General features: G+C 39.8%; 3 protein-coding genes across 3 annotated transcripts; 2 read left to right on the top strand and 1 right to left on the bottom strand.

The window, feature by feature from the left end:
- Positions 1-5372: 5372 nt before the first annotated feature.
- On the bottom strand, positions 5373-6936 carry LOC110678909 (guanine nucleotide-binding protein subunit beta-5-like). The gene is made up of 3 exons (XM_021852525.1): positions 6704-6936; positions 6041-6296; positions 5373-5907 (listed from the first exon to the last, which is right to left on the bottom strand). The coding sequence occupies exons 1-3, from the start codon at positions 6816-6818 to the stop codon at positions 5388-5390; spliced, it is 891 nt and encodes a 296-aa protein (XP_021708217.1). The 5' UTR covers positions 6819-6936; the 3' UTR covers positions 5373-5387.
- A 13147-nt stretch (positions 6937-20083) lies between these two features.
- On the top strand, positions 20084-56532 carry LOC5572856 (serine/threonine-protein kinase ATR). The gene is made up of 8 exons (XM_021855441.1): positions 20084-20633; positions 31013-33053; positions 39257-39646; positions 39719-39811; positions 39872-40072; positions 40890-43214; positions 53979-55379; positions 55454-56532. The coding sequence occupies exons 1-8, from the start codon at positions 20329-20331 to the stop codon at positions 56471-56473; spliced, it is 7776 nt and encodes a 2591-aa protein (XP_021711133.1). The 5' UTR covers positions 20084-20328; the 3' UTR covers positions 56474-56532.
- A 9197-nt stretch (positions 56533-65729) lies between these two features.
- Positions 65730-66887, top strand: LOC5572855 (farnesol dehydrogenase-like). Its single transcript, XM_001660565.2, has 3 exons — positions 65730-66342; positions 66402-66536; positions 66609-66887. The coding sequence occupies exons 1-3, from the start codon at positions 65767-65769 to the stop codon at positions 66648-66650; spliced, it is 753 nt and encodes a 250-aa protein (XP_001660615.1). The 5' UTR covers positions 65730-65766; the 3' UTR covers positions 66651-66887.
- The last annotated feature ends 628 nt before the right edge of the window (positions 66888-67515 follow it).

The following is a 67515-nucleotide window of genomic DNA, read 5'->3' as shown; positions in this document are numbered from 1 at the left end:
ACTAGATATAGGGCGCATCTCTTCTTTTAAGGCTAAGTAGCCCGTCATTCGTTTTGGCTACAATGATGACTTTTCAGCATGTATTTCAAAGTGATAAAACTCAGTCTTGATAGTTTATAATGACTTGAAAAAGTATCACTGTACGCGCTAACATGCATAAAGTATGCTGATACTTTTTCAGCTATGTCAGTGCAAAACCAACTGATTTTCTTTGATTCGAAGTCGTGAGATGAATTAGCAACAATCATCAACGACGCGTACAAATTCAATAACGGCCTACTTCGCCTTAACATCACTATGACGACGCTTCGTAATCGAATGGCTGAATACTTTAGACATTGTTTAAGTGTGCATTTCGTGTAATGTTGTCGTTTGTTGCTCGTTTGTTTGACAAATTTTATGTCAGATGGATCAAATACAAATATAATATAATAAGGCTATCCATGAGGACTTTCCGCGATAGGACTGACAGCTAAAAGTGTGAATGCAACCGAAATGGAAGGGTAAACAAAACATGCGAGTGTTATCTGAGCTTAAAATTTTCCTCTGTAATCGAACGGTCACTCCGACCGCGAAACGTCAAAATCTCATGGTAAACAAAAAACCAGCAGATCGCAGCTGTCTCATGGATTGCCTTTTTGTCCTGGTATAATTTTTAATAATTGTATATCCTGAATGACACTATGTGTTCGTGAGAGTGTATGAGTGCGTGAGTACTGTACTAAAGATGAATATGTGTGAGTGGGAAATTGAGTGAGGCGAGTGAGAGTTCGAGAACACACAAAAGAGAAAAAACCGCATCAGTTCTCGAAAACTTATCCAAATACAGTCATTTAAATACAGTAGTAAACTCAGGTCAGAAAGTGAACAAACTTACTTTATCGATCCTACGTGTTTCGCAGACGAATTCCGCAAGTTCCGCTCTCACCCAACTAGATGTTTCACTTTTAGAACGTTTAATTCCGGAATTACAAAACGGCGTAAGTAAGAATTTCAATTTTAGCAAACCCAATCGCTACTTTCACCGCAACGTTGTATGGAGAGACAAAGTGACTTAACTACGAATCAAATCAAAACACCACTTGAGCCGATTTTACACTGGTAGAAAAATGTCGAAAGTAACTGAATAAAACGGTTTATCATCTTGTAATAATTACTTTTGTGGGAAATAATAGAAACTACCTAGTTTTTGAACGCGTGCTGATTGTATGCAAAGTTTAAGCGATGTACACGGCCGAACAATGTTAAAAAGGTGATTCATTTTAAAAACGGTTTTAGAAGACAGGTTGTGATTCTTCTTAATTAATTTTCTTAAAACCGTATGGAAGTCACTTACGTCGATTTGAAAAAGTAATCGAGCAGTTTTTAAAAAGCCACGAACAAATAAACATTGGAAAACTTTCAATATCCGCGTTTCAAAAGAAGTCCGAAAAAGTAAAATTTTGGCCGGTTACAACAACAGCCCTTTTGATCATATTGTATATATATGTTCCAGATACGGTTTTCCTAGAATAAAATTTGAGACTCGTTTAAAATAAACGAATGGATTTACACGCTATTTAAAAATGCTACGATTAAGATCCTCCCAGTGGTGATAAATTTCATTCTGGTCCATTCATTTGCCTAAAAACAAGGAGCTACACACTCGATCACCAATAGCTTTCAGGACGAGATCTCAAGTTATGCGAGAATTATTATTTGACTTTTTGAATGAAATTTCATATATTGTTTTTTTTTCTGCTTATCTTCAGATTAGTACCATAATTTCATGATGACCCTCCTTTATCCATATGATGATGTTACCATAGAAATTCAAGCGCCTGGCCCTGTTATGGTTTTTGTCCGTTGGTGTCTTTAGATAATTTATTCACATTACAACGTTTTGGAAAAAATGAAGAGGCCTCTTTGAGAGAGATTTCTATAAAAATCACTCCCTCTTCCATTTTTTTTCTCAATAAATAATAATGATAAAAATAAAATAATGACAGCCCTTGAACTACTAAACAATCAAAATAATTTTGACGAAAACGCCATCTTTCTAAGAAGTCAGGCTCCTGAGATATCCGAAAAACAAACAATCATGCTCACTAGCGCCGCCTGCTAGCAAAATTCCAAATGTTCTGGTGCGTCAATTCGGATCCACATGGCAGCGATCACCATCCTCTTCAAATCTCGTTAGCCGTTGAGGCTCCCGTCACAACCAGGCGGCCCCGCTGGCTGTACGATCAGGCAGATTGGACTGCTTATAATAACAGCGTCAGTGTATCACTTCGCTCTCGCCACCCGACTCGGGTGACCCGAGCAATATGGCAGAATTCACTGCCGCTCTCACGGAAGCGGCTGCCGTTTCGATTCCGAAAACAAGCAGCAAGCCTGGTCGAAAAGCTCTTCGTTGGTGGTCTCCAGAGATCAAAAAAGTGATCAAGGCACGTAGAAAGGCTCTTCGCGCAGTGAAGAGAATGGCACCTGACCGTCCAAACCGAGATGTAATCGTTGATCGGTATCACATCATACGTAACACTTGTCGGCAAGCCATCCGAGACGCCAAACGTTGGGAGCAGAGAATGGCAGAAAACTCGGAGTGATGCAAAATATGCATGCGAGTGATGCAAAATATACAGGCTGTTCATTGATTAAGTAAAGAGTTATGTGTAGGGTGAGTAATGTGGAGGGGGCAGGAAGTCGTTTGTTACGTTGCCAGACAAATTATTTTTAATTTCATACAACAAATCTTTCCTCGGGAGAAGGGGGTGTAAAAAATCCGGCAAAACTCTTGACACTTTCGTGGAAAAGCAATTCTCGACTTCGCCTTCCTTGTAAAAAATCTTACCGCGTTTGGTCTTCCCGCATTTGATATTTGCATTTCAAAGGCACACAGCAATAACATATGTCGAAATCGTTTTTGAACCTAGGTTGAAACTGGCGCAACCCGTTCTGAATCACAGTTTTAACCCCAACCCGATTCAGGTTCGGCCGAGCTACAATTTGCTTGAAGTTAGTTTGTTTGTGTGTTGATCACCGACCCAGTTCCTTAAAACAAAAACGACAAACACAACAATCACGCAAAAATTATGTCAGATATATTGAATCTAATCAAAGCAATCGTTTGTTCAGGAAATCAGGTGGTCATCGGAAACACCAAATCCGATTCATTCAGTGAAGAGACCAGCGTTCCGCAAGGATCCGTCATATCGGTGACTCTGTTTCTAATAATGATGAACAGCGTCTTCCAAAACCTTCCAACGGCGTCAAAATATTCGTCTTCGCGGACGAAATCGTAATTGTAGTATCTGGACCTACAATCGCGGCTACACGAAGCAAAGCCCAAGCTGCCGTTACCAGAGTAGCCAAGTGGGCATCCTCCGTCGGCATCACTTTGTCGGCTTCTAAAAGTGTCCGATGCCATGTGTGCTCATCCGGGCACAGGGTTAGTGGGCCTCCGATTAACATCAACAACCAAGCCATCCCCATCCGCAAAACGGCAAGAATCCTCGGTGTTACTATCGACCGAGGCCTGACCCACTATGAAGGAGTCAGAGCCAACTGCCGAAGTCGTCTAAATTTATTGAGATCCTTATCGAGACCTCATCACAGCAACAACCGGAATATCCTATTCCGTATAGCCGCTGCCATCATCGATAGTCGCCTGCTGTACGGATTGGAAATCACGTATCTGGCTATGAACAACCTCATGGACGCGCTATCCTCGCTCTACAACCGATATATTCGTATTGTCTCGGGGCTTCTTCCTTCCACTCCGGCTGACGCTGCATGTGTTGAAAACGGGCTTCTTCCATTCCGCTTCCTCGTCATTGTAACCCTCTGCACGAAAGCAACCGCTATTGCTGAGAGGACCGCGGGAAACCGCAGAACTCGCCTCATGGAAGAAGCAGACCACCAGCTAGAAAACGCCACCTGTTCGTATCTCCCGCCAATTGCCAAAACGCGCTGGTGCGGTGTGGCGAATGAGACTGGCGCAGCTCAAATTTTAAATTCGACTCCAGAATACATAAAGTTTTAAGGCAGGTGATTCATCCATTCGATTGCGAAAAACCGTCGCCGAGATTCTTCGAAAAGATTACTCAGCACACCAGCGACGATACACTGACGGATCCCTCTCCGTACGAGGTGTTGGGATAGCTATTATACTATAATAGTCATCATCACCGACTCAGCGAGCTGCTTCACAGCGCTCCAATCTGAAACCCCTCATCACCCGTGGATCCAGGGGATAATAAAAAAAAGGCCCCATGCGACGTTACCATAATGTGGATCCCAGAACACAGTGGTGTTCCTGGTAACGCAACCGCAGATTTCCAAGCAGGATCCGGCCCTTCTGGCCCTCGTTACAACACTAGGGTACCCCTTGCTGATATTCGAAGGTGGGTGAAATCGATCATACGCCAGACATGGCAGGCAGAATGGGCAAATTCACGAGGGGCCTACCTGCGAAAAAAAAGCACCGATGCTTGGACAGACCTGAAGTCGATAAAGGACCAAACCATAATCTCCCGATTTAGATCCGGCTACACAAGGATGTCCCACAATTACGGAGGAACCCCTTTCCATTGGTCCTGCGAGGTCTATCTGCAACTGCTCAGCCTTTGATAGCCCCAGACAGATGTAGGGAAAGTGTACCAGTTATGGCCATAGTGGTTCCCTATTTGGCCATATGTGACATTTTGATAACGTTCACATGTGTAATCATTTTGAATGCTTTAACATCAAGAAATATCTTAAATCTAACTACTACAACTCACACAAATTTTCAAAACTTGAAGACATTAAAGTTATCACGTATGGCGAAATAGGGAACCACTATGTCCATAACTGGTACACTTACCCTAACTACTACAACTCACACAAATTTTCAAAACTTGAAGACATTAAAGTTATCACGTATGGCGAAATAGGGAACCACTATGTCCATAACTGGTACACTTACCCTATGGGATTTCTGGTAGCATACGATAAGTCCTGCAGGACGACCTCTCTTCAATGGGAGCGCTTATCTCCTTCGCAGGATTATACTTTAAGATTTAGATATATTTTCCACGTACAATTCACGTGATCGTAACCAACTAGCTGGTGTTGTCCCATCATATGCATGTTCTGCAATAATTTTAAACTTGTCCGTCTATTTGTTCGCTCTGAATGTTAGGCACATAAGAAGTGACTCCTTATTGTACCCCCAGCTTTGTGTTGTGTTAATTTGTGGCTTTTTGTCAATTAGTTTTATCTAAATCTCACTCGATGTAATAACTATGTGTCCCAAGACTAGTTACAACATTTTTGTTGTTTTTCACAGGATTTTTTAAAAACTGACTGGGGATGAACCTGTCTACGGCAGAAAATCCCTTCAATAAAAAGTAATTCAATTCAAAAATTCAAATGTTATTACTTTTATAATGAAAGCCCTTGAGCTGCTGAATATAGGTAATGTTTAGAATGGTACCAATAAACATAAATATAATAGATATATTTATTATACTCACAGTACTATCGTCCGATCCAGTACTGATTGCGTCTCCGCTCGGGTGAAATTTCACACTATTAACATCGGACTGATGCCCTTCAAACGACTGGACAACGTGACCGGAGCGCATATCCCAAATGAAAGCCATCTTGTCGCAGCTTCCAGACACAAACGTGTTACCGGTTTCGTTAGGCGCCAGATCTATCGACATCACATCGCCCGTGTGGCCATGGAAGCTCTGGAGCAGTTGACCGGATTCCACGTCCCACAAAGCGCAGGTAGAATCACCACTTCCGGTCAATATTTGCTGGTCGGAGTTAGGAAAAATGCAACAAGACATGTAGCTTGTGTGCGTTCCAACGGTTTTCTTACGGGATGAAATGTCTTCCTCCATAGTTATTGGATACACAGTTACTTTATTATCCAGTCCACTGTACAAGACAAAAACATTGAGATTGTAGTTTTAGAATTGGTGTGCATCCTAGAAACTCTTGCCCTACTATAGAGTTGGTAAGTTTATCATTTAATAGAAAAAAAATCGCCAGGTCAAAAAGTAGTACTCACCCACAAGCCACCAGGTTCCCGGACGGAGCGTACGAGCATCCCATCACCCAAGTAGTGGGCATCGTCACGGCATGCTCCTTGTAGTTGGTGAACGCATCCCAGATAATCAGTTTTCCATCCTGGGATGAAGAAACGATGTGCCTCTTGTCGGGGGACCAATCGGAACAGAGGACTTTCGCCTGGTGGCCCTTCAGTACCCGACGCGGCTTGATGTTCAAATACGTGATCATTTCAAGCCGCTCGGCGACGGAGGAAACTTAATTTGATAAATTAATAGAAAGTTGGTTATACATACATCGATTCTATTTCATATTCTCATAGGGCACTGTTTCCACATCTAGCTGTTGAAAAATTATCAAATGATGCACTTATTTCAAATATTTTGTAAATAATGACACATGTGGCATGTCATCTATTATTGGAACATCAAGTTCAGAAAATTATGTTTGCCCAACTTCAAAACTTTCCTCAAATTATTTAAACAGTTTATGATAGTCGAATAATTGATGACTCAAACGACCTTCATTATTGACAAAGTATTTGTAATAAGATGATCACTAAGTGACTTGATATTTTTTACCAACTTGAAGTGATAACAGTGCCATGTACGAATATGAGTTCGAATCACTGTACATAATTGTAAAATCAAAAAGAAAAACTTACGAGTAACATCGTTCAGCTTCTGCCGTTCCTCTTCAAGTTTTGCCTTCAGTGATTCGGCTTCCTTCACAAGCGCAGCTACCTTATCGGTAGTGTTGTTGCTCAGGACCTCGGTCATATTTTTCACCGTTATTTTTGCTGATTTTTATTGTTTTCCGGGGCAGAAACGAAAATTTTTCACCACAAGTACAGACGATCGACTAGTTTTTCGCAGATTTTTGCACCATTTGACAGGAGAAATAAAATCAATAAACAAATCGCTGTCAAAAGAGCGAAAGATTATTTCACAAGGGTAGGAAGAACCTGAGACGAGACTCGCGAAGAGGAAAAAAAGCAACGTCATATGCAGCCCAGATTTCGCTGTCAGATGCAGCCAGTTGATTTTGTGGGCGAATATGTGGAGAGTATTGGAATCATTAATAAAAAAAATAATTCAGCGAAATATTCCATTTGATTTGCGCTGACGAAACTAAATCGAAACAAGCAAAACATTTGTTATTGCAATGTTTACTGCGTTTGCGGATGTGAAATTTAACTTGAAAAGGTTTTCTGAACTTGGAACGATGCAATCGCAATTCATCTTTGCCATTGAGTTCATGTAAAAGCTTGAACATCTTGCTCACAAATTTGTGTAAACACAGAATCGAAGAAGAAAATCTTAGCAACCGTAGAAAAAGAAGACCGACTTCGCGAGTCTCGTCTCAGGGAAGAACTCATCATCACTGACTTTCGCACGGTGTGACTACCAGAAAATTCATACTTTTAATATATATTATGTATCCGGTAGAAATCAAGACCAACATTTATTTATTATTATTGTTTTCTCGGGCCCCGTGCGTCGCAGCTAATCCAGCCTTTTACGAGCGCTAATGGCTGCCGCAAAAAGGCTCACTTTCTGGTAGGGATTAAACGATTTGACGTTTAGCTTGGGTCCGTTCAATAGAAAACGACCCAAGCCAAACGTCAAATCGACATGTCCCTACCAGAAAGCGAGTCTGTTTGCGGCAGCCATTAGCGCTTTTAAAAACCTGGATATGTGAATAGTGCGCTGTGTTCATAAACATCGTAAGAATGCAGCGCCACACATGCCATTATGACAGTTATGTCGGGAACGAGTCACACGTCGCGTGTCCCACACGCGCGTTCCGATTTGGTGGGCGCGCGACAATATAAATATGAATATTAGAGTGGTTAAAAAAATCGTTTTTGCTCCGCGCTGCTCATTCGATTCAATTTCAAATTCTGATTATCCTCTCAAAATTTGAGCTCATTCGGATGAAAACTGAGACTGCACAAGCCTTTTAAAGGTTATATAGGAATTACTATGAGAAAAGCAAGCAATTCATTCAATCGGCCATAGTGTTTGTCCATGTGCTCTTGGGGATTAGATACTGTGAGATACATTCATCAGCTACAACTTTGCCGAAGACCGTTTTCAAATCGGATGCCTCAGTAATCAGTTATGAATTTATATCCAACCACAAATTCTTCAGCAGTGCTAATTTAACTTCTAAACAGGCAACATTGCTGCACTTGGCGCGAAAGATAGCACGCACAAATCATGGCTACTATGTTTTTCTAGCAGAGCTTGAATGAAATAGGTGCTTCTGGTTCGAAGGTTGGAAGACTAATGAATATTTATTTCAAATAACAAGCTTAGGTTGCTAAGGCTAATGGCGTAGCTAAGGATCTGATTGCGAAGCTAACATAAGTCGCGGGTTACTACACATCACTCCTCCCTAATCTGCAACGCCTATAAAATGGCAAAACTTCTGCTGGTTTGGTGTAGCCAGCGGTTTGGTGAATCCATCTGCCGGTTGGCTCGAAGTGGGCGTGTAGCCAAATTTGACCACGCCGTTCTCCAAACTCTCGTGCACGAAATGATAGCGGATGCTAACATGCTTCGTTCTGCGATTATAGGATCCGTTGCCTGCGATGCTGATTGCTGACTGGTTGTCGCAGAACATCGGAACCGGTCCAACGTTGGTGAATTCCGAACGAAGATTGCTCCACCACATGGCTTCTTGAATGCTCCGGGAGAGCGCCATATACTCCGCCTCGCATGACGAAAGTGCTACAGTCGGCTGTTTCTTCACATTCCAGGCTATGGCAGCACCCTGCATCGTAAAGACGTAGCCGGTTGTCGATCTGCGGCTATCTGGATCTCCTCCCCAATCGGCATCGCTATATCCGATCAGTTGTCCATTCTCGTCCCTCTTGTACTGTAATTTCTTCGTAGCCGTGCCCTTCAGGTATCGGATGATACGCTTAACAGCTTCCCAATGCTGCCTGCCAGGGTTCGATGAAAATTGGCCTACCGCATTCACAGCAAACGCAATGTCGGGTCGAGTTGTCTGGGCCACGAACGACAAACATCCTACTGCTTCTTTGTACAGCACATCTCTCATCTCCATTTTCTCTCTTTCAGTCTTCGGGGCCATCGACTTTTCCAGTCTACCGCTCGGATCCGCCGGAGCTGCTACCGGATTCGCATTCGTCATTCCAAAACGACGAACGATCTCCTCAATATACGCCTGTTGGTCCAACGAAAGCTTCCCTTCACGTCGATCCTGCTGGATCCGAATGCTAAGGCAGTGTGTGGCCTCACCCAGGTCCTTCATTTTAAATCGCTGCATCAAAAAATCCTTTAGCCTCTTCTTCATCGTCGGTCGTTTGTGAATATCAACAGGTCGTCTACGCCCGCATAGAAAAGTACAGTTCGTCTAATAGTCATTACAGTATTTCACTTTCAACTGGTTCGGTCAAAGTATCAGAAACAGTCGTTTTTATGTTGGACTATAAAATACCTAAAGCTGTGAATAGGGTCCTAAAGCCCTGTCTCAATTTTAGTAACAAACGCTTAAGTTTAGGGCAGAAACACATGTTTACTCAATTTTTAATTGATTTTCATTGGTTTAAGTACAAAAAACATTTTTTTATGATTTTGTCACACCTTTTGGTTTAAACTCAAATGTTGGGTATATTTTGTTTTCCGTGTCCCTTCCGAAATGTCAGATAGGAACAACCCCAGTGTTCAAACTATATGCCCTGTGGCATTTTTGTCGAAAAAGTGAATGTCAAACAAGATCACAAGTGTCAAGGTTCATATTCGAAACCATTTTTAAAATTGAAGTTTAAAAATGTTATAGCCGTTATTTGAGCTGGAAAACTTGCTAAAGTAGTTGTAATAACATGCTCTTTCGTATTATTAAATAAAAACAAGAATTCATTAAACATTTTAGGACCCAATTGTACTGAACGGTTTAGGTGATATATACGAAATAGTTACTGTTCATGATACTGTGCAGATAATGTAAAATGATATTGGTATGAATACATGTATCAAACGGTTTAAACATAGCATCACATTTCGTCCAATTGTTTTTTTCATCTTTTTGTTACACACGCTCAAAAATTAACTCATAGGTGGTGTGTAAATTATGCACATAACGATCATCTTTTCATACATATAAATCAATAAAAATTAAAAAACGAGTTTTCCTGCGGAATCATTCAAATATTACACAACGCAAAATTGGGAGAAAGGGGGTCTTACATAGTGCTAAAGTCCATACAAAAATTTAAAATTTTCCGTATAAAAGCTGTTATGTGGAGAGGGAGGGGGTCTAAAATTGTCAAATTTTGCGTTACGTAATATTTGAATAATCCCTTACGTTGTATATTGTTTCCGTCGAAATGTTGCCGAAAATAGATTATTTTTCGGTTTGAGGAACTTGCAAAGCTATGTATATGTTTTTTGAGAGTGCATTTTTTTGTTGTTGTTTTGCAAAGATCAAACTAGAGTGAAAAAAAAAACTGAAAGTCGGTGCGGAAAAGTAAGCAGGAATGCATATCGGAGAAGGGTTCCACAGCTCCGCGAAGATTGTCCGTATTTCCGGTGGCTTGGAACCTTTTATCATCGAAGTAATGAGCATTGTTCCCCCGGCGACTGCTCAAACCAACTGTAAAGGCCCAAACGCAATGATAGCGGAACGGCAACGGAATGCGGAACCGGTTCGCCAGTATGAACTATAATCAGCTTATCGACTCAGTGTTGATCCAATTTCATTCGTTGTCAGCTCAGTCGAGATGTTGTGATTCATGCTGGCGAACCGGTTCCGCATTCCGTTGCCGTTCCGCTATCATTGCGTTTGGGCCTTAACCGATGCTGCTGTTATTCGTCGTCCATCTACGAACGTTGTCCACCCACTAGAATCTACACCTGTTATGCGACGATTGGATTGCTCCATGATTTATCGGTAAGTAATTGTAAATTTGATCAAACATGTGTTCCGGAATTGACAATTTAATGCAAATACTAACTCGGTAACTTGTGTTCTAGGATAGAAACTGGATGATCTTCTCTTCACGTCGCACAGTGGCGCATGGCCGGACAAAACCTCAAAAATTCATGTTTTCAAAATCACTCGTCAATATATTTTATAGACTGCTATACTATTGAGCGACAATTTCTCAAAATTTGAGATTGATCTGTTCTGTTTTCGATTTTTGGCAGCATCGTAAGTGTGGGAAAGTCAGCAAAATTGGACTGCTCGAAATTCATCAACTATGATTCACCTAGCGAACTTCAGCTATATCTCAACGAAATCATAACCGATTTAAGCTCAATAGGTTCTATTCGAAAGCGTAGTTATAAGCCTTAGTTTTGGCTATAATTATATAATTTTTAACATATCAAGTTGTTATTGGTAGCAAAAAAAGTTTCAAACAATCTTTCTCCAAAATTTTGTTAAATTTTCAAAACTTCGTACGTTTTATGTGAAGTGTTTCGGGAAAATGAGTCACTCACTATGAAGCAGCAAATCATTATTACATTCAAATGTGCAATAGTTTTTCTTGCCCCTTTTTGCCCCTAGAGGTGAAAATTCCATTTTCATTTTTCATTATAATTTATCGATTTCATCATTCCAATCTATATAATTTGTCATAATTCGTTTGAAACTTTAGTAGAATTTCTAAAAGGAAGTTAAATTTGTACCTCTAGTTCAGGTTTATGCACAAATTTCTGCATTACAACTACAAAAATTGTAGTAATAGCCTTTTTATACGATTGGATGAAAAAAACTTAATTTGGACCAATTTCACCAGAAAATTTAATTTTCAATTTGACTGTTATTTCCAACGGGATGATATCAGGTATCCAAGATAATTAAAAGATTACTATTATCAAGCAATTTGAGACGTATTTGAGGTTTTGTCCGACCTTTGTATGCAGGACCGCCACTGTGCGTCGCTTTCGTTATACTCGCGATACCAACTAATAGCAGGCATCCGATGAAAATCAAACAATGCTGGTGCTGATGGTGATAAATTCATGGATATTCTAGTCTAAAACATGAAACGGATCCTGATTATGCAGAGCATATGGGCAACGCGAACTTTTTGAAGATCATTAGTGATTCAAAATAGTAATTTGTTATTTGTAATTTTGTAATTTATTGTTTTATTGATTACGTTAGCCTGTTAGTAATACTTAAATAGTTAAGGAAGTTATTAAAATTGTTGAATAATAAGAATGATAATGCTTATTGATTCTTTATTTATTTTATAGAAAAAAAAACAACAACAATGAAACAAGTAGTGTGTTAGATCTAATTTTAATTCAAACAAAAACAGCTACAAAATAATTTAAAAAGCCATGATTATTTACTTGTTAATGTTGTACATGTTAAAATTGAAGTAAAAATAGACAACGTACTATTTGTTTCGTTTTTTTTTTCTCAAATCTGTTTATTATTTCCAAACTTAAAAATACAAAAGAGCAATACGATATACGGTTAAATTACCGTTTACAACTATAAACTAGTCATTATACACACATTATTCGTTTTTATCACGGCCTTATGGTTTGCCTGTTTCTGAACTGTTTGCCTTACAGTGGATTTGTTGAAAAATGGATGGAATATCTACCATTCGGCTAACTATCCATGAAAAATTTTGTTCGAGAAAATCTTCATTTTTAAATGGTTACATAACTTAACCGCCTATTACCCACATTGTTATTTGTCAATTTACAATTTCCCAAACTGTCAAAATCGTTTGCCGTAGGGTTGGTTTATTGTTATTTTGCATGTTATTATAAATTATTCATATACGATCGCAAATGGTTGTAAACACTACGGGAAACAGTTCTCGTACGGTTCTTATTTATGCGGGCGTATATCGTCACGAAAAGCATTTTCTCTCCATCCAGCATCCAGTACAGGCAGGTGTCTACCCGCGATCTTTGCAGGCCGAATTCATGCCTCGCGTGTACAGTGCACCTTCATCGTTGCTGTTCGTTGGTCCCCTCTCGAACTTCACATCTTGAAGGATTTTCGCTTTCACCGCATCCGAGGTCAGATTTGCTCCGGAGCAGGGTTGTTATTAGTCGCCGGATTCGACAGACTATCAGTGACGGTGAAGAAAAATTTAAAGTTTTCGTCACTACCTCAGCTCAGCGCAAACTTAGACGCCCAACTACCAGCAACCAAGCACCTCGTCGTGACGAAAAATCTTTGCCGTTTCTCTCTGTATGTGTTTTCGTTGAACATGTTCACCTTGAATGGAAAGGCATACAACTAATCGGTGCCAATCAAAAGGCCGACCAAAAAAAGGAACTCGCAAAAAAAAATCTGCGCGCTTCCGGAGTTGAACAAAAAACCTTTAGAATATCAGTAGCACGCGCTTACCGACATGGCTAACACAACTTCTTGGTAATGTGCTTGCCCAATAGGGTCCTAAAGGCCTGTCCCCATTTCAATGCCAAACGCTTAAGTTTAGGCTAAAAACACATGTTTACTCAATTTTTAAATGTTTTTCTTTTGTTTAGGTCCAAAAAACATTTTTTTAGATTTTGTCACATTCCTTGGCTTAAACTTAAATTTTGGGTGTATTTTGCTTTCCGTGTCCCTTCCAAAATGTCAGATAGGAACAACCCCGGTGTTAAAACTAAAAGCCTGTGGTGTTTTTGTCGATTAAGCAAACGTCAAACATGATCAGAAGTGTCAAGGTTCATTTATGGACCAAATTTTAAAATTAAAGTTTAAATATGATGTAGCCGTTATTTGAGCGGGAAAAATTGCTAAAATAGTTGCAGTAACATGCTCTTTCGTGTCATTAAATAAAAGCAACATTTCATTAAACATTTTAGGACCCAATTGCTAACACAAGACACCTTGTTGACTAGTAGTTTGTAGCTCAGACTCTCTTTGTCTGCAATTGTGCGCTCGGTGACGATTAGTACACTGAGAATAATCCCACTCTAGTTTTTATGTGCTGCACACATAGATTTTTGCAATCAAGCTTTGCACATAAATTATATTGATATCGCAGATAGAACCAGGAAATCTGTTACCCTTAATTTTTATGTGCAATGCAACTACAAGAGAAGGGTAGATTCAGTTTAATTTATATGATCTTGCATTTATATTTTATGTGCGTTCACAAATGGTAAACAAATGACGCACTTTTGAAATGTTTTGTTTTGTTTAGCCTTCTCTAATAATCAAAAAGAGAAAAAGAAACAAAAATATTAAGTTTTCTTCGAAACGTTTTATACATTGTTGACCAAAGTGTATTTAAATATTAGTTTGACTTCAAATCTGAAAAAGATTTCTACTGCTGAACCAACGATCAATGGAATCCGTTTTTCTGGCGTCATTTTCAGCAATCAGGTTTGTAGTTTTCGTTGTCGACCTGCTGTTCGAAATATCGCTTGCATCCGGGTGTGGGCCAGTTGTGGTTGTACTTAGCATTCGTTTCCCGAAACCTCCCGCTGGCCGCTAACCAGAAGAAAGATTTTTTTAGAGATTTGTTTTCAATGGTAAATGTGAACTTACAGCTTCATGAATATCCATGCGTCTATAATCGTTGCCATTTTAGACGATGTACTGCATCCACTTCCTGTTTATATGATTAAAGTTCATTAAATAACATTTTAAGTACAAGTTCTTTGGAAACTGAAAACCGATCAGTGGATTACCAAACATTTTTATTGCGGCGCTTATATTAAATCCCAGGGGGCCCAGATAGCCGTAGCGGTAAACGCGCAGCTATTCAGCATGACCAAGCTGAGGGTCGTGGGTTCGAATCCCACCGGTCGAGGATCTTTTCGGGTTGGAAATTTTCTCGACTTCCCAGGGCATAGAGTATCTTCGTACCTGCCACACGATATACACATGCAAAAATGGTCATTGGCATAGTAAGCTCTCAGTGAATAACTGTGGAAGTGCTGATAAGAACACTAAGCTGAGAAGCAGGCTCTGTCCCAGTGGGGACGTAACGCCAGAAAGAAGAAGAAGAATATTAAATCCACATCCAGCGGCGGCGGTAACGCGCAGAAGATATGCGCGCAATTCAAACGCAACGTCAAAATTCAAGTAGGCTTGGATTTTTTCGTCCTTCAAGGACACAAATGTTTCAAATTTGCTAAATCTGAAACATTTGGTGATTTTCATTATCACTGCGACGGTATATCGAAATTTTCAGATAATCGCATTACGTGGATTTATCTTGCAGATCACAATATTTTCTGTTAGTTGCAACGCGGTGATCCACGTTCGTCCCACGTGTTGAAATATAACTGTACGCATTCAAATCTTAAATGTGTGACATTGGCATTACACTGCAGAGCATGTGGATAATATAAGAAGAGGCAGTAAATTTTATTGGAAGTTAATAGTATTCAAATGTTGCACATAGATCAAAGTTAGAGCCACTAGAAGTCGTTCTATCTGATCATCGCACATAAAATATAATGGAGATTTAATCTCAGTGTAGCTTATGTTGGTTCAGTGCGGAGGGGTGACGGGAAGAGTGACGAAAAATATTACTCGTGGACTTTTTGCGGCTTTCTTTCGTCGTGGTCTCCTTGCCAGTCATTGAAGACAAAGAAAATGACGATCTTTTACGCACTGAATATTTTTCTCAATTTTTCGTCAACGGTCAGTGACGAAACCGATGGTTACCAACCCTGCTCCGGAGGCCTCCAGTCCCATAATCATGGGCTCGTAATGTTCTGGTAGCCCCATCAGCAGCCACGCCACCAGCCACGAGTCGTCCACCTTGAACCCAATCGAAGCAAGCTTGTGGGTGGTGCTCATCAGCTCGTTGACGTATTCCTCCACGCTTGAGCTACTCACCAACCGGATGAACGTGAACTTCCGGAGTAGGCCGATTTTCCGTGTCAACCCGGTGTCTTGAAATGCTGTACCGAGTTTCCTCCATGCTTCCGCTGCATCCGCCGCGTCCTGGACGAGGCTATAATTATAGCTTTCCAGACTGAGACAGATTGTCGCCAGCGCATGCATCTTGACATCAGCAGCTACAACTTCACCTTCCGCCGGTTCGATGGCACACCAGTTTCCCTCTCGAATCAATATCATCCGCATCGCGAATGCCCAGGTGGAGTAATTTTCGCGTCCCTTCAATTTCTCTATGGCCGGCATCGCTACGGACCCCGTCGTAACTCGAACGCTTCCTGCTTCGGATCGACTGCCGTTTCCGCCGCCAGCTTGAGATCCGGAACTTGCTCCTGTTGGTGGTGCCATCTTGAATTTTTGAAATCTTCTTCCGGTTACCGGCTGGGCTCATAACCTCTAGCAGAGCTTGAATGAAATAGGTGCTTCTGGTTCGAAGGTTGGAAGACTAATGAATATTTATTTCAAATATCAAGCTTAGGTTGCTAAGGTTAATGGCATAGCTAAGGATCTGATTGCGTAGTTTTCAGTTTTACTGCATATATCCAGTGATGCCTGCAGTATAGCCCAATAATAATAGGCAAAGTTTTACAACTCATTCCAAAATCAATAACTAATTACTGGGGCGTCCGATTTAAAAACTGAGTTCGGCAAAGTTGTAGCTGACTATTGTGCATTCAGATTAACTTTAGACCAAAGTTCATAAGAGAAATGAAATATTACCGAAAGTTCACCGAAGTTCGGTGTCGGCATTCTACCGAAGTGCTACGCCGACAAAGGCAATCCTTATGCGTCGGCGAAGCACCAAATTAGAATGCAGACGCCGAACTTCGCCGAAGTTATGACTGCCGAACTTCTAATTGTCACTCGAATTGTCAATATTGTATCTCACAATCAACGTAGTTCCAATCCCCAAGAGCACATGGGCAAACACTATGACCGATTGAATGAATGGCTTGATTTTCCCATAGTAATTCCTATATAGCATAGCATAGCATAGCATAGCATTCCTATATAAACTTTAAAGGGCTTGTGCAGTCTCAGTTTTCATCCAAATGAGTTCAAATTTTGGGAGCACATTCAGAATTTGCTCTAGAATCGAATGAGCGGTGTGGAGCTGTAGCGGTCCGAGCACCCGCGGCACTGGTTTTCAGATCAAACAATACTTGAACACTCAATTTCTTCTCCTGCACAATTCGATTTATTTTGCCACTTTCTAGTCTAGTCAATGTTATTAATTCTACAATCTCTACACACTAAAGCACTACGCTTAGGCTAAGCTCCACCGTTGGGGGGGTGGGTGGTTTCGTTAATGAGGAAAGTTTTATAGATGTTCGGTTTTTTGGAATCGGTTACAATTATCCACTGTGGCAGGTGTTGAGTTAGAGAGCTGTATCACTTAGAAGTTCCAAGTCCGTTTGAATGTTCTTTTTCACACTAAAAGTCGTCACAATTCACTAACTTTCCGCTCTTAGAATCGTTCTTAAGGAATCGATGGAGACACTTTCACCACAGAGAAACAGACGTAACACTTCGAATAAATCGCGATCAAAATCATAGTCGCGAAAACATGTACGCCCAATACTAAAAAAACTGTAGTTGGCCGATGGACCAACAGATGGCGGTAGTGTGTAAACGTCAAACACGAATAAAAGCGACGCGAGCGCTGCGGGTGGTCGATTGACCAGCTACCATATGTTCGAATCGATCGTTAAAAAGTTGGTCGTCTGTTTGTCTGTGCTTTCACTTTTCCCGCGATTCTGATCGCGTATGTGGGTGGTTCCACCAATTTCCCGAAATATACTTTATCCACCTTATATCACTATCAAACACTCTCGACCCGAAATGACCTGCTCGTCAATTAGCCAGAAAATGTCCACTGAACTTTGAACGAAAAATAGGGTCCTAAAGCCCAGTCCCAATATTAGTGCCAAACGCTTAAGTTTAGGCCAAAATCACATGTTTACTCAATTTTCTAATGTTTTCCGTTGGTTCAAGCCCAAAAAAACATTTTTTTAGATTTTGTCACATTCTTTGGCCTAAACTCAAATTTTGGGTGTATTTTGTTTTCCGTGTCCCTTACGAAATGTCAGATAGGAACAACCCCAGTGGTCGAACTAAAACCCCTGTGGTGTTTTTGTCTAATGTCGTCCCTCTTCGCAAATATCAGAGAAGTGGGTTTAAGCAAAAAAAAAACTTTGGAGAGGAGCATAGAAAGAAAAGAACGGTTCAGAAAATAAACAACATTTTTTTTCTTTTTTCCTTAGTCCGCATGCTATAAAATTTTGACATATTTTATTTTCAGTGACTCGGAACGAGTAGGCAGTTTATTAGCCAAATAATTCGCCAAAAGTGGCTTTATAGCAGCCCTTAATTACGATATAGTTCCAATTAGCCCTGTTAGCCATGCTTTTAAATCGACTATAGAACCGACTTGAGACCGATTTATACGGCCTACTGGTTACCTGGGTACCATCGCATTGAAATCTCCATATATAGAACAAATGTGTATGTATATGTGCGTTTCGTGACGATTTGCGTTCTGGATGCGTTAGTCTGGAGCATTTTTACCAGCTGTTAGTCGTTCCAACTAACGGGTCGGATTCGTTAGATGGAAGGCAGTCGTGTTCCAACCAACGAATCTCCGCTGTAATTTAATGTCAAAACAACATTATTCTTATTTGAATATACAATTCAAAAACAGTTTAATATATTGTAACAGAACACTGTATTGTTTTTTATAGATTTTATACCTTACAATTTAGACCAAATTCCTATTTTCGTGTAACACAACTGTTGCTTTTTTTTTCTATGCAGCTTGACTGAAAGAAGTAAACAAAACAAGTTCAGAAAGCAAGAAATGTTGGGTGAAAATGTGTAAAAAGTAAAAATAAATAGTTTTGTAGAAGACACTTGACATTAGCTATGATTTTTCAAAGCACGAATACCACCATGATAAATATCTTTACTTCTATAGTAGTTAACATTGTTTTGCTACTGTTGCCACGAATATCCGGTAAGTTGGGGGACAATACATGCAAAATACATGCAAATTCTATACATTTCACAACCAATTAAAATGCAGTTCATTGAAGCATTCAAAACAATACATCGTATTGTATTTTCAATATTTATATATGAGAAAATGTCAATATTTGTATTGTTACGATACTTAACAACCCATACATTATATTGGAAAAACCTCATATACCAAACAGTGAACTGTTGAAAACAATATATTGTACAATAATTTAATTGTAATTTTACAATATACTGTATTGGATTTACAATCTTCTGAATAGTATTTTTACAATACGTCATATTGTTTTTGTATTGTATTTTTTATCCGGGTAGCCGCGGATATAAAGCAAAGTCATGCTAAAGGTGTCTGGGTTCGATTTCCGGTCGGTCCAGGACCTTTTCGTGATGGAAATGGTTGAAAAAAAAAACTACACAAAAACAACCAGACTACCTTTCAAACCGCAGGCTACTGACTGATATCGCAGCTAGCCAGCTCCTCTTTTTTATTTCATGTCTGGGTAAATAAACATACACGGGAAAAAATTCTGTGGTAAAAAATACTATTTTAGCTGACTACGCCCATTCTTGAAACTACCATGGAATTTCTGACCAATTTACTATGTTTACGGTACATCCCACCACATTACTGGTACATTTGACAGAAATAATTTACTACAATCTGATTTCGACAACAGACATGGTAAAATCAAGCGCATTTCTGGTCTGCTGAAAATTGCCGGTGCGAGCGCTTAAGTTAACCCCCTAAAATGGTAGTTGTTACCGCACAATTTTTTTTGCGTGTATGGTCGCAGTGATTATACATCCAACACAGGAAAAAAAATAAACATATTTACAATATTATTCGCTAAGCGTTACCACTACAATTCTTACCCATAGACATCACACACCCTGATGTACCTGCTCTCCAATAGAAATTCCCTTGATTTTCCTGTGCATAGAGTATCATCGTACTTGCCACAGAATATACATATACTAAATGGCAACCTTGGCAAAGAAAGCTCTCGAACTGTGGCATTTCATGCACAAAATGCAAGAAAAAATTCTCATTGTTGTTGATTCGTAATTTCCGCCCTGATCGCGAATCCCTCTCGAATGAACATAAAGCATCTGGCAGCCCTGTACGCTTCATCATACTACCGTCAACACGGCCCCGACGAAACGTCGAACGAGGAAACGAACGATTTGCTCGATTTATTTCGCGCGCTGTGTTTTTGTTTATTTGAAGTAAACAGTGTGATTAGATTCAGATGCCGGTTTTGTCGAATTTCTTGATTTTTGTGGAAATATTATAGTTAATTTAGAAATTCGGTAGTGTTTGAAGTGTTCGTTACATCTCTGGTTACGATAGAAGGCTATCGTCGTGAAAATACCGGAAACCACACCGCCATGGACGAAGAAGAATCAACCGTGGACTGCGGGAAAGCCACAGTGGCCCCATCGAAACAGGAACGGAACAAATCCGACGCCGTGTGGGAAACCCTGATAACGACACTTATCGACAAGGTGAGCAAACGCAGCTCGTACCTGGAGAAGATCCTGGACATGATCCGGCGGGATCTGACCTACGAAAATCCGGGACTGTTTCCGTCCTGTCTTTTGGCCACACCCGGCGAACGGGATCCGATTCAGGCGTGCAACTTTTGGCTGATCAATCATTTGCTTCACATCGCTTCCGTTGAGGATTTCTTCAAGTAAGTACTGAACACCTTTAGAATTAATCAGGGCGTAATGATTAACGGATAGCGATGATTATTTAAAAGTTTTACTATGATTAAGGATTTGATGATTACTGTGTAAGCTAAGGTATTAATTATGATTAAACCTCATTTTTAAGTGAATAATGATTAACCAGGACTGGTAGCGTGTGACTTGGTCACTATTTCAGGGCTGGTAGTAGGCCTCCTTTTAGTAATTTGGTATCTTTTAATGCAAGTATATTTGTAACGAAAAGTCTTTAGGTTCTTTTCTTACCTTAATGGACTCTAAAGTCACTGTTTCCCGTATTCTCCTTACAGTGAATCCTGCTGCAAAATTTGAGAGATTCCAGAGACTCTTTAGACTATTACGCTACAATTTCACTATTTCTTCATCAAATTTCTTCTCAGATTCCTCGAGGAAAAACTTTGGGAATTCTGCTAGTGATTGCTTTAGAGATTCCTTCTCGCATATTTTCAGAAACTCGTTTTGAGATCTCTCCAGAAATTCTTAAAGTGATTCCCTCCATCAATTCTCTCATTGAGTACTCAAAGACTTCTACCTACTTCCAGTAATTTCCAAATGAGTCAATAAATACCTCAGGATTTCCTTCAGCTATTTTGTTGACCAATTCTTCCATCGATTTCCTAAGTTGTTATAAATGAGATCTTCCAAAGATTTATTTCAGAGCTTTTGAAGAAATTCGTTTAGTGATTTTTCCATGACTACAAGAATTCCTACCTTATTTTTTCCATTTATCCTTCCAGGCGTTTTCGTATGAATTTCCTTTCATATGAATTTTGAAATTTTTGATCCCCCATATTTAAACGGTGTCACTTATGATGAGAATCATTCTTCTGAAATTTAAAAGTGAAGTAAAAGTAAAAATTTCCGCGTTATAAATGCTTAAGAAGTATATCCGGGGGACCCCACTATCTGCAATCTGCAACCAGTTCCACGTTGCCGCTGGTCAAATCAATCAAATCCAATGGTATGTACAAAGCTGCGTATCCCGAAGTGTTCAAGCAAGGCCTCCCGGGTAGAGGTAAATAGCAAAATAATGGTAAAACAAGAACAAATTTCGCAATCATATCTAGTTTAACCATTACGTTATTCATATGTGATATAAATATCTCATCAATAGCAAAACATACAATCCTCGTATAACTTATGATCTCGCCCTAAAAGCCATTGGTAACCATGTGTGTAGCTCATTGTTTGTGAGCATTTGAATGCATTTACACGTTGGTTAACAACTCTATGGTGAAGAAAGAATCATTATCTACCTACCAGTGATGTTGGTTTGGATGTTTATTCCTTCACTTGCTCAGAAACAACGAGCTACACACATGGTTACCAATGGCTTTTAGGGCGTTATCTCAGAGTATGCGAGAATCATAGCACAATTTGTCATTGGTATGTTATACTTGAAAGTCATGTAATAACTAATCAACAACGAAATATACTATCACGGTAAAATTTGTTATTTGTGCAAAAATACTAAAAAAAAAACATTAAATATCTAAAGAATAACAAATATCGCCATCACAGTAAAATATGTCATTATTTTGATATTTAAAAACTTCATTTAAATAATTCATGAGAACAAACCAACATCAAATTTTGCCATAATAGTTCATTTTACAATTCGTAAGATATTTTTTTTTTGCAGGAAAGCAAAAAGTTTATTTTTTAATCAATTTAGATATTAATGTCAAAGAACTAAAATTAGCATTATTTTGATTTACTCGTGAATAGCTTATTAAAGTTATTATGTTGTTATCAATATCTAAATAATAACATATAGGGGGAGATCCCCCAGTGCCGGACAGCACCCAATACCGGACAAAGTCGAAACATTGAAACATATTGGTCCAACCAATATGGTGTATTAGTAGAAAAGAAAGCTGTTATGTAGACTAATGTTTGCGTAGAATAACACATCCTTGAAATATGCATGCCTTTTTAAAGAAGTAGAAAAGTTTGAAAATCGTTAAAAAGTTGACGTATCCCATTAATTTTGAGCCTATTTAGTAATTATTTTGAATATAAAAAAATACTTTGGATCATAATTGAACTAAATATGGACAAATTACAATTTTGGTTAAGCACCTCCTGTCCCTCAGTTTCGGACAGCTTGATTTGTTATATGATATCTTTGTAATTATTGCATCAGTGTCTCAGAATACTTTCATTTTTCATGGGTTCCGTCGATCATGGTATCAAACATGCAATAAAATTAAGAATAATGAACATTCAGAACAACATCGTAAAATGTGCTATTTTTCATCATATATGAAAGAGGTTTTTTATAAGCATCTTGCAAACTACGAAAAACTCAAATTTTTCTTGTAAATGTTGCAAATGCATTGAATTGGTAATTATAAACTATTTCTATAGTGTACACATTCAATGATGTTCAAATTTACAGAATTCGAAGCATTTCCAGATCGTGTCCGGTATTGGGTGCCACCTTTCAAGATCGATCAATTTGGTACTAAAATACATCATCAAAATGCAATGTCAAAATTCATATTTATATTTTCAAGTTTATTTTTGTACACTATAAAAATGATAATATTTATCATAAATGAATAACACGAGCCCATAAAATCAATGATTTTCGAATTATGAATTTAGTGGCTTAAGTGTCCGGTACTGGGGGATCTCCCCCTATTGTTTTTATGGTTGCCTATATTTTTGCTATTATATTGTTATTACAATGGCAAAATATGATATTATTTAGTTTTTATGCCATATAAACTCAGTTATTATTTTTGTTATTTTATCTCTTATTTCAAAGAAGAGGTGAACCCGCCTAAGGCTGAAAGCCTCTATAATAAAGAAAATCAAATCAAATCTTATTTCAAACAAACCACGAACAAATTTTGCTATTCAAATATTCTATTTTCATGGTAAGTTTTGTTATTCTTTTGCAATTCTTCTCTACCCGGGCTCGGACACTGCAAGACGATGAAGGTCCGACTCTATCTTAAACCCGATGCCAAACATTCAAGTTTTCAAGTCGAAGCGCCTAGCTCCTTTCACGTCCATGGAGAAGATTGATGCGGAGCTGGACATACTTCATTCGCTGGGAATAATCACGCCAGCGGATTTCTCTTAGTGGGCGGCCCCGATCGTCGTAGTGAAGAAGCCAGGAGATAAAGTTCGAATCTGTGCTGATTATTCAACCGGACTGAATGTTGCCCCGAAACCCAACCAGGTGTAAAATCTGCTCCCTGGGTCTTCCAGCAGTTGATGAACAGCATGGTTGCTGATCTCGAAGGAGTGTGCACATTTCTGGACGACATCTTCGTCTACAGCAAAACCGAAGAGGAGCACCACAAGATTCTCAACGCACTATTCCAACGTCTTCAAGGAGGTACTCCAGTCGGATTTGCTGTTGATGCACTACGATCCTACATTGGACATCATCATTGCTACCGACTCCTCGCAGTCCGGAATCAGTGCCTGCCTACTACATCCCGATGGCTCGGTCAAAGCTGTCGCACATGCTTCCCGCTGACTCATCCCCGCGGAGGCAAATTATGGACAGATCGAGAAAAAAGGTCTTGCGCTGGTGTTTGCCGTAACGAAATTCCATCACATGCTGCTAGGACGCAAGTTCACCCTCCAGACGAATCAGCATCAGGATAATCGGACAGAAGAAGGTAATACCGGTTCATACGGCCAAGCGACTCCAACATTGGGTCCTGACGCTTCTGTACTACAATTTCAACATCAAGTACGTGTCCACAAAGCGGTTTGGATACGCCGACGTTCTGTCCCTCCTAATCGACAGTTACGTTAAACCGGAGGAGAATTTCATCATCGGCTCAATCTAGCTGAAAGACGGCATCAAAATTCATTCCAAGAAGCCATCAGTACGCTACCAGTAACATTCAAGTCGGTGCGCGACGTTGCCCTCCTGTGCCCAATTCTTCAACAAGTCCTGAAGTTCGCCCGTTCTTCGGCCATTGCGTCATCAGACGCACTATCGGTAGTAATGGGCTGCATCATAATGTCCAACTGTTTGGTGATCCCGGATTTTTTTCTTCAGCGTATGTTCAAGCAACTGAATCAAGGACATCCGGTAATGGAGCGGATAAAAGCTGTTGAATGTTCGATGACAACATTGCTGATTTCGTCAAGAAATGTGAAAGCTGTGCAACACATTCGGAGATACCGTCCAAGGCTTTACTACAGTCGTGGCCGCTCGCTCAATCTCCCTGGGAGCGTATTCATATAGATATCAACGGTCTGCACTTCCTCATAGTGGTAGACGCCTTCCATCACTTCTAATGTTTGGACGCAACATGAAGACGGTTATCGATCTCCTCCACCACGACCAACCCAAGACAGTGCTCCTCAATCAACGCCAGGACGAACAGAACAATCGGAAGCATGGCGCAACTCCTCGTGACTTCCGAAAAGACGACATGGTCTACCATGGTCTACACAAAGGTCTACCGCAGCAACACCAAGTGGCAGTGGGCTTCGGGCGTTATTATCGAGCTCAACGGTAGGGTTAACCACAACATGCTACTGAACGATTGGCATGGACGGAAAAAGCTCATCGGATCCCACTCCAACTAGCTCAAGCATCGTTCCAGTGAAGCAACAATCAGAGCGGCGGATTCAACACCACTGGGTATCCTGGTGGATATGTTTGGACTCCAATCCTCAAGATGAACTGTACAGCATCCAACCACGAATCGAAGTGCAAGTGGTGCCAGCAGTTCCCAACCGAGAAGTCCAAGCTTAATTCAACTCAAGATGTTCCTGAACGCGGTCGCATCCAAACCAATCAACCAGAACCGAGGCATGAATAAGAAGGCCAGCCACCAGCAAATCCCGTTCCAGAACTACCATCAATCCGGCCACAGAGAGTGATCCGGATGCCGTCCAGATTTGAGCCGTATATGTTCTGGAAATAAGAAGGGAGGAATGTTAGCCACTAACAAAGCAGTCGATGATTACCACCAGCCGCAACCCTAGCTACCAGTTGTGTACCTTAGCAACCTGTTTATTTATAAATCATCAACAACTGTGAAAAATATTCAGTTTATTCCCAACCATCCTAGAATAAAGATTAATTAGAAGTAACCCATTTTATAATGGCTGGAGGGACACGTCCATTCAGAAGTAACTTTCACTAACAATAAGCCCCTTATGTATGCGTTACCGTTATCAAATGTATAATGATAATGCAAACACACTTCCAGTTCAAAAGATGTTGTGTTTAGAACCGGCGAGTATTAAGTTTATTTTGTAAGCATAATACTCAAAACAATCTTAACGAAAACCATCTAGGCTGTGGTAGTTCCCTAAAAGAGACTCGCGAAGAGGAAAAATATCAACGTCATATGCAGCCCAGATTCGGCTGTCACGAAACTTCAAATGCAGCCCTTCGTTTCTATGGCTGAAAAAGTGAAAAGTATTGTATACAAAATAAACTATTTTGTAAAACCTCAGTGAGAGGAGCAGTTTTTCCAAAGATGCTGATAAATCTAAACACAATACTAGTTATTTATAATGTCTGCTACGTTTGCTGGCATGAAATTTTACTCAAAATGCCGTTTGTGCTTCGGTGTGATGCAAACTCAATAGTTTTTGCTGAGATGATCATGTGAGAGCTTGAACGGCTTGCGCAAGATTGATATAAACACTGAGTGGAATAAGAAAAAAACTCAGCAATCGCAGAAAAAGAAGACCGTCTCCGCGAGTCTCGTCTCAGGTAATTCCCATTTCACGTCGCGCATCCGTTCATCCAGAGTCTATGAATGGAGAGTTGCGCGAAGAGACTTCTTTGAATGGTTGTTCTTCTTCGTCTTCGAAAATAGCCCCTATCTGTTTTGCTGGCCTGCTCGATAGGTAGACGGTTTGACAGTTCGATAGGTAGATTTGGTTTCACTCTTCGCGCAACTCTCCATTCATAAACTCTGCGTTCATCGTTACTCCACAGATAAACAGACGTAACACTTAGAACAAATTTCTTCAAAATCCATTGCCCAGTTTACACCCTCATCATCTGGTGAGCATGTTGCACGAAAAGGTGTTTCGTGCAACAAGACCGGCAGATGGCGGTAGAGTGGAACGTCAAACGCGAAGAAAAACGATGCACGCGCCTCTGGTTGTGAGATTTGTATTACGGTTCTTTTGAAAATTTTCCGTTCTGCGGTAGCCGCCAAGTTCTACCGCAGCTGTCAAAGTTCTACCGGCAGGCTTGACAATCATTGTATCATTGAACAAAAACATCTAATCAAAGTATGCTAGTTGAATCCAAAACTTTGAAAAACAACCTAAAACAACAGTTATCATCGTGGTTTCCAAGCTATCATCGCAGCCGATCGATGATGCTTTGTGAAAATCAGTAATGTGACTGCTGCGGTAGCTTTTTGTTCAACCGTAGAACGGAAAGTTATCTCTAAAATTGCAATACCGTGACCTGCTCTAATTCCGTGTGTTGCCTAATACCGTGTATTTTAGAATTATGTGGATTTCTAGCATATTATATTATTTATTTTTCTAAATGATTGTCACAAACGTTAGCACATTAAGTAGTATTTAGAAAGCCATGACAAACCTGAACTAAAGTTGCACACACAAACAAACAAAAATAATGTTAGAATGTAATCGCCTGGTGCCAATACACGGTATTAGGGCACGGTTGCTTATGTGTTCCAAATACCGTGTTTCAGTTATAATTCCAAAATGGCGAAGTGAAATATATATTTTATTTCCCGAATCAATCATGCAAACCTCAATACGTTGTTTGATATAAAAGTTTTATTTTTGATGCGCTTCGTTCGTTCGATTGAGAGATTTTTCAAAATGTGACCCGGCAGTCGGGGTCAGATGCACGGTATTTGGAACACTAGTATGTTTAACAACATCAACTGTAACTATGGTTAAAATTTTAAAAATGGTTCAAATCATATTTTTTATGCAAAGTATACAAAACGGTCTGCTATATAAAACATGAAAGACTTGAAAATAATCATACGTTATTTTTATCTGACCGATTGAAACTTGAGTTTTTTTAACCTCACGGTAATAGAGCATGTCACGGTAACATAGCGAATTTGGAATGATCGTTAAATGAGTGGTCGATGGAAATTTCGTCAGTGTTACGTCTGTTTGTCTGTGGCTACACCATGCCATCTTTTTTCACAGTTTCGTATTGCACGACATTTTTCATTTGATCCGTCCCACTCGGCTTTAGATTGGGTACTACGGTACTACTTCTAGTACTGCATTTGATCCCTTTGAACTGCAAAAGCTACCCAAGTTTGACAGATCGCAGTACACTTTTCACGGCATTCTAGATTTTGTTCTATTTCCTTACGTGCCATGAAATTTTGAGCAAAACTGCAAGTAAAATGGAGGTCTTTGATTTGATCCCATGTGCGTAATTTTAAATCAATCAATTTAATTCATCAATCACATATTCGTGTGTGCGTGTTGATTCTCCAATCGCTAATCGTGTGAAATTCTGTCGCGAAAAATTGAAGACCTGTAGCCTTTAAAACTAAAAAGTGTCGTTATTCTGTGTGATAAACATTGATCCGATCCGGCATTGAACGAGTTCAATAGGTTTATAAAACCTACTGGCGATAAAACCGTAAAGGAATTATTCGTCTGAATCAGTATCACATCCGACAGTGAGTGCAAAATGGATCCTTGCTGCGGAAAGTGTTCTCTTGTTATCGATGTGTATGCAGACTTGTACACGGTGTGTGAGGGAATGTGTGCAAAATCATTCCACGCAAAATGTGTTGACTTGACCGAAGCTAATTTGTGTGCATTGTCGAGCAACATCATATGGCTCTGCAACCCTTGCATGAAAGTATTCTGCCGAATGTGGGAAAGAAATTCTACAGATGTGGCGACCAATACCGATACGCCGCCGAGGTCCGTTGTGGAAGATTTAAACGAGCTGAGGAACACTGTTAAAGATATTGTTTGCACACTTTCGAAAATCGTACAGAAGCCTAATTTTGCAACTCCGCATCATTGTTCAACGCCCATCTCATCGCTCAATCTCTTCGATGGGACAAATGAAATAGGGTGCACCACAAAACGAGATGAAAGCTTGGAATCGACTACCGATATGCCCGACGATGATGTGTTTTCATTGTATTTAACTAATATACACAAATGCGCAACTAAAGACGACATCAGCTCTATGGTATCACAGCAACTTGGTGCTCCGTTGTCGAACTGCTTAGATGTCGTTAAACTAATGCCGAAATCGAGAAACATCAATACGCTGGACTACGTGTCTTTCAAGGTTGTGTTGGATAAGCGTGCGTTGGAAAATAACTGCAATGACTGCTGCTACCTGGCCAAAAGGAGTGAAGTTTCGGGAGTTTGTTTCTCGATTCAATGAGACTTGGAAACCTGCATGAATCGTTCGCTGATAATAGATTTGTTATGTGATCGAGTTTAATGTTTACTGAATTTATGTTCTGCTTTCTTTGATGATAATGTTAAAAGACTATGTTGATTTCGTGTGTTTAGATATTGTACGTACAACCGTTGATTTTGTGGAAGGTTTAGGTTAAGTTATGCAGTCTGTACGATATAATGTCGAAGACGGTGAATAAATAAATAAAATTCATAAATCACTATTTTATGTAGCTTTTTCATTGGTGCCATCGCACAGAGCGCTAATTATAACGTTCAATTTTGAGGGCATTCGGTGTCTAAATTTAGAACTGGATTGTAGTTTGCGTAGCATCAGCTAATGTATGCGGAATCGTGAATAACGGAAAATGTAATAAAACATCCTCTACTATAATTTCACATAGCAACACTTCCCGGGTGGCGTAGCACCATTAGCAACAGCACGATTTTGAAACATTTTCCGGGAGGCGTAGCACCATCGGCCGAATTAAGAAAAAACGCGGAACCGAAACAAAACGTGGAGCGTATTCAAAAACGCCATCCACACCGTAACCGGTTTTGGATCGAAAATCATGAAATTTTAGCTGTCGTATGTCCAGGTCCGTCGCACTCGGGCTCAGATTGGGTACCACTTCTAGTACTGCATTTGGTCCCTCGGTAGTGCAAAAGGTACCCAAGTTTGACACATCGCAGTACACTTTTCACGGCATTCTAGATTACCTCATAAGCCATAAAATGTTGGACATTTGCAAGGGACATGAAGGTCTTTAATTTGTCTTTGGTATGTCGTTGTTCATTTTCAAAAGTTTGGAAGCTTCAGATAATTCAGATTTTTTTTCTCTACGCAGTAATAGTTTATTTTACAATATCGATTGGCCAATAACTACTCCAATGCACAAGGTTAAAGTTACTTTTTAGTCGTGGGCCTTGAGGAAAATGTTATACAATCAAATATTGGCAAATCACCGGGAATCCAAATGACCAGAACTCACCAGCATCTAGCTAAGTAATTCAAAAACTCTTAAACCATTTTTTAGTGGCATCTTTACCTAGATAGCTAGATTTATAAAATCGACATTCTAATGGCCACCAACAAGAACTATCTTGTTAAGAATTGGTTGTAAAATTATGAAATTTGATATGCCGCAAGCTAGGTTTTAATATTGGCGGTAGAGGCCACTTTTCCCTGAAAACGGTGATCCGAAACAAACTGGCATATGGTCAAGTCATCCAAAGCTCTTGAACCGTTCTCCTTAACGCTTGGTTGCAAAATAAAGAAGTTTAATATGTCTGCAACTCGATAATAAAGTGGATACCAAATTATTGATGCAGGGTATCACTCCAGTATACCATAGTTTTCGAATAATCGTAGTCTCAAAAACAATTAGAATTATGTGAAAAACGGATGCCAAACATTATTCTGAAATTTAAAAAAATGTCAATTTTAACGTTAGGCACATAAATGTTAATCAGTAAAATTGTTCATAATCATAATCATTAATCATACTTTAGGTTAATCATTTATCACAATCATTATTCATGGATTCTTAAATTATAATCAAAAATCAGATCCTCAATCATGGTAAAGTGGATTTCTAATCCATTTAATCAGTAACCCCTAACCCTTATTTCAATGTTTTGGATAGAAAAAAAATTAAACAAAATTTGCGTAAACAAAACAAATCGTCTAAATTTCTCGAAATCGTAAAAAAAAGTTTTTATTGTAAATTAATAGTTATTTGATTGTTTATCACTGTTGGATCAACAACTAGAATGTATAAGTATTCTTATAACCTTATAATAGTGATCCAATACCTACGTTACAATATCGAACTAAATCAGTTTATGTTAGATTTGTCGAAAAGCGATGGTGCTCTACAGACACCTTGAGTGTTAAGGGATTAATCACTAAATTTATCATTGGTATAAATTAATGTAGTGAAACTATGATTTTTTCACATTTCAGCATCAAGGAAAGCAACGTTTTGCTTCAGAAAGCGATTCTCTCGGCAAGCTTCGTTAAGCAAGTTTGGTTCCTTTATGAAGCAACAGAAAAATACTTGGATATTCTGGATGCACTTAACTCCTTTGAACCTGATAAGGAGATAAAGCTAGAACACTTCCAGATGCCTCAACATTATTTCGAGAAGTTGAATTGTTCCTGCGATTTTGCTCCAATAGTGATCCAAAGCAGCGTGACGAAGGTTACGATAACGGAGGTTTGTCTGCATGTGCTGAGTCAAGTTGTGAGCCTGGTTGACGATTCAACGAACCAAAGACTTCGCGAGCGTTCAGCCAAGATAGTCATGTCGACCCTTGTCAATGGATCGTTGGATGAGAAAACGCTTTGCGTCATGTTTTTTGGACAGTTTCTCAAACTGTGCACGGTTTTTACTCTGAATTTAGAACATCTGGTTTTAGAAGTGCTGTCGGTAGCTGAAACTACCCTCGAACGATTTAATCGATGGCTTAGCAGTGAAATTGTTCGTCTGAGATCGTTGGAACAATTTAAGACCGCTCTTGTGGACTTTTACAGCAAATTGAATGCTTTAAAGTACGATCGTAATCCATCCGAACTGAAGCAAAAGTTGTTCCAATGTTCAATGAAGATCATCAAGAACGTAATGACCATCAAGAAGGATGCTGAAGATCTTAAGTTGAAACTATTGGAAGAAATCAGCAAGTTTATGAAAGCTGTCCAGAACCAGTTTGGTGTAAACATGGTCAACGACATCTACGACGATGTATTTACCTTATCCTGTCAGTTCCCCGATCTTCTGAATCTCCTGGAAATTCCCATCACAAGTGAGCTTATCACTAACAAAGATTTAGGTGATTCGCTGACACTGCAACGAAGTCATTTCTGGAACAGAGCTCTAGACATTATCCAAGAGGAAGACAACAGCTCAAACAAAATGCAAAGGATTTATTTATGCCAGAAAATCGTGCATCTTGCAGCTAATGTCTTGTACAACTTTACGTGTTGGTTGCAAAAAGAGAGTAACAAAACGACCTATCTTCTAGCATTCGGCGGAGACTTCCAATCTTTCCTAAACACGATTTTTCAAGTTTTGAGTGAGATAAATTTTACCTCTGATATTGTACTTCTCTTGCTGGATGTATGCTTCGATGCCACTCTCCTAAAAGACTTTGGATCTCTGGACGTAGACTTCCAGAAACAGATTTGCGAATGGCTGCTATTACCATTCGCCAACGATTCCAAATCAGCCGACCACAAAGAAATTCCAAATAATTTGAAGAAAAAGTACTACGATCTGCTTAAGAGTGGCTGTGATGTTAACACACTTAAAACAAGATCACTGGATCAATTATGTGCCTTATCTTTAACCAATATCAGCGATTCCGTAGCTGAGGGCCTTAAGAACAGCCTCTGGGACATAACACAAAGTATCGTTCGTTCGGAAGACCTCGCCCAGAAACGAATGCTCCACCGTTTCTATGTTAACATCCTGCTTTCCTTCAAGTATAAGCCATCGCAACTCGTCAATGAGATCCTAAATCCATCGCTCACCGTACCAGAATTAAGACCCATCGCAATACAGAATCTAGCTCTCCACTTTTGCATGAAGTCCGCCTCATTCTCAGTTTTCGAAATCCGGCGCGATTGCACCATACGACGGAAGATTCGCTGTTTTCGCTGCAAACCCAGTGCCAACGAGCAGGACATCACCAGCACACAGACCAGCCCCTCCCAGAAGCAGGAACTGTTTGCCCAGAGCGATGGTATTCGTCTCACCATCGACAATCTCGATGAATACGCTCTGTTCGAGCTGTCTGGCGATACACTGGAAACGCTTTATCAATCTGAGGACAGCGATACACAAGTGGAAATGGTTAAACTGTTGCCCATTTTGCTGAAGCACAACGCCGAGCTGGTGACCAGCGAACGATTGATAAAAGCCTGGAGTCATCTCATAACGTGCAATTCGGGAGATGCGTCCATAACGTTCTCGAAAACATTTCCCATTCTGATGGATTATGTTACGGTGAGTTTCTTGAAACTTTTTATTATTCAATATAGCGTAAAAACGGATTTTTCGTATTATAATGCATTTTTTTAAGTCGATGGTCCCTTCAATATCGAGTTAAGGAGAGTTGACTGTAATACATATTTTAGTATGTTAGTATTTGTGTACCGTGAGCAGAAATAGGAACACTGAGATGCAGTAATAAATGCAATTTAATCATTTTATATGTCTCTTATCAGTGTTCGAATCCTCTGAGCAGAATCTCAATAGAGAAACTTAAAAGTAGATGGAGTACCGTGTACCGCGGAATTAAAAGGTACACGGTACTCCATCTACTTTTAAGTTTCTCCATTTTATATGAAAAACAGAACATTTTAATGAAGGACACGATCCAATATGGTCCCGTTATGCCATAATGTCAAATAAACTACGTCTAAATAGTATAAATCCTTCAGTTATTCCTGAATTACTTCTCAGATTTCTCTAGGAAAAACTACAGGTAGTCATCGATTTATATCTTCTACAGTGATACCTCCATGAGTCGATGTTCCATGACTCGATATCGACTCATGGAACCATACTAAAAACAAAATTTCATGGTTACTATGATGGTCCCTAGAAGCAGCTTTCCAAAGGATTGCTGTTCTATTGGTCGATATTTCCATGAGTCGATGGTCCCTTCAATATCGACTCATGGAGGTTTCACTGTACTTTCAAAAACTTCGTCATGGATCACTTAAGAAATTCTTCTAGTGTCCCTCACCAGAATTGCTTCACCAATTTTGTAAAAGATTCTTAAAGGAATTTCTCCAAAATTCGCTCCAGTAAATTCAGTAAACACTCCAACACTATTATCTTCAGTAATGATCACATGGGTTGCTTCTAAAATATTTCTAAGAATTAATATATGAGATTTGAGTTCTTCCAAGAAAATCCACAAAAGTTTGTTTCAGAGATTTCGAAATCAACAAAACCCTACAGAAATTCTTCCTAGAGTTCACGCGCCTTTTTGTTCCAGTTAATTTTCCTGGCTTCAAGGAAGCCAGTTTCCCAAAGACGCCCCAAAAAAACCTTCAAGGATTATTTTAGGAACTCTTTTAGGAATCCCTGGATTAATTTGGCCAAGAATTATTCATGCAGTGCTTTCAGAAATGTCTTGCCAAAGAAAGATCGCGGTCTTTGTATGGATTATGTTCATGGGCGAAAGACCACGAGTGAGGGGGGTGATGAAAATCCTAAAGAATAACCCCGTGGTTTATGGACAACCTCTGAATACTATAGAAATTAGTCCGGATATTCCTCCGATCATTCTTTCACAAATTAATTCAGATATTTTTTCCTGGACGAATGTCTTCAGAAATTTCTACATGATATTATCCCGAGATTCGATATTTTTTAAATAATTATCTTATCAATTTATCTAGAAAATCTCTCAAGAGTCCAGGAATTTTATCCGACATCATTAGAGATCACGAGGAATTTCTACAGAAGCTTCACTGCCTATAACTGCATATTTGCAACATTCGACAAAAGTAGGCAATGAGTAAATGGAATACCAAGTATGAATTTCATGGCAGTATGGGAAGAAACTAGATTTTCAAAAAATTACCATGAACTCAAAAGTGCTTATTTGAGGCTGAAAATTTTGTACAGCTGGAATTTTTCTGGAACTTCCAGTAAAAGTTCTTGACAATTTCCTAAATACATCAATGAAAAAAAATCTGGATAAATTCACTAAGAATGTTTTGTTAATTTAGGGAGGAATAATCTACGAAGGTCTCATTAGAGAAATAATTGGTTGAAATGATGTATAAATTCTGATCCTCATTGGAGAAAATCTGAAGAAATCCTTGGAGTCATCTTTGGAGAAATTTCTAGTTGAATTCTACTCATTAACAAAAATGTTGGTGTAAATCTTAGAGTGATCCTTTAGAAGAATTGGTAGAATTTCTAGAGTACTAAGGACTTCCTTGATGAATTTCTGTACTTTTATTTTTGGAAGATCTCCTGTTAGATTATCTAGAGTAATTTCTGAGATTATCCTTAGAAAAATCCAAGTTGAATACTTGGACGAAATTCTTGGAGTAGTTCCTTAGAAAGGTCGTAAAAAAATCACTAAATGATATCCTGAAGAAATCTTCTAAATAATACCTGAAGGAAACTTTTGACAAACGTCTCAATAATTCCTTACCTCCTGATTCCGTTTGGTTTCTTTTTTTTATTGAATCCTGTTTGTTATCTTCTTGGCTCCTTTTTTAATTACTTTTCGGACAAGATCTTTGAAGTTACCGTGAAACTGTATATCTTTACGCAACTAGAGTATTTGTGTACCGCACTATTAAGGCTTAAACCAGCCGACGGTGTTTTGAAAAAAAATCTGAAGTTCGTGGACACAAAAGTCAATTTAGACAACTTGAGATGTAAAACTGTGAGAAAAAATGGAATCGTTCTGGTGGGCTTCTATCCCACGACTCCCAATACGCTAGACTGGGCGCGTTAACCAACTACGCCACAGAACGGGTAACGATTCTGCAGCGCAATTGGCCAACCTGAAACCTAAGTCCGTCACAATTCCATATACTCCTTCACAACCCTACAACTTCTTCGGCTCTCTGAAATGCCCAATTTGACTCTCCTAAGCGTGCCTACGAACAACAGTGAGAGATTTTTATGTTTAGCCTATCTAGGTATATTTGATAATGCGTCTAACTTTGATAGTACGGTAATGTGTCCCGGAAAAAATCCGGGACGCTTGTCAGATCTCATTTCCAACGAGGTGCTGCCTATATTTGATGTGCAATTTACATTCATATTCAATCCAAGATATGTACTATATACTAAGTTAATTAAAATAAAAAGTATTGACGCTGTACAGTCAAGTTAAAAATTGCTCTGTCCCGGATAATCCGGGACGTCTGGTCACTTTATAGTACGGTATCCAAAACATACTGGTCAAATACATAATTTCAGATACTCAGTTAAGCAAAATGAAGGCAAAAGTAAAAAGTATTAGTATGGCACTTCATTATGTATTTATTTACTTGGTGTTACATCAATTAGTTTGCTAAAACCGCGTTAACGATGTTACGGCAATTTACTCGGTCCATAGCAGTGTCCTTCCGACGCGAACACCATCTTTGCAGGGTTGTTGTCCGGAGTCTTGCAACATGCCCTGCCCAACGCACCCTTCCGAACCCTTTTTGATGAGTTCAGCTCCAACACCTTTCTTACCAGCTGCCTTGTTGTTCTTGAGTTGGTTGATGGCATCCTTATCTTCCCTCAATGTTGGAACAGGTTGGTTTCCTTCATCCGCCGTGCTGACATAGTCACTTTCTCCGCTGTCGTGATCCTCAGCGCCTGTGTTCTCCGTGCCACTCAGGTGTACGTCGTAGTGCTTCCACCTTTCAATCACCTCACGTCCGTCCGTCAAGATGCTTCCATCCTTATCCCTGCACATTTCGGCTCGCGGCAGGAAGCCTTTTCGGGATGCGTTAAGCTTCTTGTAGAACTTTCGCGTTTCTTGTGAACCATGCAGCTACTTCACATGCCGCTTCTTCCAGGCGGCGCTTTCTATCCTGAAATAGACAGGTTTGCTGATTTCGTTTTTTTTTTATATCGCTCCACGTTTTGTCGCGTTTCTTGCTACAGCATTGCAACCCGCGCTGTATCCTTCTCCTCCAAAACCTTCCTGCATTTTTTGTCGAACAAATCGTTACATGTCCTCTTTTCCACGTACCCGACGATGCTCTTGGCTGCGTTGTTGATGGTTGCTTTATTCTTCGTACGATTTTTCGTCAGAAGGTAGTACTTCTCTTAAAGTTATCATGAATTGCACACTGATCTATTCGGATAACTATCTTCGATCAGTAATACAGGCGATTGAAAAATGAGCCTGAGCATCACTGGGCTAGAGTTACTGTGCACGTGCTGAAGACTTAGGTACAGGAGCCTCATTGCTCGCAAAGCGCACGTGCGCGCTGTATATTGTGAGGCCTTTTTTGGTGTGCCTCGTTTTTCCTGAGATGTGAATCAATGCGGTCTCATACGCTCCGTCACATGTGCTGTTTAAATATCAGCGCAACAATTGAAGTGATGCCAAAAATTTTCAACAAGGATCGAAATTGTAACTCTGGGATCACGAATTTTCGATTATATCATGTAAACCATCTAGACACCTGCATGATGAGTCAAAAATAGTTGTAGAGGCTCTTCGTTACTAAGCAGTTGTATCACAACTTGGATACCTTTGGCGAGCTGTAGCGCCGAGCAGCGCATGAGAGGAGTCCCACCGGTGCCCATCACCCAGCGCGTGCTTTCAGAATTTTCGTGAGCCTCCAGCTAGCACAGCACACTAGGATTTCGATGCGCTGTGAGACGGTTTGGTTGGAGACTCGTCAGTACATTTATGTGCTCCTCAGAGCTATGCAACGCTACTTCCGATTCCGTTGTCGTTCGTCAGCCGGTGGGCGCTGAACTTTCCAATCGTCGGTATCAATCCCTGATCCTGGCCAACCTGAGCGTTCAAATCTTCTATGATCATCTTAACGTCGTAGCTTGGGCAGCGGTCGTATTAGCGTTCGAGCTGCGCGTAAAATACGTCCTTGTCATCATCAGTTCTTCCGGACTGAGGGCTATGCACGTTTATGATGCTGAAGTTGAAATACCGGCCTTTGATTTTCAACTTGCACATTCTTTCGTTGATCGGTTTAGTTTGAGTTTAGCTTAGAGTCTTTCTCTGGCACTCGGACGATGATTAGCCGCCCCTGACATGGGGAACAGACGCTGTTGTGAGCCGCTCCTAACATGGAGTACAGACGCTCCAGATTTGCAGAAACAAACCCCCCCCCCCCTTCCCTGTCAGCATACGCCCAAAGTTCCCACCGGTTACCCAATCTTCCCTAAGGTTACCCCGTACTATTTTTAGTCGTATCAGTCCTGCATTTGACGGATCAAACTTTCAAGTTTATTGAGTACGTTATCTATCTCGCTCAATAATAAGTGAATGACCACTCAGGTCCTTCGTGGCCAATGAAACACCCTAGAAATGACCACCAGCGAAACCCATATAGTAGGACATTTTAGGTACCGTAATCCGGGGGCAAATTGATCACTATTTCACAACTTTTTGTCATATTTTCCCTTAGAATTCAAAAAATGTCTAATAAATTTCGGTAAAATCAGTACTTCACTGATCTTTATCAGTTTATGTTATCATTTTTTTATGAAAAAAAAATTAACATTTCATAAAATTAGTTTTAATATCAAAAATTGAAAATGACACTTTGGGGCGAAATTGATCACTATATAATAAAGCATATTTTAGAATGTGAAATTTTCCTATCTACTAAATTTAGGTCTCCTGAATCTGAAATTGATGTCAAAATTCTTACAACTCGTGTATATCATGATTTTATTGCAAAATTAAACTTTGAAAATCTGCATAAAACGCCTAAATGTATGCAATTTCCCTTGAAATTAGCACGTTAGTCAACAATAAAACGGTTTTATGAGCAAAAAACTATTTTTGCAATGCTGTACGACTTCAAAAATGAGTTCAGCAGTTCACACTGAAGCTTTCGCAACATTTTTAACACTCAAAGTTTACATGCTGGCTTAGCACCAACGGATTGTTTAATACCGACATTTCCAACAGTATTGCTAACACCTTCAAAAACTGTAAATATTTCTATGCAAAACTAACCTTAATAAAAATTAAATGGCTTTAAATCATCATTGGACATCTATAAACTAGAAAACATGGAAAGTATTTGATGGCAACGAAGCATTGAGCATCCTTGAAAGGAAATGCTATTCGGTACCGACCTGATCAAATTCACCCCAGTGATAAATTTGCCCCCGGATTACGGTAATGTACAAAAACTTAGCATTCGAATGCTTAATCTCCATGTGTATTTGACGTACCTCATACTGTCCATTAATTAAGATATTTTTTAATCGATCAACATACTGATTTTTGCGAGCTGTTCTAATTTTCTGGTCAGAACGACCTTAAGTCTTAATTTGTATTTTTTTTAGAGGAGCCATTTAAACCTTTTTTTTTAGCAGAAATAAAGATTCTCACAAAAACAACAATTGGCAAAAAAATTCATTCAAATCACCCCAAAAAATTCGATCAAAAGACACAATAATAATATAAAAATAACACCCAAATAACTTGGGAAGGATAGTCGATCAATTTTGATTTCCGAATATTTTTCCAGAGTTCTACTCTAGAACAACATACGAAAGATAAAATCGTCCAATCCTGTCTCGATAAGCTGCTGCAAGCGGTAAAACTTAGCTTGAAGAAGCCGGACTACAACTACCAATCCGCTGTGATGAACATGGTGGTTAAATTTGCCACCTGTGAGGGCATTAGCGAAGAGCGTTTGATGCACTGCTTGCGAATGTTGTTCTTCTTCCTGATGCTCCGGGAGTCGGAGGTTTCACGAGAGGCCACCCTCGCTGCAGGAGAAATGTGCGAACATCATGGCGTTACGCCGTTGGAAATGCTCCATTGGTACCGGCACGACATGATCAAGCTGATAATCGCGATCAGTGCCACGAATTATTGCTGCTTTGAAGTGTCGCTGCAAAAATCGCTCTATCATGTAAGTATGAACTTATCACTATTTGATGGATTTCAGGTATATGTTATGTTCATCGATATTAATTAATTCCAGGTTAGCCGGACATTCCAGTTTAGTGGACCGGTGAAGTTCGCGACTAAATATTACAAAATAATTTTGGCTATGTTGCTTCCTTGGTGTGTTAAGGTATACTTGACATTATAAGGCAATTTTCTATTTTCATTCAAAAACGTTTGTCCTTTTCAGCGCCCAAAATGTGAAAACATACTTCACGAACTGAGCAACATAATCCGAAGGGATAAAGCCGTACTGTTGTCGGGCTCGTTCCTCACCGTATACCCGTACTTGTTTATCAACGAACCGGCGAACATCACTAATCAATGTATTGACTACATCATGACCAACACTGGGAACACGTTGGTACATCTGCTACACTCCGATATAAAGGTAGGTATATTGCGTATTGAAAAACACACTTTGACCAGATTTGACCAATAATCACCCCACCTCCTTGATTGCGTCATTGGTATGTTATATTGACCCGATGGAAGTTTTACTAATATATTATCGTTATGAATAAACATCAAATTACAATTACACAAAAAACTTGCTTGAGCTTGAGCTTGATTGGCCGCCCGTGGATGCTTCTCCAGTATCGCCAGATCAGCTGCACTTACACAAGGAACCAACTGAATGACTGCTTGGGACTAACAGACACCCTCAGTGTATAAGTGCTGGTGATCTTCTATTTTTAGGCAACAATGGCGCCTGCCACGTCAGAATGCAGACCAATGTGGGGAAGGGGAAGGATATGATGTAGCACTTATACTGGCCCACTGTAGACCGTGGAGTCCGACTGCATCTACGCCAGTTCATGCGGAAGTGTATGGATTGGGGGAAAGGTATGGCAGAGAGGTTTGCTTCTGTGGTTAGCAGACTGCCTAGCCTATGTATCAAGCGTAAGGAAAGACATGCGCGTGGAAGAATGGAAGCGTTAGGGAAACGGTTTTTTGTGCGTCTCTGGTTCTAGCGTTTGCTATGAACGAATAGTTTGAATGTGATAGATTAAGAATGGAAGATGGAAGCAAGTGAGAGATAGATACAACTACAAAGTACGAGGAAAGGGACGGGCCTGGGATTGAACCCATGACCTTCAGCTTATGAAGCAGAAGCGGTAGCCATTAGACCACCAACCCCGTCTTACAATTACACAAAAAACTTGCCCACATTAAGTAATCGTAAACATTTTCTTTTTTTTTTTCAGAAAACTGTAGCAGAAATCCTAATCTTCTACCATCTAAATGCTGAGTGTGTTCTACACGCATTCCGAAGTCTGCTGGCGAAAGACGATGCTCAAGAAATCACAACGGCTCAGATGGCTGACTACATTTTCACACGGTTCCTGGGTGTGCTCACCTTCTTCGAAGCTACACTAATCAATCCGGAAACGGAAAAGGCTTTGAAGCGAGAGACGCTGCTCAGTTTGGGTGAAATTATTCGGCTGCTTGGAGGTGCCCATATTACGCCGTTCCGTTTCAAGATCATTGCTCTGCTGAAGACGGCACTTTCGTTCGAGGAAGCAACACTTAAAAGTATTTGTATCAAAGTTTGGAGGATTTTTATCTGCACCGTAGACGTTCAGCAACTCGGACAACTGTTGAGCACGATATTTGTATCGTTGGTTCAGTTTATCAATCAATTTCCTGAGGACATCAACTATATCTTTCACTATTTAGTTGTGCAAAATAACAGTCTTCTGAGTCGGTACATCCCGGACCTGTTCTTCTTGGACGAAACGAAGGTGAACGACGAAATCAAGGCGATAGTTGCCAAACGAATCAAGGCCGAAAAAGATTACGATCAATTTTCGAATAGGTTCAGCGAACTTATCAAACAGGTAAACCATGAGAACCTATCGGTGCGAGTTTTCGGTTTGAGATATCTTAAACGACTGTTTGCCACCAGTCGTAAGCAGGTAAATGATGCGACCATTGGCCAACTTACCTTCAATCCGATAGTGGAGAGTCTGTTGGATAATCTGATAAAAAGCTGCAGCGACATCGATATCAATTACAGATTACGTGCATCCGAGTGCATTGGAGAGTTAGGAGCGGTAGCTCCTAGTTATCTCCCTCCTAACTATGCTCCACAAGATAGTTTTGCACTCAGCGTCCATTCAGATGCTTTTGCCAGTATGGCTTTGGCCGAACTCTGTCGAGCTTATCAGTTTCAAAAGGATACCAAACATGTTGATACATTTTCGTTGGCTATTCAGGAAATTTTGGTTGAGCGTGGTGTTTCACCCAAGACAGGCAAGAAGCTTGATGTATGGGAAGCGATACCGGAAAGACTCCGGCCAATTATGGAACCTCTACTAACCTCATGTTATACCGGGCTTGCTATGACGGCAACCGTTGAATGTCATCCAATTTTTGGAAGTTCTAAGGCTCAGTCCTGCCAAGAATGGGCATATCTGTGGGCCTGCCAGATGATTGAACATCTTGAAAAGGACAACACACAAAATCTGTTGAAATCATTCAAACCTAGCATCCGGTGTGACATGAGCACAATGACTCTGTTTTTGCCGTACATACTCTTGCACGCCATACAAGCAAGTCCCGAGAATTGTCGAAAAAAGATGGTAGAGGAACTACAATTCCTTTTCAATGCCATCATGAACAACAATCCAGAAATTGATAGCCCTGAAGATCAAAGTCATTACATTCGAGGCCTTCGTACTCTATATTTTAAGGTAGATGAACACTCTTTACCAGCAGCGGAAATTGAAACAAGTGACATGTCCAACGAGTGTGCCAAATTTGCGTTCAATCTTTTGGATTTCCTTGAAAAATGGAAGCGCCAATGGCGAAAGGTATATCAGCTGGATGACAGTAAATCAGACTTCCATAACGTGGATTGGTTCCTCAACGAATTTGACCACAAGATGCTAGCTGACATCAATTTCAAATGCAACGAATTTGCGCGCTCGCTGATGTATTTGGAAGCGTTCATAGAAGACGACCCGTCAAGATTACAGCAGAATTTGTTTTTCTTAGCCAAGTTGTTCACTCATTTGAACGATCCCGACTCGGTGGAGGGAGTCATGTGCCTCAAAACTACGGAACCAACTCTGGCCGAACAAATTCTTCTTCACAACGCGACCGGGCGTCTCCATCAAACGGCGGCATGTTACGAAAGAATGCTACAGGTTGGCGATATGAGCCCAAGGGACATTCACAATATGGTGGAATGCTATCTGCGTTTGGATCAACCCGAAACGGCTCTACTTTTGTCGGAGAGTCTACTGAATAAATACTACGAAAGCAATGTCCATACGCTGCTGCAGGAAATTAAAGCCGAACCACTCTACCGGCTGGGACGTTTCGAAGAATTGGAAGAACTACTCGAGTCTCCGTCTGTGCAGGACAGTGATAGTTGGGGAGTGGTTTGTGGCTCTCTGATGATAAGCTACCGTAAGAATGAACACGAGCAGTTTATGCAAAAGTTGGAGCAAGCGAGGCTGGCCGTCTTGAGAATGCTGCGCAGTTCGGACCTCAAAATTAGTGCCTACGAGAAAGGATATGAACAGGTAATACACTTATTTCATATATTTACTTTTTTTGTTTACTATATATTGTTTTGTCTCAAATTGTGGACAGTGGTAATTTTAACATGATGTGAGTGAGCCTTAACTAATTGAGCATACAATTCGTAGTTGCTACTCCTTGATTAACCAGAACAATCAAAGTTGCACAGACTTTTAATGAATGGGATTAGCTTACCATTCTCAATGTGCACAAATCGAGAGCTCAAAATTTAAAAGTCAATAACAACGCCGGCCACGTCCTGGCGGTCATCGTTGAAGGGAAGGAATGTTAGTTATACAACCGTTGTTACTAGAGACCGAATATACCTCTGTATCTCAACAGTTGTCATGGAAAGGATATTGAGTTAGAAGGATAAGGCAGAGATCTGAGATTCACCAATGTTTAGTGATGCGATCTATGATATAATCACGCCTAGTTCGCGATATTATTTCCATAATCGTACTGTACGCCGAACGAATGTTCATCATCGACCCCGCAAGAGCAAGCGACGCGCTCTATAGATCAAACACTACTAACGATCCGCGACGCTTTTTCATATCACTACGCGAACGACGCATGATATGTTTGATCCTGCCCTCATCGCCCGCCCCCGTTAACTAAAGTTAAGGCTAAGTAGCCTGTTCCGACGACAGCTCAGGGGATTTGGATTTTCACCGGATTGGAATTAAGTTGAACTGTAAACGCGTGGGTTGATTTTCAATATAACTTTTACTTTATTCACTTTGATTTCTCCGTGAGAACATAACTTCACGAAGCCTGTTAGTGGACTGTTGCCTGTTCATTCATGCTTGCTCTTCAGTTCCCTTTTTCTTGAATGGACTGTACTTTTACTCTTCTACACATCTTCTGGTTAGCTTTCAATCTAGGCGCGCAAACACTCTACACAGAAAAAGCTCCTACCTATGCCTTCTTGCAATCATGCGGTGCGCCGATACCAAAATGTTCTAATAAAGATCAATGACGGCATCTCAATAACATAATTTATCCTCAGTAATTGCACATCGTTACATTTTCTCGCAAACATACACCCCCCGTTGAGCCCTTTGGCTCAACAAAACAGTAACTACTTCACTCTTGATCGATCGTCCAGGCTGAAGTCGCTCACTCATCCTCGTTACAGTACCTGCCGATGCTGGAAACGGACTATCTTCTACCAACACATCTCGCTTCTCTCGAACCATTTCGTTCACTAATTGTTGCTCTTGTAAATCCCTTCGCGTCACTCCATCTTTAACTAACAGCGTTTTCGATTTTGCTGCATCATACGGATTAGCCTTGAATTCGTTACACCATATTCGTTTTCCAGATGATGAATAGATTGATGGTTCGCAACGGTTCCTCGTCATAACGAAAGAATCACCAAGCTGATACTTTTTGCCGTTGAATGAGAGTTGTTGTACACCACGTCTTCGTCCATTTCTCGCACGCTTTTTGACAGCTGAATCGACCGCTGCTGATTCAATACCGAGAGGATCGTTCTCGATTTCGGAAAACTTTTCCATGATCTTGCCAACTTGTGTACGATAATTTAGTTGGCACTGTACTGCACGTGGTGCATCCTTTTTCAACTGCGCTGATCCTCCAGCAATCCATCCAAACTCTGTTTCAGCCAACGTAATCGCAGTGTTCTCTATTTTCAGGCGTCCAGCCTTCACCAAGTCGAAGAATATCTCGTTGCCGATAATCATATCCACTTCTCCTGGTACATGGAACGATGGATCTGCTAACTGCAAACCTGTCGGTACCCTACAAGAACCGGATTTTATTTCCACCTGTGGAAGCCTTGCTGAGATTCTTGGTACGACCAAGAAATTCAAATCACTCGTCGCATACGTATTGATTCGGGAGCGAATTTTCGTCGATACCAGATACTTCACTCTGGTCTGGATGTCGTTGAGACCGCTAATCGGAAAGTCGACGCGTTTCATCTTTAGCCTCAATTTGTTGGCCAATCTCTCCGTAAGAATATGGCTATCGGATCCTGAATCCAACAAGGCACGGCACTTGATGGTGAAACCTCCATGTCCGACCACCAAGACCTCTGCCGTTGATAGCAGCACTTGCCGCTTCGTTGTATCAATCAGCGCGCACATCGTTGTCGCACGCCGACCATCTGGCTCCTGTTGATTTGACTCATAATCTTTATCAACTTCTGGCGCCGGAGACCTCTCTACACTATTCTGCCAAATCTCAGCCTCGGGATGCAAAAGGCTATGATGCTTACGACCGCAACCTTGCACCTTGCACCGTTGATTGGATTGGCAGTCATTGACTCGATGATTCAATTTCAAACAGTTGTAACACAAGCTCATCCTTGCGGCAACGGACTTGCGCTCCGAGAAATTCATGTCCTGAAATTTCATACATCTGTAGATGGCGTGCTCTTCCGGACAGCATGGACACGCTTCGCTACCCGTTTGCATGAACGATTTCAATGCTTGTGTTGGCGCTTTGATACCAGCAACACGCTGTTTCGCTTGGACCGTTGACTGCTGTACCTGCTGCTGTGAGCGGTTTGTACGCTGCAGAACGCGTCCTCGTTCACGAAGGAACTCCATAAACGTTTCGTATTCTGGTACCTCTCCTCTGGGTGTCTTCATTTCCCATTGCTCTTGCGTCTCCTTGTCAAGCTTCTTGTAGAGGACGTTAAGCAGAATCAACTCCCCTAAACCTTCGACGGGATAGCTGTGACCATCCAAAGCATCAACATGCTTCGAACAAGTTTCAACCAATTGTGAAATCGATTTCCCACGGTTGTCACTGCTGATGACGGCGCAATCCAGAATAGCGTCAATATGCGTATCCAGTATCAGCCGCTTATCCTCATACGCGTCCTCGAGAATCTTCCAGGCCCTCTCGTAATCGTTGTTATTCACGACGTCTTGGTCGATCTTGCACTTTGCATCGCCTTCGAGAGAATTGCGCAAGTGCAAAATCTTCATCGCTGAAGTCTCGTTTGGGTACTTCGCCATAATGCTCTTGAAGAGGCTCTTAAAGCTGTACCAATTCTCCGGTGTCCCATCGAATTTCGGGAACGGAGCGTGTAGCTGCGGGGCAGCTGCTTGCACTACAATCGGCTGCTGGAAACCTGGAATGCTTAAGCTATTTGAAATACCTGGATTCACGCGACATGCTTCTTGCGCTCGTGCAATTCCTGTTTGCAAGTCAACGTAAAGTTGATTATGGACATCCTCGAATACCGCGTACTCCTGGCGTACTGCGGTCCGCTGTTCTTTCGGTAGCAGTGCCGAAATTTCGGCATGAATCTTATCGAATTCATCCGCACATCGCCGCAGTGTTTCGAGGTGAAGGTTGAGCAAATGTATGCTTACACCTTCCCCTCTCAAACTCTCCTTCATTCGCATCAGCTTCTCCATTATCAGATCTCGCCGATCTGTCAGCACTCCCAACTTCAACTCCATCATCTTCTTTTGCTCGAACACTTGCTTCGCAATCTTTTGATCTGCCACTGACGGAACGGGAGGCACGTTTTCACTACGTGATTCCGTAAGCGCTTCTAAAAGGTTCTTTTTCGATACGCCTTTTAACACTCCACGCGGTGTTTCATTATCGCTCATGTTCGAACTTGTTCACTCCTGTTCAATCGAGCTCGCAAAGCGTCACGGACACATCCACACTCACCACGCGTGTCACGAACCCGATAAACGTTTTGGAACTGTTTCTTCTTTGGCTTTTAGCCAAAATACGTAACCGGTGCGCACGAATGTTCACTTACTCCTGTGCCACGGGCACAATCAATTCTTAAACTCAGCCACGGGCTGCACGAAGCACTCGCCGGACAACATCACGCCACGTACACGCTCACTGATTGTCTTTGGCCACGGGCCACTTCATACATTGTTCGCTAATAGCCACGGGCTATTCCACTGCACACGGTGCAATTAACTTCCGGAAATTCAAACAGCCTACTGCCATTGGTACTACGCACACGGTACGTCGGATCATGCCACGGACACAATCTCAACCAATCATCGATCACGGATCGACGTGAATTCCGATTTGGCCACGGGTCACGCTTCTGCACACGATGCAGTAAATTTTTCCGAACACGCACTATGCCACGGACATAATCATTCGGTCACGGACCGCACTTGTGCACTTGGTGCTCTTCTTCCACACACGAAACAGCAACAACTTCCGGACACAACATCCGGGAAAACCACTCACAACATCCGGCTCGAAGGACCAAAATGTTCCGACGACAGCTCAGGGGATTTGGATTTTCACCGGATTGGAATTAAGTTGAACTGTAAACGCGTGGGTTGATTTTCAATATAACTTTTACTTTATTCACTTTGATTTCTCCGTGAGAACATAACTTCACGAAGCCTGTTAGTGGACTGTTGCCTGTTCATTCATGCTTGCTCTTCAGTTCCCTTTTTCTTGAATGGACTGTACTTTTACTCTTCTACACATCTTCTGGTTAGCTTTCAATCTAGGCGCGCAAACACTCTACACAGAAAAAGCTCCTACCTATGCCTTCTTGCAATCATGCGGTGCGCCGATACCAAAATGTTCTAATAAAGATCAATGACGGCATCTCAATAACATAATTTATCCTCAGTAATTGCACATCGTTACATTTTCTCGCAAACATAGCCCGTCATCCGTTTTGACAACAATGATGACTTTTCACCTTGCATTTCATGCAATAAAGTATGCTGATACTTTTTCAGCTGTGTCAGTACAAAACCAACTGGTTTTCTTTGATTCGAAATCGTGAGATGAATTAGCAACAATCATCAACGACGCGTACAAATTTCAATGACGGTCTATTTCGCCTTAACTTTATCACGCCATATAATAAATATTTGAAATGTTTAGTGGAATACATATAAGTATGGACCTATGCACGTTTTCATTAATTGACGTTTTAGCGGTGCCGTGTTATTTATGTGGCCATGGAAACCAGTGAATTTGGCACCGCTCAAACGTCAAATTAGTGAACTCGTGCATCGGTTCATAGTTTGTACCTTTTGACAGATACGCGTATTTCGACCTCAACTGTAAGGCCGTCTTCAGTGTCGTGTACTAGACTCGTCGACTCGTCACGACACTAAAGACGGTCTTACAGTTGTGGTCGAAATAAGCGTATCTGTCAAAATATACAAACTATAGTGGAATTAAATGGTATAGTACTAAATTCGGGTTTTCATCTACTTTTATCACGCAGTTGTTATCGGTACTTACTTTAGAACGTACATTTTAGGTGAGGAAACAATAATATATAAGATTTGTTGCATTTTATTCGGGTAGTCTTCTTGCCCCATACGAGATGCACACTTGCAGCGTGCCTCGTTAAAAAATCTCAATAAGAGGCATTTAAAAAAATCTAAAACCAACATGTGTTTCTTATTTTTCAAAATCAAACAAGAGATGAGCGTGCCCCATTATTTAAACCGATATATCTTAAGGTGTCCTTCTTGCTCCCAACCCCCTATCGTTGTGGTTTTAACATCACTTAACATTCAGAGCATCGAAAGGCGCGTGGTGGCGCCACGAAAACTTTGGTTTCGCAAGGCATATATCTGGACAAACATTTCAAAAGGGCACATCGACATTGGTAAACATTGGCTTTGCAAAACGCTGTTGAGCCCAATTTAACTCGATCACGCTCACCAATACCTTCTTGCTCCCACCCCCCTATCGTTGTGGTTTTAACATCACTTCACATTCAGAGCATCGAAAGGCGCGTGGTGGCGCCACGAAAACTTTGGTTTCGCAAGGCATATATCTGGACAAACATTTCAAAAGGGCACATCGACATTGGTAAACATTGGCTTTGCAAAACGCTGTTGAGCCCAATTTAACTCGATCACGCTCACCAATACCACTATCAGGAAGAGCTAACACCAATCTTTCTGATAGTGGTGTTAGTTTGCGTGGGCGGGCTGAAAAGGGCTCAACAGCCACGTTTCTTAAAAAAGGCTCAAGACCTCTTGGGCCCTTTTCAAATGTTTGTCCAGATATATGAATTACATCCCGATTTCTTGAGGCGAATTTTCATAAGGGGTTTCTATTTCGATAGTCAATTTGCATGAGTGCATGGCATCTTAAGTTCGAAATTAGTTATCAAATGTCGACTTCATTGAAAAATTAAACCCAGTCACGCCGTAAACTTTGTATGAGTACCTAAAAATTCTTCAATTTTACACACCTTTTGTCCCCCAGTTTCGGACAGCTTGATTTGCTATACGATATCTTTGTAATTTTTGTACCAGTGTTTCAAAATACATTCATTTTTCATGGATTCCGTCAAAAAATGATAATATTTATCATAAATGGGTAACAGGATCACATACAGTATGGCCCATAAAAAAATGCGAAAATTGTTTGAACGTGAATATAGCATACACAGGCGTTATTTTCATTGTTTTTGATAGAAAATGTAATTTCTGATGGGTCTGGGTCATTTGGCATAAAGTCATTTGGCATAAGGTCATTTGGCATAACGCCATTTGGCATAAAGGACATTTGGCATAACAGCCATTTGGCATAACGGTCATTTGGCATAATTTTGAACAATGTGAAAATAAAGGGTCATTTGGCATAACGGACATTTGGCATAATATCAAGCCATATGTAAAGTAAGAATCAATTGGCATAATATCAAACCATATGTGAAGTAAAGGTCATTTGGCATGTCGGACATTTGGCATAATATCAAACCATCTGAAAAGTAAGGGTTATTTAGTATTTATGATTTATTGGTATTTTATATTTTATTCAGATACTCCTTCTTCTATGTGAAAAAACTGTTGTAATAAATATTACGCAAAAGAAAAAGTCATGTTAGAAAGAAGGGCAAATTCCTATATAATAAAATAACGCGTCGAATCGCTATAGCAATAACCCTCGAAAGAATACCTTATGTTTAAAAGAAGGGTAAATCTCTAGATAAATATCATGACTAAACAGGATAACAGAAGATGAGCTAGGGTGTCAATCAGTGACGCAATATTTCTTAATTTGAAATTAAAAACGAACCCGATCAAGCACTGCACACTGGTTCAGGAAGCTAGTTTAGGCGGACATGAGGTTTTCGTCTCGATTTATTGATTTTAGAGCCATAGTTGCTTCTGATAATATGTTCAGCATTTTCGGTTCCGGATCATTTGGCCGAATGCCGTTCGCCCGAAATTGAAAACAAAAGTGAACTACTGTTAGCATGGATTTATAATGAATTTCAACGAACTTATTCAGCTTATTCATGAAGAAAGTTACACCATCATTGATATACACATAATTAGCTTTTGAGTAGTAGCTCAAGAAACAGTTCGTGCTGAAAAAAGTACATCCTAAATGTAAGCACTTATTCACTTCTCTGCTAGCGGTGATAGCCACCTTCAGATGTTTGTAGTTAGATTTTGACAGTAACCAAAAAGGTTTAACACTTTTTCGTCCTTCTGCTAGATCGGGTTGCTTTGATCCCTCGGATCGTACTAAGTAATATATGTCATAGCTCTAGCAACCACAAGTCTTGGTTTCTTTGACTTAAATATTCCCCGAGTAGTTTATTGCTATACGCAAGCAACGATGCAGAGTTCAGTTCACAAGTTGCAATCTTAAACTTGGAGGAGAATGACATCTCACCCAAGTTGAGGAAAAACAAATTGAATAAGACGTAAGGCATTCTGGGGTAATATGCACTCTTGAGGCAAAACAACCCCACGGTGCCTTTTATGAGTATTTGTAAAACAATTGGAAAAGATTCGTCAAGGGCGGATAGGAGTGACCCACAACCAGTGCCGTAGCGTGCGGTTGGCCAGGTTGGCACCCGCCAAGGGCGCAAGCCTTAAGGGGGCGCCAACACGCGTGACACAAATGGTAAAGTTTGAAAATACATATTGAATTCAAACACAATCTCTATGAATCACAATATGGATCCTGAAAGAAATTTTCATGAAATACTGAGCATGAATCTAACATAGTATTTGACTGGATTCAACCAAAAAAATGTCGAGATTCTCAAATAATCAAGGTCTTCTATATAAACTATGTGTGGTTATGATAGAACGCTTTGCGGTTCACCGACACTTTTGAACTTTTTAAACCATCTTGATGACATATTTAATCCAGGGTGTGGTTTTCTAAGAAATTAACAAATCCGCACAACATTCTGCGAATTATTCTTCCCAAATCAGTGGTACATTTTTAATAACACTTAAAAATATTGTACGCTAGCTGATAGCCATTTGATTTTACAAAAAAAATTGAATCAGTAGGATTGATATACTCATTTTTGGTTTTCAGAAAGCTATAGATGACGTAACCCATCGTACCTTTCCTTAAAAATTCATTTAAAATTACTTTTTTAAATGATACTTTATGAAAATGTCTTGGCCAAGACAACGTGAATTGAAAAAAATCTTTTTAGCACTAATTTTTTTTTTTATGAAAAATGATTTTTTTTATTTACGTTTTTAACACTTCAGTAGTCGTGCTGTTGTATTTTGTACAACTCTGTTAAGAAAAGCTCGCAAGCCTTATACGGCAGCAGTGTGGTGAAAAGTGTAACACATAAGCGTATGGCTTTGGTTTTTTTCAAGGTTGTACTATTAGTGTCATATGATATAAATATCGGATAAAGAAGCTTTTATTTTTTTAATCAATATTTTTAAAATGTTTAGAAGAATTTTTCTTTAAATAAACATTTTACTAAAATTGCCACCAAAAAATTGTTAGAACACCGATTTTTCATATTTGTTTCTTATTATATAAATTGTAATATTCTTGGGAATTTTTCAAATAACATTTAGGATAAATAGCAAAATATAGCATAGACTAAAAACACTTCAATTATTGCACATCCATAAGGAATACACGGGTTGTTCAATAATTGGCACGTTTTTAGTCTGTGCAATAGTTGGCAATCTGCCCTAATAGAAAAAAGAATTTGCGTTTTGTCCTGCAGGAATTAACTCAATAATCAAATATGTTCTAAATTTCTAGCACCCTACGATTCTTTTCTAATGAATTCTAATGATATAGTTCGCGTTAACTCTCACCATGTTAAATAGATGTGTACAGTTTTGATTGAGAGGCGCTTAAATGGAAGGGCGCCATGAACCCACGCTACGGCTCTGCCCACAACATGCGATTTTACAAATTCAACTTCCAGGAAAATGTCTAAATTTTTCTAAAATATTCATAGAATCCCCAAAAAGTAGTTTTACTCCTGGGGTGCATATTACCCCTGATGCCCTTATTATAAGCTTTAACATCAATAACTATGAGAAATACTTCACTCTTGAAAGAACAGCCTATGATCAAAAGAAGGAAAAATCTCTTATGAAAATTTAGGCAAGTTTAATGCATATAATAGTTTTATCAGGACAACTACAAAGAACTTCCGATTATTTAAAGAAGGTAAAATTCCCAATTAAAATATAAGCTGAACTATTTTCAATAGTAATGAAACCAGTATAACTCGAATGAATAGTCTATGTGCAAAAGAAGGAAAAAATCTGATGAGATCAATAAAACACTTGAAACCTTATTATACCTTTGGTAATCCAGAGGCGAATTAACCGTCACCTCAGAATCTTGACGCGATGTAAAGAGTTCACAACTTCGTCCTGAATTAACGGGTTGATTTTATCATTCTCTTAGAGCTCTTACAGAGCATATAAAATCAAATATAAAACGTGTATTTATATAGAAAGAAAAAGTGCATCGTTTTTTAGTTGTTTTTGATTAACTTGGAAGCTTCTGAAAGAAATTCACCATCTTTTTCTTTATCGGTATTTCGTCTATTAGTAAGCGATATCACCGGATTGGAAGTCAACATAAGTCGTATAAAATACATCTACAAAGTTTACAGTCCGATTGAATTCGGTGGTATGATTTAACCGGATTCTTCTGATGGATTCATATCGCACTTATTGGCTTCTTCGGCGGCTTGCCAGAGAAGAGAATAAATAAATTATTATAGAACAGATTCAGCTGTTACTAAAATAAAACAGTAATAAAATGCTAAAATCTTCAATTTAAGTATGTACAGAAAATATATTGAAATTATGCCAAATGTCCGTTATGCCAAATGACCCTCATCTTTCACTTAGTTAAAAATTATGCCAAATGTCCGTTATGCCAAATGACCGTTATGCCAAATGTCCTTTATGCCAAATGGCGTTATGCCAAATGACCTTATGCCAAATGGCTTTATGCCAAATGGCCCGCTCCCATTTCTGATTATTGTAGTATATTCTGACACAACTTCGCTATCTAGGACAATTTTTGTAATATTTTTCTTACTGTCCTAATTGATGCAATAAAGCAAATAAGTTCAAAGGTTTTGTCCACCCAAAGCTAGAAACAGCGTCTGATTGTCGTATACTATGGTGAAAAACTTTACACCTTCAAAAATTACACTTTATTGTTGAAAATTTTAGTGTGTTTGGTATCAGAGGATGGAGGAGTTCTTAGAGAACGTGTTTGTTTTCTATGTAAAAACTACCATAAAACATGATATGACGATTTTCGCATTTTTTATGGGCCATACTGTAGAACCAATATTGTTTACATACATACGATTTGTGACTAAACGGAATATATGAACTTTCAAGACAGGTAACAACTGCGTTTACAAAATATAATGTTTCATGTGTTAACCAACTTTAGAAGTGCATTCAGTGCATCTTTAGAAGATGTGACGAGATATTATATTCCAGTCGCTTCCGAATTGTAAATAACTAACAATTTACTTTTATACATCTTAACAGGTTCTGAAACTTCACATGATAACTGAATTTGAAAAATGCGAACAAGTGCTGGATAATGTGCGCTCCAATGGATTATCGCAATGTCATATCAACATCCAAACGCTGATAGAAAACTTTGAATCTCGCTTAGAGCTGCTTCAGCCAGCTGCTGGTACAGTGGAACCAATTATAAACCTGCGTCGAATCCTATTGAATGAGACAAAAATAATCATCAACGGACTACCAACCGAGCCTAGCAGCGCAAATTTGTTGAAAGCAATCAACGAAACTATCGATAGTCACATTGGTGAACTGTGGATCAAAAGTACAGAACTCGCTTCCAGGGCGAAGCTTTTCGAACAGGCACATCTCTACATTCTCCACGCCGAGAGTTACAAACCCAAAGAACTTTTCATCAAAAAAGCAAAGTTACTGTGGGAAAAACGTGACGTTGCTAATGTTTTTAAAGTTCTTGAGCGTGGTCTCGCCGAAATTATGCAGACAGCCAATGTGACCGAAGCGAAACAATTACCGAAAGATGATCGAATGATTTATGCTCAAGGAAAATTACTGATTGCCATATACAACGCGGATTCATCCAACGTATCCACTAGCATTAACCAAAAGTGCTTCAAAGAGGCAGTGCTGGCAAATCCAGAATCGGAAACATGTATGGTTCAATTGGCTCAGTATTTGGACAAGCTGCACGCCAACTTCTCCAGCGATGATCAAGATTCAACTAAAGGTTGGGAACTCTTGCAGGACGTGATGACCTACTATGGAAAATCCATGATGTATGGTTCAACCTACATTTACCAATCAATGCCAAAGGTACTTAGTATTTGGTTAGATTTCACATCTAGAGGCGTTCAAAATGATTCGTACAGGAAGATATGCTCTAATATGAACAAATTAGCCCAACGGTTCAGCGAGACGTTATCGCCGTACTTCTTCTTCACTGCTTTCTCTCAGCTCATGAGCCGGGTAGCACATCCTTCCGTAGAAGTGTTCCAAGTTCTTAAATCGATCATAGTCAAACTAATTCTAACCTATCCACAACAATCACTTTGGATGTTGCTCAGTGTCTACAAATCATCTTATGCAAATCGCGTCAAACGGTGCCATGAGATATTCCACGATAAGAAACTAGCGAAAACCTCCATGCAGAAGATGATCACAGATTTCAATGCACTGGCAGAAAAGTTTATCGAACTAACTAACAAAGATCTAGGCTCGTCGAGGGAGACTAAGGGACTAGTATCGTCCGTAGTTAAGTCTCTTCCTAAACTGTTCATGGATGGTATGCTTTCCGATATCATGATGCCTATTCAGAAGTGTATGCAGTTAGTATTGGATCAGAATTCGCCGAACTTCTCTTCGTGTCCAATGGATTTGGTTTACATAAAAGGAATTCGAGAGGAGGTAACATGTCTTTTTAAATTCATTAAACATCTTAAATATATGTGTTTTCTTATTTTTATTATTCCCCCAAATAGTTTACCATTCTTCAATCGTTACAAAAACCTCGGAAAATTACCCTCATTGGAAGTGATGGCCGCGAATACATTATGATGATGAAACCGAAGGACGATCTCCGCAAAGATTTTCGTCTGATGGAATTTAACGCAGTCGTAAAGCAGTACCTCTACAAAGACCCAGATGCGAAGCACCGCCGTCTGAACATACGAACCTATGCAGTACTTCCTTTGAACGAAGAGTGTGGTATCATTGAATGGGTTGAAAACTTGAATACATTCCGCAGCATCATATGCACGTACTACAAGCAAAGGGGGCTCGGCATGCCGGCCAAAGAACTCAGAAATTATAACTTCAAACGTCAGGAACCACTTCAAAAGAAACGCGACACGTTCCTCAACATTCTTCTCCCTAGACATCCGCCTGTGTTTGGAGAGTGGTTCCGTGATCGGTTCTCGAACCCTCATAACTGGTTCCAAGCTCGAAGCTCATACATTCGAACCACGGCTGTGATATCCATCGTAGGTTATATTCTAGGTCTCGGAGATCGCCACGGTGAAAACATCCTCTTCGATGCCAAGAACGGTGATTCCGTTCATGTAGATTTTAACTGTCTCTTCAACAAGGGCGAAACCTTTGAAGTACCTGAATTAGTGCCCTTCCGCCTCACACATAACATGGTCAAAGCGATGGGTCCCCTTGGAGTAGAAGGCCTCTACCGGAAGTGCTGCGAGATAACATTGCGTGTACTGCAGAATCAGACTCCGACACTGATGTCCGTGCTGAAACCATTCGTGTATGATCCTTTGGTATCTTGGAGCAAGATTACCAAGCATGACGGCACTACAGAGAGAACTGATCCTCAAGCGATGAATAACGTCAAACACATTGAAGAACGACTGAAAGGATACGTGCGAATACATGGTAAAACATCACAAATGCCGCTCTCGGTGGAAGGTCAGGTGAATCATCTAATAACTGAGGCGACCAATCAAGACAATCTGGCGCAAATGTACATTGGGTGGGCAGGATACATGTAAGATGCACAACATTGTTAAGTATTTGGAATATTACATGTCATTCGTTTTTTGTAATAGCATATGATGGGTTCATTCATCCGAACAAAACTTGTTGGGTAGCTTATTGTATTTTCCTCAGATTTCTTTTCTCTGTCATTGGGGTTTTCATAAACACTGTTGGGTTTAAAACTTGCGTCTTTTCAATACTCGATAAAATGATTCCATACTTTTGGCGGGTAATTCATACTGAGCAGTTGATACAAATCTCGCATACTCTGAGATAACGCCCTAAAAGCCATTGGTAGCCACGTGTGTAGCTCGTTGTTTCTGAGCAAATGAAAGAATAAGCATGCAAACCAACATCACGGGCAGGTAGATAATGAACCTTTCTTCCACATAGTGTTGTTAAATAACATAAAAATTCATTCAAATGCTCAGAAACAACGAGCTACACACATGGTTACCAATGGCTTTTAGGGCGAGATCAGAAGTTATGCGAGAAATCATCTGGAGATGTAAACAGCTTTTGGAATCCTACACGGAGAAAATAAAGTACCGTCAAACGGGGTAACTTGCAACAATTTTCAACTTCAAAGCTATATGGACGAAAAAATTGAGGATTCAGATGAGACAAAAACCATCTGGTACCCTAATCGCTACATAAAGAATACCACGTGGTATTAATTTTATCAGTATTTAGTTTTCTGGAATCAGGAGAGACGAAAAATATGCATTTTTAATGCTACCCCTGATGTGGGGTAACATGCAACACACAATGGTACCTGAAGTACACTATTAAAAATTTATCCTGTATTGTGTTATTATGGTCATTTAATAATTGTCTACAATAAAAGCATGACAATTATCAGAAACAGGCTGCTTTTCTCTTAGAAAACTAATTATTATCGATTGTATTATGAGTATTGAATCAATTTGATTGAAAGCTTCATTGGCATAGCATAGGGTGTGCACACTGGAAAATTCTAGCATATTATAAGTCTTGACAGTTATTAGAAAGCCATCAAATTTTTTAATGCAACTTTTTTTACAAATACAATGGTATTTTAGGCTTTACTTCACATAATTTATTTTTTAGACATATTTAAATCAAAGCAACGTATAACATATTAATATGTAAAATTGGTTTGACATAACTTTCATCATATTTCATGCAGAGAGTTCCCAATGACTGATCTGTTAGTTGATTTTTTTGCAGATTTTCTTAATTATTCTTTATTATCATGAAAAAATAAGACTAAATCTAATAATAATACGATTTATTTAAATTTTTCAAAAAATATTACAAACAGTGTATTGAATTGATTGAGGTACAAACATTTTAATGTTACTGTACAAATATATGTTCAATTTTGCCTTTTCATGTGTTTTCGATGACACATTGAGATCAAAATTGCTGTTGCAAGTTACCCCACAAGGGTAATCAAAAACGTTTTTGAATTTTTATAGTGTTAAAGCAAAAAATTATCAAAACTTTTATGTTGTCAATTTGTACACTACTAAGTACTGGGCCCAGATAGCCGTAGCGGTAAACGCGCAGCTATTCAGCAAGACCAAGCTGAGGGTCATGGGTTCGAATCCCACCGGTCGAGGATCTTTTCGGGTTGGAAATTTTCTCGACTTCCCAGGGCATAGAGTATCTTCGTACCTGCCACACGATATACGCATGCAAAAATGGTCATGGCATAGTAAGCTCTCAGTTAATAACTGTGGAAGTGCTCATAAGAACACTAAGCTGAGAAGCAGGCTCTGTCCCAGTGGGGACGTAACGCCAGAAAGAAGAAGAAGAAGAAGTACTGTAACTGATAGCAAATGCCTCGAATGACATATTTCTACCGTTTGTGTGGTACGAAGAACGTTTTTCAAGATTAGTTTTATACAATCCAAATTTTAATATGATTTTCTCCTCCAGCAAACTCACCAAAAAAGAAACGATACCCAAACCCTTGTCAAAACCTTCTGTTGTATACCTAAGGTCAAAAAACGGCGGAATAAATCATAATAATTCAACTCAATGCTGAACGAAACGACTATTCGGTTACATGTCGAAGTGTTGCAAGTTTCACCCCTGTTGCAAGATATCCCGTTTGACGGTACTCAAAAGTGAGTTAATTCCACTTAATTCCGGGGGTTCGTGCGTTAACCTAATTTGAGTTGATGGGGTAGAAGTTGTTTTTATTTGCAGCCATGCGAAAAAATACCTACTGGCTAAGTTCTTTTCACTCAACCGGCAGATCAAATTACTCGACTTCCAGTACTATGCCACTTACTCAAATTTGAGGTAACGCACAAAGGTTCGGTATTTGGGTTGTTTTGCTCTTCGCTCTCTGACAACAATAGAAGGAGCGAATGAAATAGGGAGAGAAAAATAACTCAAAAGTAATTTAAAAAATACTCAAATATGGGTTTTCCGTTTTCTCCGTGTATACACGAAGGTGTTGCCAAGCGGTACGGGATATGATTGGCATCGCTCAACGACGAAGACGATACAAGTGGTTTGATGAAGAGTGCAAGGTAGTGACAGACTAGAAGAAATCTACCGGTACCCGGCAGAACGGAGAGCGATGCAGGTCAACGAGAGCTGAAGAAAAGCGAATCTTTCTGCAAGAGAAGACAGCATGAAGAAAGTGTGATCGCTAATGCATAGGGAACGGAACAATTTGCGGATATTTTATCTGTGGACCTTAGGAAGAGTTAGGAGAGCTGTGGCAGATAATGCCTGAACATATTTTCCCGGGGGTCTACCCCGTTTGGCATAATGCCGTATGGCATAATGCCGTTTGGCATACAGTCGTTTGGCATGATAGCTGTTTGGCATAATGCCATTTGGCATAACGGTCGTTTGGCATAATCGCCATTTGGCATAATAGCCGTTTGGCATAATTGTGAAAAACATTGAATTTGATCATTTGATTCCTTTCATTAAGCAAAGGGGTGTGTATAAACTGCTCACGATCGTACATTGCGTTGTCAGTTAGTTATAGGACATACTTCTAATTATCATTTTTCAAGGAAACCAATATCCAATAAAGCTCTTTTGGAATTGCATCATACATGACTTCCGGGGTCATTAAGTCCAGGATATTATGGCGCATCTTTAACAAAAATATATCCAACGCCTAAGTTATTCGATGTCATTTGAAAAAATAAAGGAACATGGAATTTTATGACGCTTCTTAAGGTACGGCATATGACTGTACCACTGCAGTATCTTCCTTTTTCAAATTATGCCAAACGACCATTATGCCAAACGACTATTATGCCAAACGACTGTTATGCCGAACGACTATTATGCCAAACGACTTTATGCCAAACGACTGTATGCCAAACGGCATTATGCCAAATGGCATTATGCCAAACGGGGTAGACCCGTTTCCCGGTGATACTTTTCGAATTGCAGACGAGGCACAGTGCTTCGTCCCTTGGACAAAAGTCAAAAAATCAACTTTCATATTCGAAAGAATCAAGTAGGCCATGATGTTGACATATATTTTGAGCGTGTAATACAGATACTAGAACGTCCGTACGCTTATCAAAACAAACCAAAACACCAGGTGTTGACAAGTTGTTTCATCGTTATATATAATTTATTGTTTTTGTGTCAATCCAATCCCTTTTTAATTTGCTGTATTCCCATATTAATCACATTTTCAAAGTGAAAGTCGTTAAGGATCGTGTTGAAACAAGTAGGAGTCATTCCGTTTAATTTTCTGTGATATATTTTAAAAATTGTAGAAAAATATGCTTCTGAACAATAAGCTCCTTAATACAGAAGAAAATTAAAACTCCTATCTTCCTCTAGCCCATACAAAAAAGTACCTCAAAGTACCTTTCTGAAATCCACTTTAAAATAAAATTTGAAGTATTTTTCAAATTCTGAAAGTGATTCCAGCTGCATATGTTTGCCGATTGTATGTCATTTTGTGATTTTTAAGTTATGCTGCCACAATCATCAATAAAGATTGTTTCAAGCCATGGTATTCTGCCAATCCACGTATTCGAAAAAATCATGTTGTGGATTTCATGTACGGTTGTTATAGCACTAATTCTTTCTCCTAGATATTTTAAAACAAGTTAAATACGTTTAGCAAATTTTATTGCTGCAAAATACACCAAAAATAAGGTAAATTTAGAAGATCTCACGATATTTTTGTGAAGCAAAACTCCGACTGATTAACAAAGCCAGTTTTGCTTCCGCGCCAACAGAAAATTGGCGATGCAGTGTTTTCCTATTCGGCTTTAAAGCTGGCATGGGAAGGCCTTTCATACCGTTCAATAAATGTTCAAGAAAAACCTATATATATCTTATCAACAATAATGAACCTGAAGAGCTCGCGTTCGTAGCCTATGTATCAAATTGTTTCTAATAATCATCAAACAGAAACCCACGACATTTCAACTATCTTTGTAGAAAAGAAGATAATGATTCGATTGATATGTTTTAGGATGATTAATAGCTGGTAAATTAATTGTATTGCTAATAAAAATAAATTTTATATAACCTTTTTTATTGGGTTTGGTTTTGGAATAATCCGTGCTTTAATATGTTTATAAAAATTTGGGTATTGGGACACTTTTACATTTACGCATACCACATACATCGTTTATGCAAACGACTCAAGTACGTTTTCATGCGTTTTTATTTTAAACATTTATTTGAAATCGAGCACTGTTCTATGGTGTCAATTGTAAAAAGTGACGTATAAGCCACTTATGCCATTACTGATGTAATATGTGTCATTCATGCCAATAATGAGATTTTTTGTGTATAACAACTTTCTCCTCAACTTCGCAAAACCGCATTAAACATCAAGTTCTGACTTTTGTCCCCAAGTGCCATACGTTCGAAGCACTGTACGAGGTGTCAACAGCAATGAGATGCACTTCCGATCTTACTGTTCAGCATCCAACATGAAATATCCACACCGATCAATTCGTCCCACTGATGCTACAACTAGATAACTCGAAATTTGAAATTTTTGACTTCAATATGCCAAAACATTTTTCTTAATTAGATCTGTAAAATACCTACAGCTCATAAGCGTGTGATTCAAAATACACAATTTAAAGTTTATTTTTGAACCATATCCTCTGCGATTAACCGTCACCTTGTAAAACGGTCTTATTTTCAAAGTTGCACATCCCAAAATTTTGATTTTCGAGTTATCTAGTTGTAGCATTAAGGGGACGAATTGAGCTACGATTTTGTGTTAATGTGTTGTATATCGATTTTATAAGAATATCCTTTGTAATTGAAACTGAACTATGAAACTGTATGACAGGACCCCTCATTGTGAAGCTCTCTCCCTTTTTCTTCCAGAGACGAACCAGCCACGATCTGAGCTGAAAGTCTCTTTAATAAAGATAATAATAATATAACACTATTCAGCATAATAAACACCGCTAGCGCATGACGGCTCACCATAGTAGTATGTCCGAAAGAACTTGAAACTATTAAGAACCAGAGCTACAGGTCCAAAGCCCTGATAAAGGTGGATGGTTGTGACGGCTATGACCGTGGTCATCATGTAAAGAACAAACGGACATTGCTATATCGTGTCAGCACTGAGGAGGCAGCCCCTCTAGCACGATGTGAGTAGCGCAACCCTGGTTAGGTGGCTTATCGAAGACTTTTCACCAACCAAGTAAGACAAAAGTTGAGCAAACGGATTGATTTTACGGCAACAAACCCGGCAACGAATAAAGGACAACGATTGGAAAGTTGGATCTTGGAACGTGAGAACTTTGAATAAACCCGCGCGTGATTGGCTTCTGGCTCGTGAACTGCGGAATTTCGGCGTGAACGTGGCAGCTATACAGTAAATACGCTGGCCGAGAACGCGAATTCCGAGCGGTGGACCCCATCGCCAACACTTCATTCAAGTACCACATCTACTACAGCGGTGGCGACAGAGCAGAACGTGGAGTTGGCTTCATAGTGATTGGGAATCAGATGAAGCGAATTATTCGGTGGAAACCGGTAAGCGACCGAATGTGTGTTGAGAATGAAGAGCAAGTTCTTCAACTACAGCCTGATCAGCATATATGCGCCAACGAACGATAAGCCCGATGACATGAAGGATGAGTTACATGAGAGCCTGGATAAGGCCTACGGAGAGTGCCCAAAACAAGACGTCAAGATAGTCATCGGCGACGCAAATGCGCAGATCGGGAAAGAAGATTTCTTCCGACCCGTCATTGTAACGGAAAGCCTTTATTCCGTTACCAATGATAATGGCCTGCGGCTAGTAACCTTCGCTGCTGCTAGAGGGATGGCAATCAGCAGTACCTACTTCGCACGAAAGAATTTCCGAAAACGCACCTGGCGACGGTAGCTGCGCAGTACCGTCAGCAACTAGACGAACAGTTGGGAAGAATCAACGTTGCTGGAGACGTCGACAGACTGTGGGACCCTATCCACAAAGCCGTGACAACAACGGCGCGGGAAGTGATCGGCACTGGTCAGCGACGAAGACGAAACGACTGGTTCGATGAAGAGTGCCAGAGAGTGACAGACATGAAGAATGTCGCCAGAAGCCGTATGCTTGTGGCCGGTACCCGACAGAACAGAGAGCGGTACAGGGCAGCGAGAGCCGAAAAAAAGTGAATCCACCGCAGAAAGAAAAAGGAAGCACGAAGAAAGTGTGGTAGCTGAATGATATGCGGAGATTCTATGCAACGGTCAATAGTGCGCGGCACAATACCGTACCAGTGCCCGCCATGTGCAATGATCGAGATGGGAATTTGCTGACCGATAAAACGGCGGTGGCAGCCAGGTGGAAGAAGCACTTTCAGCAATTGTTGAACGGTGGAAATGGAAATGCAGCGAGGAACAGGATGAACATAGATGACAACGATTTTTTAGATGTTTAGCCTGCGAATGATCCTAGACAAATTCCGGTAATATAAGGGCACATTCACAAATTCCATAACGCCGGAGGGGGAGGGTGGGTGTTCTAACGGTGTTACAGTTAATACAAAAACAGGAAAAATATCAATACAAAAAGCGTCACAAGGGGGTGGGTGGGTGTCCAATTTTAGCGTTATGAAATATATGAACAAGCCCTAACTTGCAGACTCACCATCTATTTATTGATTTCAAGGCGGCGTACGACTAAAAATAAATGAGCTTTGGCAGATAATGTCTGAAAATGATTTTCCGGGGAAACTAATTGGGCTGATACGTGCCCAAGACCGAAGAAGGTGAAAGCTGAAAGAGATCAATTCACAAAGCTGAAAATGGCCACCCCCCTTGTAACGCTTTTTGTATGAATATTTTACAAATTTTGTGTGAGCCGTAACATCATGAGGACACCCACCCACCCCCTTCAGCGTTATGAAATTTGTGAATGGGCCCTAAATGCTACGTCCGGCAGTTGTATGATGCCAATCTGCAGCCAACGAGGTACGAGGTAGGTACATGTTGAAAGGAAAAAACTCCACGAAATGTGGTGGAACAAATTGTTCGAAAATATTTTTGAATGGTGTAGTTTGTATTGTACCTATAAATATTATAAATATATATAGAGTATAAATACTCTCCCATTAGCATTGAACAAAATCACAGCACTTGGATAAACAGTTTTTTTCTCCGGTGTTGGCTGTTTACCCTAGGGGAAATCCAAATTTCAGTTTTCGTATAGGTGCAACTTTTTTGTTTCTAAATGAAAAACATCCGGTTTGTGGCAATCTCTTCTATATTAAATTTGAGGATCTTCAAATCAATAATGAGAGGAATTCAACGACTACAGCGCAAGCTGGTCGAAACTTTAAATAGAATTTTTTTATCATATATTTGGTCGATTTTTTCCTACGAACTTCAATTTTTTGATTCCGTTACATGCTCCTGTGAGGCGAACGACTGAAGCAAGATCACTCGTATTTGTTTCGCGTTGTGACTTGTGCGAGTGAGAAAAATATTCGGGTTCAATCGAGTTTGGGTTACCAACTGGTAAGCTCGTTTCATGCTTATGATAAGACATTTATGTAATGTTAAGTTTATGTAATTTTCGAACAAGCTATGGATGGTTTGACACTACAAGTGTCGACATTAGCATTATTCTTTTTCATATAATTTTTATTTTAATAACCGTTATTGTTTCGTCATTACTAAAAATAACCTTTGAAAAGTTGAACATTACAAGTGTCGAACATTAAATTAATCTTCTACCAATATATTTTCACCACGAGACAAAAATGCAAAACTAGTTTTAAATAAAAGTCGTATTATTCTTCCTTATAGCGGAGTATGCACTTCAACAGAAAAGTAATCTCGATGCGTGGGAAATTTCTTGCAAGAAATGCTCAAGAAAAGCATTTCACTTTGATCGCAGTATGCAGTTGAAAAGAAATATCAATTAAAATGGAGCTCACTGTAGGAAATTTCTTGACCATTTCTTGGGCAGAAATTTTTACTTTTCTTGAGCGGAACAGCATTTCTAGCTTATACGTGAATCGCATCATCATCATCATCGGTCTCTAGAAGCAACAATGAATGCACACTAACATTCCTTTTCCATCCCAACTGACTGTAGGGATTTGGCCGGCGCCGTTATTGATCAATAATGAGAGCTGCTAAAATTGCCCTTCAAGAATAAGCGGAAAATCCCATCCCTTAATCATATGGATCAAAGTGCAATTCCTACCAGTTTCGATCAATCACGAAGTAGCAACCATTTACATGTACAGTCAGTCTATGCTATGCTATGTTGTTTAATGGTTCCGTTGAAGTTTTGAGGCAATCTTGAAAGTTGGACTCCAACTCGACTAGAGACTGTTGAAACCTCATCATTCATCATCATAGGCTCAGGCCATAACGCTATCCTCATCAACATGGGAAATAATAAAGTAAACGACACTATGTAATGTTATTATGTGCTGTGATTTATTAACAGTTATTTTCGTCTTATTAAAGTTACATTTGCAAAATGGCACCAAATGTGGCGCCAGAGTTTGGAGGAAGGTTAAACGTAACAAACGTTGAAGTTTCCAATATACTTTTAAGCCTAAACTTTGCACATAAATCTTGAGGGTCGATGAAAGTTTAAAAAAATGATTATTCTTACACCATTTAAATATATTGATAATTAAAAGTGATAGTATAAAATCCATTTGCTAACAATGCAAAAGGTTCCAATACAATAAATGTATTGATGAAAATATTTCTTTAGCTTTGAGCTATTAGCGCAGTAGCAATTAACGTCTATTAAAATAAGTGATAAGAAACACATGTAGCGTTTATAAATTAGTTGCACGCCGATAGCAATGCATCACTTGCGAATAAGTGATTGTTTGCGATGGATCGTTGGCAGAATCGTGTAGCCGCAGTAACGGGTGCTAGTGCCGGAATAGGATGGGCCATCGCTAAGGCTCTCCTGCAATCTGGCATGATTGTCGTCGGCATGGCAAGGCGTGTCGACAAAATAGAAGAACTCAAATCATCGCTAGACGACAAATTAAAACTGAGGTTCCACGCCTGCAAGTGCGACGTGAGCAGTGAAAAGGATATTGTGGCAGCTTTCAAGTGGATCGACTCTAATCTCGGTGGTGCGGATGTGCTGGTGAACAATGCTGGTGTTCTGAAATCTACTCAACTTATCGAACCCGGAAATACTCAGATGATTCGCGATGTAGTAGAAACTAACATCATGGGTCTGATCTTGTGTGCCCGTGAAGCATACCAATCAATGAAACGACGCAGCGTTGATGGTCATATCGTTAACATGAACAGTGTTGTAGGACACGGAGTACCGGTTGGAGTTGATACTCTGACCACATACAATGTCTATCCAGCAACAAAACATGCAGTAACCGCTCTCACTGAAACGTTTCGTATAGAATTATTGAACGATAATAATAAAGTCAAACTGACGGTATGTTGGACATTTTAGTTTTCTTTAAATGCTTAATTTGAGTACGTATCATTTTTCAGAGTATAAGTCCTGGAGCAGTCCGAACAGATATTTTCAACGATCCGGATTTACTAAAGAAACCAATACCATTCCTGGAGCCCGACGATATAGCCAATAGTGTGCTACACGTGATTTCAACTCCAAAGCATGTTGAGGTTGGCACATATTTAATGAGAGTAAACGACTTGCCATGTCAATCATTAATCACGTGTTGCTATTCATTGCAGATCAAAGAGCTTACTATAAAACCGCTCGGAGAGCGATTCTAATGATGCGCGTGTGTGAGCCGTTTGTGAGCAGCTAATGTGCGCTAGTTAATATGCGTTATAGATGCCGTCGACAATTTGTCAACAGTAGAAGCGTATAGGAAGCAAAAAACTTTTAAGAGACTACTAGTAAATTGTATACTATGGTAGTAATTCGTTCAAAACGGTTGACGTTGTAGTATCACATCAGAAAGTTCATTTTCCATCCGTTTTTTACAAATAAATATTGTAACAGTACAAGAACGCGGGTTTTAATCATTGGATTCAAGCTTAAAGTTTCGATTTTCAAGCAAAAGGTTCGAGAAAATCTTAAAAATAGACTAAGAAAACCAATAATTGAACTTTAACACTTCACTCCTACTCTTGCAATAGAGAAAATAATAAAAAACAAAAATCACTAGTTAGGCGAGCAAATACCTTTAAACTCCAATATATTGCTTATCTTGACAGATGGGCCAATTTCGTCTGTGACCTACATACTTATCCAGTGTAGAGTTCTCGTCGAAAAAGTGTAGTTAAAAATAGACGAAAATTTGTTCATAAAGTGTTTTTGGGATCACCTTATTAGCAGCAATATTCCAGTTGAAATTATCAGATTTGGAAAAGATCACTAGGGCATTTAAAGTTTTTTTATGGTATTCAGTTGGAGCTGCCTAGCAGCTTAACTTGTCAAGGCTGAACCCTCGGTCTGGCTTTTGTCAAGATTCCCTTCTACCAGGACCAATACTCTGACGGACCAGGCTATGGTGCCCACATGAACACTGTGGTTTCGTATTGTGAGGTGGTAGTTTTTGAAACATACCCATATTTCCTTGCTTCTGAGAAAACGAAGCATTGTGAAAATCAGCAACTCCATCAGAATTCGTTT

This window comes from Aedes aegypti, chromosome 3 (genome assembly GCF_002204515.2).
Source record: "Aedes aegypti strain LVP_AGWG chromosome 3, AaegL5.0 Primary Assembly, whole genome shotgun sequence".
NCBI classification, from domain to species: domain Eukaryota; kingdom Metazoa; phylum Arthropoda; class Insecta; order Diptera; family Culicidae; genus Aedes; species Aedes aegypti.
The sequence above is the reverse complement of the archived record's forward strand: the minus strand, read 5'-3'. Positions and strand labels throughout refer to the sequence as shown.

What these genes read in the sequence shown, in the direction of transcription:
- LOC5572856 (XM_021855441.1), top strand. Translation starts at nt 20,329, where the DNA reads ATGGACGAAGAAGAATCAACCGTGGACTGCGGGAAAGCCACAGTGGCC. An exon ending in TTCTGATGGATTATGTTACG is followed by an intron (nt 33,054 to 39,256) that starts GTGAGTTTCTTG and finishes ATATTTTTCCAG; the next exon opens with AGTTCTACTCTAGAACAACA. An exon ending in ACGAGAAAGGATATGAACAG is followed by an intron (nt 43,215 to 53,978) that starts GTAATACACTTA and finishes ACATCTTAACAG; the next exon opens with GTTCTGAAACTTCACATGAT.
- LOC5572855 (XM_001660565.2), top strand. Translation starts at nt 65,767, where the DNA reads ATGGATCGTTGGCAGAATCGTGTAGCCGCAGTAACGGGTGCTAGTGCC. An exon ending in ATAATAAAGTCAAACTGACG is followed by an intron (nt 66,343 to 66,401) that starts GTATGTTGGACA and finishes ATCATTTTTCAG; the next exon opens with AGTATAAGTCCTGGAGCAGT. An exon ending in CAACTCCAAAGCATGTTGAG is followed by an intron (nt 66,537 to 66,608) that starts GTTGGCACATAT and finishes TATTCATTGCAG; the next exon opens with ATCAAAGAGCTTACTATAAA.
- LOC110678909 (XM_021852525.1), bottom strand. Translation starts at nt 6,818, where the DNA reads ATGACCGAGGTCCTGAGCAACAACACTACCGATAAGGTAGCTGCGCTT. An exon ending in GAAGCTGAACGATGTTACTC is followed by an intron (nt 6,297 to 6,703) that starts GTAAGTTTTTCT and finishes TATCAAATTAAG; the next exon opens with TTTCCTCCGTCGCCGAGCGG. An exon ending in GGGAACCTGGTGGCTTGTGG is followed by an intron (nt 5,908 to 6,040) that starts GTGAGTACTACT and finishes TGTCTTGTACAG; the next exon opens with TGGACTGGATAATAAAGTAA.